The following is a 57,399-nucleotide window of genomic DNA, read 5'->3' on the forward strand; positions in this document are numbered from 1 at the left end:
GCGTGCTGCAACTACGTACCGATATCCGACCAAATGGAAGTATGAAAAACAACCAAGTTACCGGCCGCGCGCTATCGACTTGCATCGTGGTACGTAAGACTTTGAAAACTGTTCAAGCTGATGCAACCAGCGGTGTATAATATATTCGATGATCACCAACTCAACTCATCAACAGAGGAATTGGCAACCATGACAAGCACAATTCTATTAATTGACCAAGTACAACAAATCATGGATTAAGAGTCGTCTCTTATGATCTCAGCTACCAATCTGTTTAATTTCGTTCTCAAAAAATCAATCTGTTAAAATTTTCAATGATGGTACACGATGTTTTCAACTATGACAAGCAAGTTCGCATTGGCCAGATAATTAATAAGTTTTGCACGCATTCGTTTTGATTTGCATGTGAGCATAAACATGGACACGTCAGTGCAACAGAGCTGCAAGCCAGCTACATAAATGCACGCCGCGCTCATGCCCATGCAAGGTTAGATAAGCTCACAAGGCACAGATCAAAATATATATACACACACGGCCGGCCCTTGGATGCATACACAGCTAGCATTTGGATCGAAATTAGCATTTGCAAGGAAGCAAAACTAAACTTGGCAAATATATATGCCGTCCCTTGGAGCCGTCATGGCGGATGGCCGCGAGGCCACGGCCACGGCCACCACCATGAAGGACACAGCGACGATGGTGGCGAGCAAGACGAAGAAGACGACCCTTCTGAGCCTGCTCCGGGCCAAGTCGGAGCGGAGGGCGGAGGCGGAGGAGAAGGTGGAGTGGGTCCGGTCCCAGATCATCGGCGGCGACGCCGAGCTGGACACGCCGTTCGGCCGCCGTGCCCTCGTCTACGCCGACCACACCGCCTCGGGCCGCGGTCTTCGCTACGTCGAGGACTACCTCCTCACCCACGTCCTCCCCTTCTACGGTTAGAGATGATGCAGATTACTGGCTGGAGAAACGCAAGAAGTCTTATCTTTGTCCTAAGTTAAACCTATTGAAGTTTGACCAATTTCATATAAAATGTATCAATTAACATTTATAATATCCCAAATAATTTTATTATGAAAATTTATATCGTGATGATTTAGTAAAACTACTGTAGTGTCATAGATGTTGCAAGATTTTTCCAGAAACTTGGTCAATGTCTAAGAAATTCGACTTAGAACAAAGTTTAAACTTTTTACGTTCAGGAAACTCGATCAGGGAGTAATATGCAATGCCAATTTAGTTAAGATTATGACACGTGAAATTGCGTTAATTCGCAGGAAACACGCACACAGAGGACAGCTACGTGGGGAGCAGGACGACGAGGACGCTATGCGGGGCGAGCAACTACATCAAGCGTCGCACCGGCGCCGGAGACGGCGTCGCGCTGCTCTTCTGCGGCTCCGGCACGACGGCGGCGATCAAGCGGCTGCAGGAGGCCACAGGGATCGCGGCGCCACCGGGGCTCCCGCGGGCGCGGGTGGTGGCGCTGAGGCCGGAGGAGCGGTGGGTGGTCTTTGTGGGGCCCTACGAGCACCACTCGAACCTGCTGTCGTGGCGGCAGAGCCTGGCGGACGTGGTGGAGGTCGGCGCCGGCGGCGGAGAGGACGGCGGCGGGCTCGTCGTCGACCTCGCCGCGCTCCGGCGCGCGCTGGGGTCCCCCGAGTACGCGGACCGGCCCATGCTGGGGTCCTTCTCGGCCTGCAGCAACGTCACGGGGATCCTCACCGATACCCGCGCCATAGCACGCGTCTTGCACCAGCACGGCGCCTTCGCCTGCTTTGACTTCGCCGCCAGGTATATATACGTTGTGGCTTGTGTTATTTGCTTTGATCCAGTCTTTGACCAACAATTTTATGGCATCAACAAGTCATGTATTTGCTCATAAGTTGGAGTACTTTTTTTCATCAATCTACCTCTCCATGCAAACCATGTCATCTTATCAAGTCTTGTGCATGTTTTTTTCAAGTCACATATGTATTCATTTACGTTTTTACATTAATATATCAATTCAAAACATGTCGCCTCATCAGGTAATCATGTTTTCTTTTGGGGGAAATAGTATTTCTTAGGTTTAGTTTTCGTTGATTTTAAATATCTATGTATATATGTGCATTTGGTTTTACACGTTTCGGTTCCCCATCTAGCTTTGTTCAGTGCTGCACTCCACCTGCATGCCATTCCGGGCAGCTGCACCAATATCAATATGGCAGCATGCGTTGCATGATATACTTTGCACACGCTGACTTGATGTTGTTAACCTCTCGAGTGGTAGAAAGTTCTCCTCTGCTAGTAAACAGCACGTAGAATATTGATGCATATAAGTCTGGCTCCGTACGTAACTCAGCTTGACATCGAAAGGCATTGACCTGACAAAGGTTGTCAGTTGATAAAAAAAAACTCTCGAACAGCACGGTCAGACACGATGCCGCAGTTCGCCATCAGTTGCCGTCGCTACTTGATAAAACTACTGCTAAGAATTAATAAATCAGGGATAGACAGCGAAATAAATTAATTCATTCGTTTCGTACGAACAACGTTCTTGTCCATCCTCAACGTACGATTTAATTAGTCCTGAGTTTGTCAAACAAAATCGTCGGAAAAAAAAGATAGTCCCCCGACACCGACACATAGCGCTGACACATTTTGCCCACGTGTCTGCTTAATTTGCTGACCCAGCGCGCCCTACGTGGAGATCGACATGAGGCCGGGCGAGATGGACGGCTACGACGCCATCTTTCTGAGCCCGCACAAGTTCCCAGGGGGTGCCCCGGGCACGCCGGGGATCCTCCTCATGAGCCGCGCCCTCTACGTGTTGGGTGCGCGCTCCATGCCGCCGTCCCCCTGCGGCAGCGCAACCGTGTCTTACGTCAACGGTGCTAACGAGTGCGACACGGTGTACCTCGACGGCATGGAGGAGCACGAGGCTGCCGGGCGCCGCCTGTGGCCGAGGCGGTGCGCGCCGCTCTCGCGTTCTGGGTCAAGGAGCGGGTCGTCGGGCTCGGTGTTGTTGCCCTTCGGGAGCGTGCCCACACCGATGCCGCCATGCGTTGGCTCCTGCGGAACCCCCGCGTCGAGGTGCTTGGGGATGTTAAGGCAGGAGGTTGCCCATCTTCTCCTTCCTCGTCTACCCCGGCGGTGGCGGTGGAGCCATGGAGATGGAGAGGAGGACAAAACAACGGCCCCTCCATGGGCGGTTCGTGGCGAGGCTAATGAACGACCTCTTCGGCATCCAGGGCAGGGGTGGGTGCGCGTGTGCTGGCCCGTACGGGCACGCGCTCCTCGGCATTGGCCACGACCTCTCCCTCCGCATCCGCTCCGCCATTCTCAAAGTAAGTTAAAAAAAGCTTCCCTCGGAGGTTCACGTACCAATCTTTTAAGAACTTTATACATTTGTTATTGTTAACGAATTACTTCCTCCTTTTCAATTTGTAAAGCGTATCTCAAAAATCCTACTTCCTCCGTTGCAAAATTCTTGTCGTTGTTTTAGTATAAATTTGAACTAAAACGACGACAAGAATTTAGAAACGGAGTGAGTAATAAAAAAAATTGTAAACACACGTCCTTTGGGAGCAAGCAAAATTAATTACGTCTACACTTTCCATGTAATTGTGGTTTTCAATGTACAACAAACAAATACGTGATAAAGAGAGGTGTCAATCGATCAACTGGGTGCTCCTTGTTATTGCAATTTTTTTAAAGAAAACTATAAAAAGATCCTTACAATGTAAAAAACTAAATTTGCATCCGTGAGTATATGAACACAATTGGTGAGCGGTGAGTAATTGATTTTTGTGCAACGACGGCAGGGTTACCATGGCGTGAAGCCGGGATGGACGAGGGTGAGCTTCGCCTACTACATGCCGAGGGAAGAGTTCCGGTTCATCCTCGCCACCATCGACTTCGTCGCCGAGCACGGCCACCGCTTCCTGCCGCTCTACGCCTTCGACTGGGCCACGGGGAACTGGACCTTCCGGCGCCGAGCGGTCAAGCACCACCTCATCATGGAGGAGCTGCTGCATCTTGGTGGCGCTGACGAAGCCCGGAGGACGACGAAGGAGGAGTCGAAGACCGACGACGACGACAAGTTCAAGAGCTACCTGGAGCTGGCCACAAAGGTCGCGCTCTCGCTGCCGGACACTACCAGCTGCGATCCGCGGCAGGTTGCAAGCCGTTTGCCCGAGGGAATCGACCCTGACATTGTGCTCTTTCGAGTGTGAGTCCCAGTCCAGTGTACTATGACCAGTACATTTTGAGTCCAGATGGCAATCGGTACCCGATACACGTACCCGACGGGTTTCTACCCGTTTAATATACGGGTTTGGTAAAAAATTATACCTGCGGGTATGTAAATGGTAAAATTCTATACCCGATGGGTATGGCGGGTACGGGTATGGTATTGATCTACCCGAACCCGTCTATCCGCCTACCCGCACTAAATTGTCACTTTGTCAGCCCAGTACTCAAAGCCCATTAATCTCTGGCCCAACCCAAACATGCTTCGTATATAAGCTTGCCTGAAACCCAAACCTAATTCCCATGCCCACGAGCATCCTCCCGAGCCGCCGCCTAGCATCCTCCCGATCTCCCTTCTCCTTCTCTCCCTCCGTTCTCCCGAACCCAGCCAGAAGATACACCGAGCATCTCCCTCCCTGTGTTGCCTCCTACCTCCATTCGCCGGCCTCCCTCTCTCCCTCTCCAGATCTGCGCCACCACTAAGCTGCGCTCGGCCCTCCTCCACGGCCATCTCTCCGTGCAACGTCGCCCCCGCAGCCTCCATGGAGGAGGTTGGCCGGCCGCCGTGGGATCCGGCAGACCGTCCCCCCGCCACCGCCGTGGGATCCGGCCGACCCTGCCCCCGTTGTCGTCGAATCGTTCCCTGACGCCGTGGATCCGACATGCAGCTGCCGTTTCAGGACTCGACGCCGCCGCCGTTTCGCCCCTTCTCTCTCACTTTCTCTCTCGCTGCACGTCAATGGCGGGTCGGGTAAAAATACCCGCGGGTAACCCGTACCCGTGGCGGGTGGCGGGTATGGTAAAATTTCATACCCGACCACAGGTACGGGTACGGGTAACGGTTGAGGGTCGGGTCGTCGGGTACGGATATGGTTGAGCTGTACCCGTACCCGAACCCGACGGGTGCCATCCGGAATTTTAAGGGATTATTAGGAAAGAGCTAGCCGTGAAATTAATCCTCTGGTGTCAGTTTTTGATGGGCGTAATTGTGTTTGAGTCATGTGCTCACTACTAGTGCAACCTCCATTCATTCTTACAAGATGTTCAAGCTGGTCGATGTTCTAAGGAAAATCCACCAAAGTCTTATGACTCTAAATTAGTTTTAGTAAATCTGTCGTGATGAGGTAGTATGGGAGTTTTTCAGCCAGTCTGGATAGTGCATCGGTCTTAGGCCGGATGGACGTTTTGATTTTGTTCCTTTCATCCCTTTTGTGTATCCAAGCGTAATCTGGCAACTGCTCCTAAATAACTTTTGGGCATTTTCCTATCTTCAAAAATCAGAAACCACAAGTATATGTGTCCCAACCGCCAACCCCAAATAGAAACATTAAAAAAAAACTTAAAATAAAATCTACACACCATGAAAGCTATCATCTCCGAAATTAACAGAAGGGCATATTATCTCAAAGTATGCAATCCAGCCCTGTCAACACACCAGCCATGGGAGCACATAAACTCGAACATAGTCATTATTGCCCATCTCATATTTATTTAGTATACTCTTTCTTATCAGATTACTTTTGTTGCCACTCAGTTGTTGCTTCCAGGCTTGTTTTCACCACTGCCAACCCCCTCCTCTTCTTTGTCCAAAGAGGGGCTGTGGATGGAGCTACTCGCAAGGGATGATTCACGATTAGCCTCCATGAAGTTGGTGAAGCGAGCTCGAACTCCAGGGCATGAACTAGCAGCAGGCAGCGTGATGATAGGACTTGCACGAGTCCTCTTCTTGTACATGCGGCAAATGACCCAGGATTCATCTGGGTACACCATCTTAGGTGCAAAACCATCATGAGAAACCGTGTTGCAAAGTGAACTAGAGAGTACATCATTTCTCTGCACGCAGAGCACAAGACGTTAAGAAATAGTGATGACAGTAGGCGAACAAATTCTTATAGAAAGAGCAGTACATATATGGTTTTAGCTCAGGTATATTTGATGGAGGTAATCTTCTCATCCTCATGTCCCAGTAAATGTGTTGTTACTATGTACATAAGGAGTATTATCCACATAACAATTCTAAGGCCGAACGTGATTCCATCATTCAACTATCACCTTTAAAAAAACAAAGCTACAAGTAAAAATATTCAATGAACAAAATAATGTCAATAACTCTGGACACCCCAAAACAAAAGCACCTCAAGATAAGCATATTGACCATACATGTCGTTAGACCATAGTTGGAAACTCCAACTATACGGCGACAAAATGGGAGATATCATTAAGACTAAGAGTAACGTTAACGCACACGAGTTACTTTCCGACAAATAACACCTTTAAGCATCATGACAAATCCACATCGCCTACAAAATCTCACCAACCTCCGCCATTGTTTGATCCGGTCAAAATACTTGCATGGATTTGGAACGGTACTCGACTCCGGAGCATTGGTTACCCTAAAAATAGATAACGGTACCATGATCCATGCAACATGTAGCCCTAGCTAGCTGCACCATATATATACCACATCCATATATAGTTAATTACACAATAACAAAAGGGACCTGCAAGATCATATTATCTAGTTCTACTTCCCCTCTTCTACACCTCTCAAATTCAATGTTTTCTTTCCAATGGAAATTTTGACTGGAATACAGGTGCAATAAATCCTTAATGTTCTTTGGCAGTAAAATGATAATTTTACCTTTTTTTAGAATAAAATGATAATTAAATTTACCTTGGCAGTGGCTGTGGCATCGATTTGGCAAGTTCGACCAAAAGTTTCTGACCCAGTAGGCCTCATCACCATGCAGGGACTGAGACCGGCGCCGGCGAGGCGGTACTCTCGCATAGCCCAAATTGTGCGCATGCCTTTCGGGGTGCCAACGTAGAACAGCAGAGACCGCCTCATGCCCACCAGTATGTTGTGGACATAGATCGGGGACTCTGTCCTTCTTGCCTTCCAGTACCCTTCCTGGGTAATGCGGTTGATGCGTGAGCCGTCCATGTACTTCAGATCCCTACGAGTGAGGAAGTACTTCTCCTTTGCTCCCTCTGAGAATAGTATGTTAGACATTGTAAAAAACAAGTATAGATCACAGTATATATATAGTTTTCATCAATATAATCTGCAGAGGAGAAACAAATAGATGTGTTTCATAGATTTATATAAATATAATGACCTGGTAAAAGATCCCATGGACTGCTACCCATTATGTCCGCTTCAACAATGACAGCCCAAGGTAGCGGCTCATCGATTGAACGGCGGTAGAGGTACTCAAGAATTAGATCCTTGTCGGAGGGCCTAAACTTGAAGCCCGAGGGCAACATGAGTACAGAACCGTCTGCCATGGGGACTGGGACGTTGGCTGCCATTTGACTTACCCGGCCGAGAGAGAGAGAGGATTCTCTTGCTATATTGTGGTGATTGCAAGATGGCAGAGGGTGCCATTTATAGGCACTCACTTCTAATTGTGTGAGGGAGATTCTCTACTTTCAGGTTTCGTGACTCAAAATCTGTTTCCTCTTTGTTTACACGCTTCTCTACTCTCTTTTAATTCAGATAATGTCTGGTTGTATGTTGTATGCCGTGTGAGAATTGACACATAAGAACAAAGGTTGGTTGTATGTTGAGGGGATTAGGATCACCTACACATGTGCATTTTTATCTTCTACTCCCTCCGGTCGATCCATATTAATTGTCTCAATTTTGTCCAAATATGAATGTATCTATGCCTAAAAAACGTCTAGATACATTTAGTATTTCGACAACTAATATGGTTCGGAGGGAGTAGCACTTTTTTTTTATTTGGTTTGGTCTCACTGCTGGATGGCACTTGGAAGTTTTACATTTTGGTTATATGTGTTCAAGACAAGGGAGAGATGAGTCACTAGAGTAATACCGAAATTTAAAGTGAGCATGTTTGGACAAAAAGGAGTGATAAAGTTTGTCCTTTTTGCTAGCCTTTACGTTTTCAACTTTCTAAGTTCTAGAATTTAGTAGTATGGTTGTTAGGGTTGGGTTATGAAAGATCGGTATGGTCGACTAGAGGGGGGGTTGAATAGGCGACTAACAATTTTATTTTTTCTTTTCACTTTTAGGGATACAAGCATCAATACATGGGCTCACTAAAACGTCTAAATGATGAAAACCTCTAGTATGATGCAATAGCCGAAGCACTAACACAAGCAATAGATAATCAATTGAAACTTGCTTGATAACCGAAGCACAAGACAAATAATTAAGCTTTGCGAGTAAGTAAAGGGGCAAGAATGATACCACACGGGGAGACGAAGATTTCACCGGAGTTCCTGTTGGGTTCGTTGCATAGGAAACAAAAATTTTCCTACGAGAAGTGCGGAAGAAACCCAAGAATATATATACTAGATGTATGTAACGAGAGGGATCATGAACACCATACCCTCGTAGACCGCTAAGCGTTACGATCACGAGATCGTTGTTGGTGTAGTGGAACTTTCAATGAGATCAATCTCAGTGCCGAACGGACAGCACCTCCTTGGTATCCACACGTTCAGCTTCACGTTATCTCCTCCTTCCTCGATCCAGCAAGCGAGAGGGAGAGGTAGACGAGATCCCGGCAGCACGACGGCGTGGTGACTATGGTGAATATTCTCACGGGCAGGGCTACGCCGTGCGCGTGAGAAGAGGAGGAGAGGAGGGCTCAGGGGAGAGAGATCCAACTGAAAGCTTGGGGTGTCTCTCTCCCTTGCCCCCCCTTCTATTTATATAGGGGTAGAGGAGGCGTGGCCGGCCAGGACTATCCCGTGGCCAGGACTCTCCGGCGGCCAGGACTCTCATGCGGCCAGGACTCTCCCGCGGCCAGGACTCTCCTCCTGGCCGCATGGGCCCTGTGGGCTAGCCCCTCGGCCCATTAAGGCCAGGGTGCTCCCTCACAGGCCCATTTAGCTCAGGGATAGGTGGGCCTCAAGGTGGAACCCTCCGGATCCCTCCGGAACCTTCTAGAAGCTTCCCGGTCAAAACCGGGAAATATTCCAAACTTTCCAGAACTCTGAAAACAACTTTCCATATATAAATCTTTATCTCCGGAACATTCCGGAGCTCCTCGTTGCGTCTAGGATCCCATCCAAGACTCCGAATCATAATTCGATATCATCATCATTTATCTCATCTAACCCAAGCAACATGAAACGTTAAGTGTGTGACCCTACGGGTTCGAGAACATGTGGACATGATCAAATATCAATAACCAATAGCGGGACCTGGATGTCCATAATAGTTCCCACATATTCCACGAAGATCTCATCGGTTGAACCACTATGTCGAGGATTCAATTAATCCAGTATCCAATTCTCTTTGTCTCGCGATATATTACTTGCCCGAGATTTGATCGTCGGTATCGCCATACCTAGTTTAATCTCGTTACCGGCAAGTTCTCTTTACTCGTTCCGTAATATAATACCCCCGCAACTAAACACATTAGTCGCATGCTTGCAAGCTCATTAGGATGTTATATTACCGAGAGGGCCCAGAGATATCTCTCCGTCACAAGGAGTGACAAATCCCAGTCTTGATCCATACAACCCAACAAGCACCTTCTGGGATACCTGAAAAACACCTTTATGATCACCCAGTTACGAGATGATGGTTGATGCCCACAAAGTATTCTTCCGGTACTAGGGAGTGGTATGATCTCATGGTCTAAAGAAATAATACTTGACATAATAAAACATAAGCAACTTAAACTTAAGTGACACGATCAAAAGCTATGTTTAGGTTTGGGTCTGTCCATCACATCATTCTCCTAATGATATGACCTCGTTATTAAATGACAACACATGTCTATGGTTAGGAAACCTTAACCATCTTTAATCAACGAGCTAATCTAGTAGAGGCGTATTAGGGACACGGTATTTGTTTATTTATCCACACATGTATTTGAGTTTCCAATCAATACAATTATAGCATGGGCAATAAACATTTATCAAGAACAATGAAATATGATAATAACAAATTTATTATTGCCTCTAGGGCATATTTCCAACAGTTCCACCTATTGGGGTCGGTGTACGTCTCTGTTTGAAGGAGTGCTCTACCACAAAGGTAGATGCGCCACAAAGGCTCACTCTATTCTCCAACTCACCACACCACAAAGGTGGGATGAGCTCTCACAACACCACAAAGGTGAGGTGAGTTTCACTAAGTGGCTTCCTTGAGGGCGAATGCCAACCCTTACAAACTTGGCCGGGGCTCTCTCCACAACTTAATTGAAAGCTCCCAATCCGAGGGGAAGGACACGTCTCCACAACTTAATTGGAGGCTCATTCCCGAATCCATAAGCACCACCTCACAAGATTAGTGGCCTTGAGAAGACACCTTCCAACTAGGGATCCCAAAATCCCAAGAGTAACAAAATCCACAAAGGAAACAAGGGGATTCAACTTTTTGCTTTGGTGAAACCCTAGATCTAGATCTCCTCCTCCAATCCTCAAAGAATCAACGAGGGGAGAGCTCTATGGAGGGAGATATAGCACTTTGAAGCTTTAGAAATGGTGTGGAGAGAGTTGGGCTTCGGATTAGTTCATCTCGAGGTAGGGGATGACTATTTATGGGGGTCCCGAAATCTAACCGTTATGCACTAAGTCTGCCAGGGAAGGAAGTTCTGGTCATACACCGGAAGTTCCGGTAACTAGAAACTTCCGCCTTTGTTCTGGTCCAACCTCCACCAAACACAAATGAATTCCAGTAGCATCACGGAGGTAGGCCGGACGTTGGGTGGAAGTTCCGCCCTACCGGAGGTAGGCCGGAAGTTCCGGGCCTGGAATAGACCTGGCAACACAGTTAGACTTTGGGTGGCTCTCTCTCTCGCACGGGTAGGCTTTACGTGGGTGCAAATATGGTAATTTGTGTACGTGAAGTTGATTCACTCATTACCTTCCCATGTGGACTCTCTCTTAATAGTACGAAGTTCCTACGACTCAATATAAATAAAAAGCCGCTAAACACCGCTACGCTTCTTTCCTTTTTGAGGGCAACGAACCGTCTTGTGCCATATGATCTCAAATCTGAAACACTCGAGCACACGGTTAGTCCACGAGTCATGTTGTCATTAACACCAAAACACTTAGGGATCGAAGTGCCCTTTCAGGTTATCTAATATTAATTAAAATATTTAATATTAATCTCAGGTTTATGTTGGCTGAGCCCATGAAAAAAAAACTTGCCATCGAGGATCATCCCTCTTGAATGCAGGTAGATCATGAAGCTCCTTCTTTTTTCCATGAAAGGCAGGAGCTCTGCCATGCAATATTAGAAGGGGAAAACCAAGTATATGTACAAGCAACCGAGGTCAAAACGAATAAAAAAGCCAAATGCGAGGGAAAGACCGCCCAACGGACCAAATGCAGCTGGCCGGTAGGGCGGACAGAAACCAAAGAACCACAAGAAACCTCACGGCACGGCCGCGTGATGGAAAGCAAGCCTATGGGTATAAATTGCGTCACGGACAGGCGACGCGACTACGAAAGCAGGAGCCGCCACGGTCTGAAAGATACACCGGTTGCGCTCCTTCCAAATATTTCACATGATGTAAATGACCACCCCATTGAAAAATTGTCTCCTTTCTTTGTCAATCGTCTTGGAGGCTTGAAAGACTTGATTTGTTTGAAGGATGTTGAAGTTGTAGTGGTCAAGAACCTTTTCCCACACTTGGCGGGCAAAGGGGTACTTCTTCAGGATACATTTGAATTTTCTCCGGTGTATGTCCCAGAAGAAGTACAACGACCTGCTACGGATAACCTGTTAACCGTTAGTTTGATAATTTTGGTAAATGTATCTAATCAATCCCATGAAAAAAGCTCCCACCTGCTCTCTGATACCTCGCACGCCGCCCCATGCACCTTCTCCGGTGCTCTCCGATACCCAATCCACTGCTGGCACTAGGCCGTCATTGTCAAAAATCAAAAGAAAACAAAAGGAAAAAAGAAAATTCAAACCAAAGTTTCCAGACAGAAACAACAAGAGCGATGTCATTTCAAATCGAATCAACCCCAAACCCCCACGCCATCCTCGAGTTTCCCCGTCCCCCAGTTCGAAGCTCCCTTGGCACACCTTCCGCGCTTCCAGTTGCAGCCACTGATTCATGCGGATCGTGCTTCCCATGGCTTGATTCCGAAGCTTGGCTTCCAGGGTTTGCAGTGCTTCAGACCGAGCCACGTGGCTACGGCGAGGTTATGTTTTGACAGCATCGAACCAAATTATTGTCAAAATTTTGAAAAAGTTGTACTCCCTCCATCCAACAAAGGATGTCTCACATTTTGACAAACTTGAAACATCTTTTATCTTTTGTTGGACGGAAGAATATATTTATTTTGATGAAGAAATGAAAAAGAAGCAAAATTACCAGGAAAAATAGAAACAACAATCTGGGCTTTCAATGCTCGAACCGGCGATTTCCATCTGAAAGGAATCTCTTCAACAAGTAAAAAATTGTTAGAAATATCCAATGTTTTTTTTGTTGAGAATATCCAATGTTTTTTTTATTTACCATCACTGTCGCGCTTCACTAAATGGGCTAACCCACGGTGAAGCAGATGCTCTCCCCTCTCCTCTTTTCCTCTGGGCCGGAGCCCATTTATCTCTTTTTTTTTTCGCCTTTTCTTTCCTTCATTCATCGCTCGCTCCTTCTGGCCCATCTCGCTGCGGAGCGCCCCAGGACTGTGAGGTAGCCCCCTCGCTCGTTCTTCTTCTTCTCAAAAGAAAAGAAAAGTAGCCCCCTCGCTCGTCTTCCTCCTCGCGCACGACTGGATCCCAGTAGCGCAAGCGCCGCCGCCGCCGCCGCCGCCGGTTGAACCCCCCTTCGATTCTATCTCCCCCGACCGTTTCTCCTCCCATAACCCACGAATCGATTCTGCCCTGCAGCTCCCCCTCCTCAATCTCCCCCAATTCGTAACTGAGGCAGAAATCAAGGTAGGGCGGCCGCCCTACCTTGCCCTGCTGGGTCCTCCGCCCGTGTTGTACGGGCAGCCATGGTGCGGCTTCTCGGGCTGCGGGGCCTGAGCTTCGGGCCAGAGGAGTCGCCGCGGGAGATCACGGCTGCCGGCGGAGATGCGGCGCCGCCCGTCGGGAGCAGCGGCTGGCTCGTCCGCTTCTTCGACTCCGCCTTCTTCTGCGAGTGGATCGCCGTCAGCTACCTCTACAAGCACGACCACGCCGGCGTGCGCGACTACCTCTGCAACCGCATGTACACGCTCCCGCTCCCGGGCCTCGAGGCCTACCTCTTCCAGGTCTGCTACATGCTCGTGCACAAGCCCAGCCCCTCCCTCGACCGCTTCGTCATCGACACCTGCGCCAAATCCCTGCGCATTGCTCTCAAGGTCCACTGGATCCTCGCCGCCGAGCTCGAGCTGGAGGAGACCGAGGATCTGGATGGGATTGATAAGGTGCAGGAGCAGTGCCAGGCCGCAGCGACCGTGCAGGGCGAGTGGCCGCCGCTTGTCCGGCCTGCGCCGCTATCTCCTGTTGCCAGCCCGCGTGGCAATCCCATGCTCAGCAGGATACGCTCGTCGAAGCAGCGACTGATGTCCCTTGCCTCATCGCCCTCTCTTGGCTTGAGCCCCACTGGTGGCGGGACCAATGTGCCTGCCACCGACGATGCTGGGGTTGGCAGAGGGAAGCAGCCAGTAATGCCATCATCGGAGGACAACAGGCTGCTCAGGAGACTGAGCATTGGACCGAAGGTGGTGCGTGACGCACTCTTCTCTAAACGGTCCATGGAGAAGGATGAGGAGCAGGACAAGGATGGCTTCTTTAAGAGGCTGCTTCGAGACAGCAAGGACAAGGAGGAGGATGATGGAGATAAGGAAGGATTTTTCAAAAGGTTGCTTAAGGATAGCAAGGAGAAGGAGAACGAGGAGGAAGAAGGGGATAAAGATGGTTTCTTTCGCAGGCTGCTTAGAGACAGCAAAGACGAGGACATGGAGCTGACACCGAGCTCGGATGGTTTGTTGAAGCGATTGTTCCGTGATAAGGAGGACAGACAGGGTGATGATGAAGAGAAGGAAGGCCTTTTCCGTAGGATATTCAAGGACAAGAATGAGGACAGGAGAGAAAGCATGCATGGAAAGCATGGGGATGAGGAAAAACTGGGAAAGAGTTTGGAGGATGATGATAGAGAAGGATTCTTCCGCAAGATTTTCAAAGATAAAAACGAGGAGAGGAAAGATGGTGGCAGTCAGAAGCAGCACGATGGTAGAGAAAAAGTTGGTGCGAGCACCGAAGAAGAGAAGAAGGATGGTTTTTTCCGGCAACTTTTCAAGGAGAAAATTGATGAGAAAAAGGAAGGTACTACTCCTAGCAAGAAAGAGGATGACGACAAAGGAAATAAGAGCATAGATGAAGATAACTTCTTTCGTAGAATTTTCAAGGATAAGAATGAAGAAAAGAAGGGAGGTGCTCATTACAGGAATGAGGATGATAAGTTTGAGGAAGGTGATAAGGAAAATTTCTTCCGAAAACTATTTAAGGACAAACATGAGGGCAGGAGAATTGAAGGGTTTGATAAAAACGATGATGATGGTAGGAGCACCAGTGGTATTGAGGAGGAGGAAAATTCGGAGTTCTTGTCATTCCGCAGGTTATTTAGAGTGCACCCAGAGGATGCTAAGAGTGGACATATAGAAGGTAGTCATCCTAGTGGTATTTCTGAGGGTAGCCCAGGATCAGAGAGCTTTTTTAAGCGTTTGTTCCGTGATAGAGATCGCTCGCTTGAGGATTCTGAGCTTTTAACCTCAAAACTATTGAAAGAGGCAAGACATTTACCACTAACCATTATTTTCTTTTGTTTGAAAGCTTCAGTGTTTCATATCCATCATTATACTGAGTAGTTACCCTTCTGATTGCACAAACATATAGTAGTTATTACTTCTTGGTGTGATGTGACATTCTATGGCTAGTTGCTGTAAATATTATATATGTGATAATAGTAGTTCGATTTGCAACTTTTAGTATTAAGTTAGTGGACTTTGGTTGTGAATCTCTTATGCAAACTACGCTATTCTCTAATCCTTAAATGCTGTAATATAGGCAAGGCTATTTTGAGGTTCTTTCGTTTGATGTGTCCTAGAAGTTGGTTGATGATGACATACCCTGATTATACTGTTTGTACATATTTGAATTTTGAATTATTACCTTTTGCAACTATGCTTGCCTTCCTAACTGCAGTTTGTGTTTCAGAAATACCCTGATTCCACAGGAAACAGTGAGAAACAAAGTGGAAAACCACCTCTACCAAACAATGTGATAGCAGAGCTTCGGAAAGGCTCTTACTATGCTTCATTGGAGCTTGTTCAATCATTATGTGACACATCTTATGGTCTTGTAGACATATTTCCTGTTGAAGATCGCAAGATTGCCCTGCTAGAGGTATGTGAAGTACACTAGGTTTACACATTCCTGATTATTCGCTTTACTCCCTTTCAGTTGCACTTTTACTTTTTGCACTCTAATTTATCCCTTGGATGTTTTTTTTCTTGTGCCAGTCTCTTACAGAGATCAATTCACATATTGCTTCCAGTGAGAAAAATGGAGGTGATTGCTGCTATCCCGTTTGAGATATTATGGGCATTACTGTTTATCTTTGTCTCCTAGGTTGCTTTACTTTTCTTTATATGTATCTTAACTTTTTCAACATCAAAATTTTGGTGCCTCGCCCCTTTTAAGTTTACATTTGGACCTTCATTTGGTAGCTTCTTGACATATCTCATATTGTCATCATTATCATTTTATATCTTTTGTGTAGTACTGTTGCCTGTCTTCTGCTAAATCTTTCAAACCTTGTAAACAGTCAGCGATTTGACAATATTGAGGTTTAGGCAGCAAAATAGTCCACTAAGCAATGTTCCACATGTCATGAAAAAGTATTATCGTGCTATGAGTTTGTGGTTCGGATATGCTTTTTCTTTGCTTCGTCTTTCATATCACAACATTGGTGGAATTTTAACTAAAGGAAGACGTAGCTATTTCTGAATTAAGGCTCTATGGATATTGCAAAGCAGAAATTAGATGTGCTCTGAAGCTCTTCTTATCTCTTCTTTCTATCCACAGGAGTATGCTTTCCAATGGGAAAGGGCATATGTCGAGTAGTTCATATACCTGAAGATGAGTCTGTTCTTCTAAACTCCAGAGAGAAAGCTCCTTATCTTATATGTGTTGAAGTTTTGAAAGCAGAAACACCAAGGTATATATGTTTTTGTGGAATTGTGATCAAATTTTACTGCTGGGTTCCATTTGTACAAAAATAATGTTTGCTAACTAAGCAAATTAATGATATTCGTCACGTTATTTGTTATTGGAGATTCATATATATCATTCTGGTAACATCAGTTGTTTTGTCTTTCTAGTCACTCCAAAGGGTCCTCAGATGTGAACAAACTATCAAAAGGTGGGATACCGTTGGCTAATGGAGATGTGCAATTGCCAAAGCCACCGCCATGGGCATATCCTTTGTGGAGTCGGCATGAAACACAAAATTATGAAACAGACAGAATGCTGAACTCTACTTCACAGGTTATTGACCAAGCCATGGCTCAACTATGGGAGGCAAAGGTGAAATTCGTAAATGTTAGTTTCTCAATAGAGAAAATTGGCCGCTCAAGAAGCATCGCAATGTCAGAGTCGGGACGTAGACGACAAGCTACGACAGATCCGCGTGATCCATGGGAAGATTCCCAGGCTATTGTTGATCAGCCCATTGAGTGGGTTAAGGTTACTTTGTCTGCAGTTCCCGGAGTTAGCATGGAAGATGTAGATGATAATGAACCTACACGGAAGAAGGACCATCGCCGTGTTCCTAGTACAATTGCCATGGAGGAAGTCAAGGTGCGACTCACATATGAAATTGTTTTTCAATTCTTGTGTCATTGCTAAACATTTTGCATTCCAGCTCCATCTAGGTGCTTTTGTTTTTATTGTTTGAATATTTTTTTCTAGGTTAGGTTTTTAGATAATCCAGAGTAGAACTACTGGACTTGATGTGTAATGCAAGGTCGTTATGCCTATATAGCACCAATTTGACAGTTGTAGACCTTCTGTGCTACTGTTTGTTGAGTTGGTTTCTTTGACTAGGCCGCAGCATTAAAAGGAGAAGCACCACCTGGTCTCCCACTGAAAGGAGTTGGTCAAAGCACTCAAAATTTAGATTCTAAGGTGATAAACTGATATTTGCACTTGATTATCTCTCTTTTGTACATCTTTCTTTAGTTAGTAATTCAATTTTCCAATAGGCAACTGATGGTGGAGATCCTAAACCAACTGATGCTTTGGCTGGTGAACTTTGGACTGTCAAGAAAGAGAGGATACGGCGGTCTTCAGTTCATGGAAGATTACCTGGCTGGGATTTGCGTTCTGTAAGCTACACATGACACGACTATTCTTCTATTATATTATCTACATGTTACAATATGTTTGATACATACATTATGTCCATTGTGTTTTATATTATTTAGATTTAAGCCATTTTTTAATGCTATTTGTTTGAAGATTAATTTTCTTTAGTTTGCAGAATAATTTTGTGGATGCTATGCACTTCTTTTAGTTTGAGGAATAATTTTGTGGACACTGCACAAAGCTTCACCAATCCAAAAATGGATTGAGAGAAAATCTATATTATTAATTTTCTGGTTATTTACAGTTTAACTAAATGTTTGGAAAGTAAATTTTCAGTAACATATGGGAAGCAATAGGTACTTGCTAGTTACACCGGTAATTTATAATATAAGGTTCATAATTAAATTTGTATGAGACAAAAGATATAACCGACATCTATTATGAAGTAAGTAGACAGTTGGGTAAAGTGACTTGTATTGTAAATTGACTGGTCTAAATGTTTATTGCTTTATTTTACTAAAGCAACAAATTGGACAACATAAGTAGTTATGATTATTACTGTCATTCTTTTGATTTAACAGCCTGTGGCTTTACTCTGAAATGTCTTCAGTTATTGTGATGCTTCCGTAACACTTTCACCAATTGCAGATTATTGTCAAGAGCGGGGATGATTGCCGACAGGAACACTTAGCTGTACAGCTTGTTGCGCACTTTTATGGTAAAAAAACTCAAATATTGTCATGGTAGCGAATAGTTGAATGTTATCATAATAGTAAAATGTTTCTATCTTAATTGTGAGGTCTTCCATTTTGCACCGCAGAGTGTGCCATTCTTTTGCTGGAGAAATGGTCTGAAGAATTGATTTTTGTGTCTTTCGTGCATATATTCTTCTTCGTTTTGTTAATTCCACTACCATATATATCCGACCTGAAGCATGTAATTATGCAATTTGCTGAAGTACATGCTAATTTTAATGAAGAACATCTTCAATTATGGTATGTAATGTCCACTGAAAGGAAGTATATTAAAAATATATTCAAGGAATTGCATGGCTTTCGTTCATACTCAAATGGGTATGCAAATGCTTCTTGCACATAAAAATCGTACTGTGTTTTGTAAATGATTGCACTCCACGGTGTTATTGTCAGTTCCACAGTAGTAATGTTAACATCCTGTGGTCTATTAGAAGTGTTAAGAATTAAGATTTTACTAGTAGTCCTTACTTTTCTCATGTTGCTTTCTATTGTTATGGATTCCACAGGAACTATACCAATAAATTTAATTAAGTAAATTGTCATTTCTACTTTGAACGTTTTCAACTCGTAACTTACATACTAAATAATCTTCTCATGACAGATATATATCAAGAAGCTGGCTTACCACTTTGGTTACGGCCTTATGAAGTTATTGTCACATCTGCATATGCAGCACTAATAGAGACTATTCCTGATACGGTAGTCATCTTTTCTTCTACATTAGTTCTCTGAATTGCGTACTGAGAGATCTTAGCTTTAAAATTATTTTTTCATGTTATTGCAGGCATCAATTCATTCCATAAAGAGTAGGTTTCCCAATATCTCCAGTCTCCGTGACTACTATGTAGCCAAGTATGAAGAAAATTCTCCAAATTTCAAACTTGCACAGGTATAGACTATCATACAGCACAGCAATGTCAACAAATAATCTACATACTTGCTCAGTTTGCAAACCTCTGTGTACAACTGTAGACAATTTTTATGACGTGTTCCTCATTTTGCAGTTGCAACTGTTCTTTTTAATTGAACAGTATGATTTGTGCAAATCCATATACCTGCTTCCTGTATACAAATGTGGTGCTCTAATTAACTATACTTGATTTGCGTGGCATCACAACAACCGTTGTCAACTTGTATCCACATCCCATTCCATTTGATTTATTTTTATCCTGGAACATTGCAATATTGAGGAAGGCTCTGCTGACCTGACTTTGCATTCCATCTTGAGCATTGAATGCATGTCTTGGTGTTTCTTAGAAAATAATTTGCTCAATTTCTTGAATGAAGCTTGATAAATTGTTCTTTTCCGTTGGTTCTTATACATCGTCTGTTTATTGAAATAAGTCCATTTTACCCTCCTGAACTTATCGCAAAGTCCAAAAAACACCCTGAACTCTGAAACCGGGTATTTAACCCCCCTGAACTTTCAAAACCATGCACCCGACCCCCCTCTGCCTGTTTGAGGCTGTTTTGCTGTGTTGAAGGTGGTTTTGACCCTCCCCTTCTCTCACGCGTGCCCCCCTCTGCGCCTCCCTCTCGCGTGCCGCTCTGCTCCTCCTCTGGCGCCGCCACGGCTACTGCCTTTCACGCAGACCCCTCTGCTCCTCCCTCTCGCTCGCCCTCTGCTCCCTCTCTCGAGGAAGATCTGCCACGAGCCGCTGGAGGCGGCACCGGCCTGGAGCAGGAGGTCAGGAGCAGCCCGCGTAGGTGAAGGCCCTGGCCGTGGCGCCCGCGCAGGCCCTGATGGCCGCGGACGCGAGCGGGGTTGGCACCTGCTCCTCCGCCTGTGCGGAGCTGCAGGGATGGCGAGTGAGGAGGAGAAGACAGCGGCGTGGGAGGAGGAGGCAGGCGTGTGGTGGAGGAGGAGCGAGGTCAGGTCTGCGAAAAGGGAGGGGAATTCCTGGAAGCAGCCGTTCGAGGAAGGGAGCGCATGGTCAGCTTGGACAACGGCATCTCCGCTGGCCACCGGTGCCGGCGCCACCCGCGTGCTAAGAGCAAGAGAGGAGTCAGGCTCGGGGAGGGGGATACGTGGACGACTTGTGCCAGCGTGGCAGTCGACGGGTCAAACCCACCTTCAACACAGCAAAACAGCCAGATACATGGCAGAGGGGGCTTGGGTGACCGGTTTTGGAAGTTCAGGGGGCTAAAATGCCCGGTTTTAGAGTTCAGGGTGTTTTTTGGACTTCGCGATAAGTTCAGGGGGGTAAAATGGACTTATTTCCTGTTTATTAGAAAGGCATGTCTTTGGCAAATAATTTGCTCAACTTTTTGAATGAAGCTTGACAGATTGTTCTTTTCCGTTGGTACTTAAACATGGCTAAGTGCTTTCATTGTTTGTATCCTAGCGTTGGAGTAATGTTCCTGTCAGTGCAAGTGTCATTTACATCAAACTAATGCTATCTGATGATGATAAGTTGAGAGCAAACTATCAAATTTTGTGTTGACTTAGTATGCATGCTCAGTTGCTCCATAACATATGTATAACATTATTGGGTTCATAAGCATGTCTGACATACTTGCAAATTCCCAGTAAGGCCTTCCGGTACTTAATTTTGCTGTCAAGATTGAAGAGCTCCTATGCAATACTGCTGTCAATTTAATTAATCTAGCTCTTCATATTTTCTGTTATTCACAGAGGAACTTTGTGGAAAGCATGGCAGGATATTCAATTCTGAGCTACCTGCTCCAGGTATTATTTGCAATGTTGGTATAGTTTCTAAATGAAATTCTACCTAGCATGTTCTGTTGATTTGAATCTCTAATTCTATTATGTGCTACTAGTGCAGCAGTAGTCAACAAAGTACATCCACATTTCTATTTGTTTGTCCTTAAATTTTAGTATATTACAATGGTGCTAATAAGTGTTCATGTCATCATATTAAGACCACTTTGAATTTTCCGGGATCCCAATTTTCACCTGATCCTTACTGATACAATCAAGATGTGGTCTAGCCCAAGCACTGTCCTGTTCTGTTGTGCCGTGCAATTAACTTTGTATGGATGGTTTCCCTGCTAGATTAGATGCATAACTTTGACATTTAGTCTCCTTGCTTTCTTGAATGTCTGATCAGGCCAGCAGAGCCATCCAAGCCTCACTGTAATGTTCTTAGGTTAAGTATAGAGGGTTAGAGGGCCAGTTGACAGATAAACTAACCTCTCTAGCTTTCGACGGGAAAGTAAAATTTGGAGATACAGTTAGATGGCTGATGTTTTATATGGAATGTTCAGTGCAAATCATTTCCATCTATTTAATGTAATGTTTCAGCTGAAGTGTTGCCACAAGAATCTGATACATGGAAACAAATTGGATGTCTTCCTTTTAAGATCTCCAAAATGACACTTAGCTGCTGTTTTTTTTTTCCATCGACGTAACTGCTTTGGCCACATGACACGGAAATAAATTAATCTCAGATCAAGAACCCTGTACTTTTCTTTTTCTGACACGACATGCAGTGCTAAGCACCGAGCATTTTTTAATTTGCAGATCAAAGATCGTCACAATGGAAATCTCTTGATAGATGAGGAAGGGCATATTATTCATATTGATTTTGGTTTCATGCTTTCCAACTCTCCTGGAGGGGTAAATTTTGAGAGTGCGCCATTTAAGCTGACGAGGGAGCTCCTTGAAGTACGATAGAAGCTTCTAACTTTATATATCTTAGGTATAAGTGTTGCATTATATTTTGATAGAGTTTAAATCTCCTTAAGTTTGTTGTGGGGACAATGCTAGGTGATGGATTCTGATGCCGAAGGAACTCCCAGCGAGTTCTTCGACTATTTCAAGGTATTTGATTGATAATGTGCTATCCTCGCATGGCCATCAAGACTAATGAAATTTATATTGGCCCATCTAGTCAAATTAATTTGAATTCTTCAGGTGCTATGCATTCAAGGGTTTCTTACTTGCCGGAAGCATGCAGAGCGGGTTATACTTCTAGTGGAAATGTTGCAGGTAAGAATGCCCATCTAAACTTACAGAGGTTTATCTAGATGACTTGCATAATACATGACTGTTGCCATTCAGATGTCATTGATGTCGCAAGCTTACAACTCAGGTTTACTCATAAAATATGATCAATATTCCGTTTCCATGGAAAAATAAATATTATGTGTGTATCTTTTGATCAGGATTCGGGTTTCCCATGCTTTAAAGGTGGTACTCGCACTATACTGAACTTGAGGAAGAGGTTCCACTTGAGTCTCACTGAAGAGGTTAGCCAATTTGTTTTCCATTCTTGTCATCGCCAGAGGGTTCTTAACATGATTTTACGATGGTTGCAGCAATGTGTGTCTCTGGTGCTCTCATTGATCAGTAGCAGCATGGATGCGTGGCGCACTCGGCAGTATGACTACTACCAGAGAGTATTAAATGGGATTTTATGATATACTTGAGGACAACTCAGGACTTTACCCATTCAGAAACCAACTTGCTTATATCCTGGAGCAAATCTTTGGAACGAAACGATCAGTTTTGGGCTGATCTAGCCTGCCATGCCCACTATGTTCCATACGAGTGGTACCAGGTAATGGGGCATTACTGTGTTTTGCATCTTGCATGCTGTGAGTCTGAGTCTGCTGTGGAACACGAGCAGTACTTGCGTATGATTTCACCCCATGGACGCGGTTGAGAAAGTGTATAGCCATCGGCAGTTATCTAGTTAGAGCTTCACACTAGGAGGTTTGCTACTGGTGAAGCTGGTCAGGGTATTGGAGTCTGGAACCTGAGCTGCATTTCTGTACAGACAGTTGATTGGCGTAGCTTGGGCAGGATGTAGGAGAGGACCGAGCCATACATGAAGCTAAGTGTAAATTATAGACTTGGAAACCGGGAGTCACCTGGGCAGTCATGGTTGTGTTTGCGATCGTTTGTTGTCTTGTTGTCCTTCGACATCCCAACTGCACCGAAACGTAGGCGATGGCCTTGTGCTGCCTTTATAAATTACCATCACTGTACAGTGAGCATACCATAGGATCTTGGTGTCGTGTTTTTTCGCCTTGTGTTTTTATCCAATTAGCTGTACTCTTGTAGTCTTGCTGGTGTCAGAAGTTTCTCCTAGGTTACAGTATGTTTGGGAAAACTCCTTCAGTCTTTGGCACCATTGCTCTGCCCGAATTACACCTTGTGGTTCATTGTTTGTTGTGTCGGACACACTTGTGGTATGTATCTGGAGTTTGGACACGTGTTCAGAGTTGCCGAACTCATATCTCCCCTTGTTACAGAGTACAGGCCCATGTTTTTTTTTCTTTTTGCTGAGAAAGGCAGGAGCTCTGCCATGCAATATTAGAAGGGAGAATCCAAATATATGTACAAAGGCCAAAACAAGACAAAAAAGGTCAAAGAAAATGAGAAAGCGAACCGCCCAATCGGACCGTGTTCTGTAAGTGCAAATCCTGTGTGAATTCTGGTTTTTGTGTTTTTTCTTGACAAGGATGCATCGCTTTATACCATTTCACAAGCAAACAAGCGTGATATATGGATCGAAACCATTAGACCAGATGGGTAGTGAGCAGCAAGGACAGTTGCAGCCGCACAGGGGATTTGTGGCTTCCAAGCAATGCGAAGAAACGCTGGAGAAACAACCACGTCTGTTGCGTTGTCAGCTTCTGTTATAATAATACTTGGATGAACGCTCGTCTGCGTGCATAACAGCCATAACTGCAACACCGACGACTTTTTGGAGACCCACATTTGGGAGGGAATGTTGCTTGGAGAGCAACACCGAGCAGGCCAGCAATTTTAGGTCGCTATTATGGAATTTGCAAGCCCAACTCTACCACAAAGTCCCCTACCTTTTTGGCTTGAAAGACATCTTTAGAAAGTTGTGATGGACAGTTTTCGTCAGTTCTCACTCGGTGTGGTCTACTCCCCTCCGTTCGGGAGTAGGTACGAAATGTTAGGCATGAAACATCTGACGCCAATTTGATATGGGTGTGGGAGGTTTCGCCACGTGAGTGGATGAAGGAAGAACCCTAACTGTCTGAACACGGTGCGTGTGTAACTTCATGATAAATTGCTGGCGTACCCACACTGCTTGGTTAATTAAAGAAAAATGGATGAAAAATCCAAACAAATAGCAAGCAGTGTGGGTAACTTGGACTTCATAGGGCAGCACACGCCCTCGGATGACGCGGTGAGTGACGGGCTCCTCGACACTACGCCTCCAACAATGGTCACGACGTCGCCTCTAACAATGGTCACAACGCCAAAGGCGTAGTCGTCATTGGCACCAACAAATGTCCGCCCAGAAGTTTTGATCCGGAGCACTGCACCCCATCGGCATCCAAATGCCGCCGGACAATGCACCACGTAGAGAACCACCGTGGCTCCAACAAAGATTAATTAGGATTTGTAAGACCTGCCCGGTGTCGCCCCACTGTACCAGAGGCAAGGCAGGCCAGGATATCGAATAAGGTTTCCATTTTTTTTTTTCCTTGGCACTTCTCTTCTATGAACCGCAAAGTTTATGTCGAAAATAATCGTAAGAGCACCGTACATATTGTCAACACGTTGTACAAGCAAGCACTATTCTTTTTGTTCCTAAATTCTTATGGTTTTAGTAGAAACGGTAAAAACTTGAAAACGGAGGAAGTACATAATTATCTGACATGAGACTGTCAAGGAAAGTCTGAGAACATCATCCCATCAAATCAAAGCATGTCTGACCTCTGTCTGTACATATCCTAGTCAGCGCCCCCGTTGCCGCGGAGGGCGAACGGTGGACGATGCAGGCAGCAAGGCAGCCGCGCGGCGAAAGCAGCGCCACCCAGCCGCCGCCCCGTCCACCGCACAAACGTCCTTCGTCCCCCCTATTTAAGGCCGTCCCCTCGCCGCCGCCTCCGCTGCCACGGACGCCGACGCAAGCCCAGCCACAAACCCCCACCCCGCCGTCCGCCGCGGCTTCGTCCGGGAAGGAAGGAAGGCGGGCAGCCGGGAAAGGGAAGTTCCCCCTTCCCTTCCCTTCCGTTTGAGGAGCCCTCCAGACCCTTCCGCCATCCGGGTTGTCTCGCCGGGTCTGGCATCACGGCTGCCGCGGCGGACCCCGCGCGCGGCGCCCCGGCTGCGCAGGTGGAGCCGCACGGCGGACGCGGCGCGCTACCCTCGGCCGGGGGCAGCCCCTCCGACCTCCTCTTCCTCGCCGGCGGCGGCCGCCTCCTTCTCTGATTGGCTGCGTCGCGGGCCCGCCTGCGGTGACTGCTAACCCCGCTTAGGCACAAATCAGTAACGATACCCCGTAGACGCTAGAAGCTGTTGGAAGGAGGAGATGGAGGTGAAGCTGACGATCAAGAGGGTGCCGACGGTGCTGTCCAACTACCAGGAGGAAGGAGGCGGTGCGGGCTGCGGCCGGAACTGCCTCGGGGATTGCTGCTTGCCTGGTGCGTACATTTCCCCTCTTGTTTACTTGCAACTTAACTTATTTCCCCTCTCTCTGTCTGTCTTACGATACCGTTTTTAAATGCCTAAAATGACATCGATTCGACAGGATGAGAATAAGAGCTTCTTCTGCTGCATTTAGCTTTTTTTTACATGGATTTTGTTGTCCCATGAATGAATCCAACCGTAGTTTTAACTTCGGTTACACAAAACAGAGTTCTGAAACTCCTACATCTGTTGCCACAGAGTTGCAGGTTTAAGAATATTTGATTAATTAAATATTATGTTTTGCATTACCGATTGCAGCTTCCAAGCTTCCCCTCTACGCTTTCAAGGCCAGCAACCAAAACAAGTTTGCACAGGAGGATGGGCTCCCCACCGATTTCTTCCTCAATTCTCTCCTCCTGGGCCAGGTTGTCCAACTTCGCACATTTCTACTTACAAAAGATCATATTGATGTGAGAAGTCACACAACTAGTTAATGTTCAACTTTTCCTGGGAAGATCTGAGAAGTTTGTTACTAGTATAATTTACTGGCTTACTGTTGTAATATTATGACTAAAATTTGATTAATATTTTTGATTTACATGAACATGCTAAAATGAGAGTGGTAGTTAAAATGCTTAATTCAACGACTGTTTCTTGGTTTATTTGCTACTTGGACAGAGGGTGGTTACATAGTCCAGTTTTATGTACTTCAGTGTGCTACAAGTTTTGTTGAAGTGAAAGCTTATATTATTGTTACCGACAGATTAAGATCCTATAATGATTATATTTCTTTACAACGGATTTAGAAGATATTTGGTTTGACCAAGGGAATTAGTTTGTCCATGACCACCTTGTCTGATTTAACCATTTTCTTTTCTTTTCGAAACACTCATCTGGTCATCCGTAATAACTATAAGGCTAGGCATAAGGTTAGTAGAAATGATGAGGAATGCTCTCAGCCGCAAAAACAGGGTCATTAAAACTTCTCATAACAAGTATCTTGTTAGTTATGTTGTCCCTTTTATAATTCTCGTTTCGTTATTGAACTTCAGTGTTTTTGCCTTTTTTCCCCTATTAGTGGGAGGACAGGATGGCCCAAGGCCTATTCCGGTATGATGTCACAGCCTGCGAGACCAAGGTCATTCCCGGTGAACTTGGATTTGTTGCACAGCTCAATGAAGGCCGCCACCTGAAGAAGCGACCTACCGAGTTCCGTGTTGACCGTGTGCTCCAGCCATTCCATTCTGCCAAGTTTAACTTTACCAAGGTTGGCCAGGAGGAGGTTCTGTTCCGGTTTGAGAATGGTGGTGGTGACAGCAGTTATTTCCTTGCAAATGTCCCAAACACCGAAAGTAGCCATCCTCCCAGCGTTGTTGCGATCAATGTACATACCTTTCGGCCAGACACTTTACTTCTATTCTAGATGATGTATCTGAATACTAACACTATTACGTCTATCGATCGCAGGTGAGCCCGATCGAGTATGGTCACGTGCTTCTCATTCCTCGCGTGCTTGACCGCTTGCCTCAGCGAATTGACCCTGAAAGCTTCCTGCTTGCACTGCACATGGCAGCTGAGGCTGCAAGCCCATACTTTAGGCTTGGTTACAACAGCTTGGGTGCCTTTGCCACTATCAACCATCTCCACTTCCAGGTACTTTCCATCATGTCAGAAAATAAATTTTGTGTATTGTTCTTAGTGAGTAACCAGAATCTGGTCGTTTCATACAAAGGTGGAATTTCAGTGTTGTAAACGTTAATAATTGTTGTGTTAACGCACACTATTTTTTCTCCATAGGCATACTACTTATCAGTACCTTTTCCTGTTGAGAAAGCGCCTACCAAGAAGATCCCCCTTGCCAAGTGTGAGCTCAAGAGTGGAGTAAAGGTGTCAAAGCTGATGAATTTCCCTGTGAGAGGGCTGGTATTTGAGAGAGGGAACACACTGAAAGATTTGGGTGATGTGGTTACCAATGCTTGCATTTGGCTTCAAGACAATAATGTTCCTTTCAATGTCCTCATCTCTGATTCTGGTCAAAAGATCTTCATATTCCCTCAGGTAATTTCCATGGCAAACTCACAGGCTTCTTTCACTCTTGGCCATGCACATTTCTGATAGCAACTCCATAGTTAGTCTAGCAAGAAATGCATTCCCAAGGGTGATATTTGCAAACACAATATATTTTATTTTGTAGTCTCCTGTTAAATTAGACCACTGCCCTTTGCATGGAACAAGATGTTGAATGTTTCTCCCCGATATACGATGTTTTCCCGCCCTGAACTTTCCTAATCTTTCCTCTTGCAAATTGCAGTGCTATGCTGAGAAGCAGGCCCTCGGTGAAGTGAGCCAGGATCTCCTGGACACACAGGTGAACCCTGCAGTGTGGGAGATAAGTGGCCACATTGTTCTAAAACGGAGGGCGGACTTCGAGGAGGCATCAGAGGCTTCGGCCTGGAGGCTTCTTGCCGAAGTCTCCCTGTCGGAGGAGCGATTTGAGGAGGTGAAGGCATGCATCTTTCAGGGCACTGGCCTCACTGAATCTGATGAAGAGGATGAAACCAATGAGGAGTCTCCTTACGCATCGTCATCCTCTGCCCCAGTCGCATCTTCGCACATACCGGAAGGCTGCCTCGTCCTTCAGTGAGACAGCAAAGAACATCAGACATCGATGGAATTCACTAGGTTCACACTAGTTGTGTCTGCTGGTGTTACACAGATCCTGGTGATTCTACTGTGACTCTTCCTGCCTGCTACTTATGGCTTGATCTTTAGCTGTTGTTGTGGGCTTGTTGCTGGTACTCATACTGTGCAGAGTATTATTAAGCACATGATGCGTGTTGGCTTGTTTAGAGCTGACATGGATTACTGTGTTCATTTTCTGTCACTGCGGACTGCTTGCGTTGCTTCGAGACTTGTATTGTTCGTCTCCAAGGTTGCCGTAAGCATGTTTTGTTCAGACTGTCGTCTGATTTCCAGCAGGAGAGCTTCAGAATCACCGAACCATTTCCACGGCTTCCTGAAAAAACTTCAAGAAACCTTCAGGCTTCTTGATTCAAAGAATTTCCAAAGATCTTAGGAGGATTCTAATCCTATGGAATTTTGTCTACAAAGATCTGATTCATAGTGCTACAGACCATAGGAATGTTTCCTTAAGGATTTATTTGCACTAGATTTCATAGCAACATTTTCATCCCATCCAATCTCTTGGAAATAATTCTAATTTTTTTTCCTATGCACAATCAAACATCATATAAATCTTGTAGTATTCAGGATAACATGCCGCTTCAATCCTCTGTTTTTCCTATTGCGTTGTTGAGAATCGTGTGAATCAAACAGGCCCTAACTTGTGTTGCGAATACACATCACAGTCGCACTAAATACTTTTATCATTGATCAGTGTGGTATCTTGGCATGAACAAATTAAACTCCAAATCTTTGGCGTTTCTTCCTATTTGATAACAAAATTTAGACTAATTAAAGCTTGAAAGATATTAGGCTAATTTATTTCTCCTAAAAATAGGCTAATATCCGGAAAAGACGTCTCATGGTGCTCAGATGCCTCAAGTTTTGCTAAACATGGAACAATAAATCAACTATAGTAATGAATATTATGAATTACTTGTTGGAGGTATGATTATATCGATGATTTCCATTTATCAAATGTCGAACTCGGGTATTATCATCCGAATTTTTCTTATTTAATTATCCAACTCGGTAGTAGTGAACCTACAAACACAAACACAATCATCTCCGGTGGTACCAAACTGACGTGGCCTCGGAACAACGCTCTCGGTTAGATTTTGGTAGTAGGGACTCATCATGGTGGCTTGGTATTACCGACTCATATATACAACGACCTTGAAAACAAGATGTCATATGAATTGGTAATACTGGCAGCGACCAGCCCGGCAGTACCGGACACTGAATCTGATGAATAGGCTAGTCCGACCCATCTCAGTCTGTGCTCTCGACTAGTTTAAAAAAAATGCACACGCTTTCTCCAATGACATTGGATTTAAGGCCTTTCCGATTTTGCCATTGTCACGAAGTTACGCCTCCTGTTCAGTTGGCGGAAGGCGCTACGTGGCGCTTTTTGGGCCTTCCGCCAGGCTTATTTTGGCAATTTGTTTTGAAGGGGGCTACTTTTGTCAAAACCGTCAGCCAGGGGGCTACTGGCGCTACTGGTCCCCACAAAGCACGGCAAGAGTGAGTGCATCGAGGAAGTGGGCGGGTATAGCATGAAACTGGGCCGGTCATTCTGATTCTTTTTTGAAATCAACCGGTCATTCTCATTCTCCAAAGAAATCCATATTTCAATCTTTCGGAATGTATAACCCACTGAAATGAAAAAACGTTTAATTTTAACTCCAAGATCTATAATATTAGATAAATCATCCCCGTTTGGTTTTGGAGCTGACATGGCACGTTAAAGACGGTTTAGTGCGTGATTAGGCAAGTTGACATTTTTTGACCGTTGACGTGGCTGTCTTCCTTGCTGGGTTCTCAACGTCTCCGTGAACGCGTTCAGCGGGGCCATCTCTCGCCCACTCTGCTGCTCGTGCGGCCTGAGCCAGAGAGCTTCTCTCTCCGCCGCACACCCGGCCATGGCTTCCCGAGCCCTCGGCGCCGGACTGAGCCTGGCCCATCATCAGATTCACCGCCAGGTCTGTCGGCGGTGTGGGCCGGAGGGCAGCCGAGCACCAACTTGCTCCCGTTCTCCCTCTTCGTCGGCACCCTCGTTGCCGCCGCCCAACCTCGACGAGCGGTTCCCTGCGGGGGGCAGGTATGCCATATACGCAGGCAGCTCTCGCCAAAGCAATTCTGAATAAACCGCACGCTCTGCTTCATTTCTTTGGTCCTAGCAGTAACGGACCCGTTTAATCATTTCCAATAACCCTCTGCTGATTATTTAGACATGAATGAGAATTATTGTCGTGATAACTCACAAGATTTTGGAAAGGCATCAGCTTTGTTTAGTAAGACGTTTGAACTGAACAATGAACATCACACATGCTGATATTGTGCAGATGGAGATTAACAAAACGGTACTGGATAACTGGAAGAGAACGAGGCTGCTTCCGCGTACTGCCAGATGTCCGGCGTAGCAGCTGAAGACGCTCCAAGTGCTCGACCTCAGCCACAACAACTTCTCCGGCAGCATCATGCCCGGCCTCACCAAGCTGGAGATACACGACCTCCAGCAGAGCGGTCTCAGGGGTCTGATCCTCCAATCGCTGAAGGGGGTAGAAGCGAGTAACCATGAGGCAACGTCAGCCGTAAAAAAGAAATGTCAACTTTGCCTAATCACTAAACCGCAAAATGTGCCACGCCAGCCTCAAAACCACTTAGTGAGGTGATTTATCTTGTATTAGAGATTTCGGATTAAAATTAAACAGTTTTCCACTTCAAGAGAATATGCGTCGCAGAGATACATTTGGAGTAAAATATGTATTTCTTTCTTCTCATTAATTAACAGTGCAAAGCATCATTTATACAACAGAGAACTAGAGATGCACAGGAAAAAACCCCTCAGTTTAGCCGAAACTGGGCGGGCCCAGTCGTTTCCCCGCACGGTGCGCAGCGGAATCATATTTTTTTTATTACGCGGGCCCACTAAACCTGGGCTGGAGCCCTTCGGGTTTAGGGTTAAATGGCCCAAACAAAACTGCCCGAAGGCCTATCTTCTTTCCTGTAGCGAGCCAGCGATGGCAAGGCAACGTGCTCGGTCGGACTCCCGAAACCTAGCCGTCACCTATTCAGCCATTCTTTCCTCTCATTTTCTCTCCCCAAAAACTAGGATCGGCCACAGGAGATCGCCGGCGCTCATGGCTGAGCCCTCCCCGGCATGCACGACGGCGCGGCGGCCGCTCTCGCCGGAGCAGCGTGCGTCGGGTTCAGCCCCGCGCGCTCCTCCGTCGAGCGTGGCAGCCGGCATCGTTTTTTTTCTTTTCTCTTTTCTTTCTGGGAGATGCGGCGCCGGCGGCCGGCCCTTCATTCCACGCGCCATGGAGGCGGTGTAGCAGCTCGCCGCAACATAAGGTAAATTCATCATTCTGAAATCTTTCGTTTCAACATTCTAGGGTTGTGGCCTTGTGGGGAAAATTGGGGAAAAATTCTAGGGATTTCACATTCGGTCCCCTCATTCTATCTTGCTTACACATACATTGATCCATGGAAAAAAGAACTCATGGCATAACACAATCCGATTGCATTGGAAATAAACATGATTTGTGTTAATCCAATATTAAGCGAGATTAATCAAAATTAATTAGCACTAATCGGAATAAGGCCTAATCAGCACTTAGACTCTATACGACCAATAAGTGGCTCTAATACCATTGTTACGCATTTTGCATCTTCAGCATTAACATGTTCATGCACTGGTCTTGATTAAAGTACAAAGACAGTGAATGGATTAGAAATGGATTAGGGATTTCATACTGGAGGATGACATTATCGTAGTCGCTCTTCACGTGAGAGAACCGGACTCCCCTTTTTAGGATTTTATACTGGAAATGACATTGTCGTAGTCGCTCTTCACGTGAGATAGCCGGACTCCCCTATTTATCTGGCGCTGCGATTAATGCGATTAGGCCATTAACGTCAGTCAGTTAGTGCCCTCGCGCCATTAATGGGATTAGGCCGTTAGTTAATACCTTCCCTCATCAAATCCTAAAACACAGTCCTTGATTAAGGCATGATTCTAGGCACTTATTACCATGTTTTAGGCGCCAATTAATATTTACCCGTCTTTCATCTCATAACCCGAACATTATCACAAGAAAGAATTGACACCTGAAAAAAGTGTATATATGTGCCATATGCTTGTGATATCGTCCAAACATTGGATCGATCAAGCATAAGTATAGCTTTTCTTACCCCAGTGCTCCCATCCTACCAGGTCTCCTCTATCCTATCTTCGGCAATCCTATCTTTGCAATGGAGGAGGTAGTAGTGTTGATTGTTGGCGCTGGGCCGGCAGGCCTAGCAACAGCAGCTTGCCTTAGCCAATTGTCCATCCCCTATGTCATCGTCGAGCGTGAGAACTGCAGCGCGTCATTGTGGCGCTATCGTACATATGATTGCCTCATGCTGCATCTTGCAAAGGAATTCTGTGAGTTACCACACATGCCATTCCCAGTAGATGCCCCAACATACATACCAAAAAACATGTTTATCAAGTACATGGATGACTACATTGAGCACTTCAATATTCAACCGAAGTATCTCACTAGGGTTGAGTCATCCACATATGACAGTGATGGAAAATTTTGGTCCATTATGGCACGTGACATGGCGAATGGCATAACAGTTAATTTCAAGACAAAGTTTCTTGTTGTGGCAAGTGGTGCGAATAGTGTAGAGAATATTCCATTGATTCCTGGATTGCAAGATTTTCCTGGTGAGGCTATCCACTCATCATGCTACAAGGCAGGCAAGAGCTACTCTGGGAGAAACATGCTGGTCGTTGGATCTGGAAACTCTGGGATGGAGATTGCTTACGACCTTGCATCTCATGGTGCAAATACTTCTATTGTTATTCGAAGCCCGGTATGTGCTCCATGCATTTTTCACTTGATAGTTGGGATGCAATGTCTTAGATGTACCACGATTAGAAATAGATCTTTGAAATAAAAGAAAACAAACAAGTTATATTGTTAGAACACTCTTGGAAAGTTTAAGAATGGCCAGAGGAACAACTAAAAGAAATGTGATTTCTTTAAATCAACTGATTTTATGAATTTTAATGTTTTTCTTGCATGCTGTATAAGATGTGTGACTTGTTTTGTGGCTGCAGCTTCATATAATGACAAAGGAATTAATCAGGTTGGGAATGACACTAGCCCATCATCTTCCACTAAAGCTTGTGGATAATATCCTCGTGATGATGGCAAATTTCATATTCAAAGACCTCTCAAGACATGGCATCACGAGGCCAAAAATAGGTCCAATGGTCCTCAAGTCCGAAACCGGTAGATCTGCGGTTATTGATGTTGGTAATTTTGGGTTAATCAAGAAAGGCATCATCAAAGTAAGTATATTCTCGAGAATGACATAAATCATATGGTTTATGGTATTTCTGAAGGAAAGTTGCTACTATTTCGATATCTCTTTCAGGTTCAAGGGAGGGTTACTGACATTAAGGGCAACATAGTTCAATTTGAACATGGGAATGAGAGCTCTTTCGATGAAATCGTGTTTGCAACTGGATACAAAAGCACTGCAAACATAGCTAATTTTTTTAATCATTTTCAAAAATAATACGCGTTTTTTAAAATTTTCGAAAATAATGCGGCCTCGGCCTGGGCGAGGCCGATTGGGCCCAGTCGGCCTGACCCAAGCTGATTAGGCCCAGTCGGCCTCGGCCAGGCCGACTGCTCAGCCCGCGGTGCCCCAACGAGGCAGTCGGCCTGACCCAGGCCGACTGAAGCCCAGTCGGCTTTGCCCAGGCCAACTGGCCCAGTTGGTTTCGGCCAGGCTGATTCGAAGTAATTCCATTTTTTCTTTCGGATCCTTGCGGTCTTTTGAACTAAAGTAGATTCGAAGCATTTCCATTTTTTGTTTCGGATCCTTGCGGTCTTTTGAAGTAAAATACTCGACAACTTGGATAAAAGTAACACGCCGAATCCGATTGGAAGTAATTAGACTTCGCCGCTAGTTCGTTGCATGATCAACGCATACACGGTCGAGGCCCATTTTTTGTCTTGAATCCTTGTGGTTTTTTGAACTAAAAGACTTGACAACTTGGATAAAGAGTAACATACATCGATAATTTGCTGGACAATTTTTGTGTCGATTATGTGCGGTTTGTTTGAACTGAAAGATTTGACATTTGAATAAATTAACATACATCGATAATGTGCTGGTTACGGAACCAAGGCACGACTAAATTAACATACATCGATAATACCGCAATTGGACAGAATTAAAGATAGCAAATACAATTGAAACACAGTACAAGCAGTACTGAGTCCACTTAGGCCATTTTTCGCTCGTATCGCCACGTTCTTCTGCAGCTTTTGCCACGGCGGCCCTTTCTCTTTGCCTCTCCCTTTCTGCCTCACGAGCATCCTTGCGCCTTCGTTCCTCCTCTTGCATCTCAAGCGCTTTCTCCCTGTTTTTCCTTAGTGCTTCGTTAATCCAACAATGTTGTTCCTCCTATGCTCTTTCATCTCTCTCTCTTGCTCCTCTTTCTCCTGGGTTGCAGCTTTTTCCGCACGCTCCTCTGCGTGGAAACGCTGCCATGCATTTCGGGACCTTGTTTTGATCTCTTCCACCGCTCAATCCGGCATCTCCGTGTCAATCCAACGATACCACTTGTATAGGGGCGGAGGAGACTACAAAAAAGCCTACTGTTACAAATCTGATATGACACAGAAAACATGTTTTAGAACACCTAAATGTGTTTACCGAAGGCTTGTCGTACGGCGAAACCGAGACAGATGGTTCATACTCATAGTTCGCGCACATGAAAAACCTCATGCCCAGCTTATCTGAAAAATCTATCACCTCCTTCACCTTGCATAGATTGCCGCACCAATACCTGAGATGTTCTACCCCACTAGGCAACATCGCATCTTTCATCCTCCTCGGCCTCTTGCCCTGGTCCGAGCAAGGCAAACTCATTGGGGGACACTGGAATATTGGAAAAAACAGTAGTGGGAAGGATGCTTGGATGCTACCAGAGATGAGGTATTTATAGGCTCTCAAACTCATTCTCCCCCCACCGTTTCCCGCCTGGTTTTCCCGCCACCGTTTCCCGCTTCCTTTTCTGGCCACAGTTTCCCGCCTCGTTTTCCCGCCAGCGTTTCCCGCCTCCTTTTTCCGCCACCGTTTCCCGCCTTTTTTCCTGCCACCGTTTCCCGCTTGGTTTTCGCACCACCGTTTCCCGTCTATTTGTATCTTCTGTAACTATAAAAGACCGTCCATGGTATTGAAGTGTAGTCTCACCATTTCGTCTGGAAAGATGTCGTCCGGCTTCCCAGATGATCGTAGATTTTGGTCAGGTATGTCCCGTGAGCTATTGTGGTTAGCCGGTGATTTCAAGGTAGACAATAGGATAGTTCCATGGGACGAACTCATTAGTAGTGACACCCTACTAACTGAGCTGGGCCACCAATTATATAGGTGCAATTTCCCATTGAGGACTTTTGCAGAGATACGGCAAGCTAAGATTGCACGAAAGGTGGAAGAAGCACAGTGAAGGTAAGAGTGAATCATACCTATAATGGGCTAGAAAACATCCATTGTTATGGGTTGAAGAGGAGGAATCCGATGAAGATATCTTCATGCCAAACAAAACGGGTAAGAGTTCTTCATCGTCCAAGGGAAAGAGTACCGCACCGTCGAAGCGAAAGAGCACATCATCGTCCAAGGGGAAGAGTACATCATCGTCCGATGATGATTTCTTCATGCCAAGCAAAACGGGTAAGAGTTCTTCATCGTCCAAGGGGAAGAGTACTGCACCGTCGAAGGGAAAGAGAGCACTTCATCTTCGTAGGGCTAGAGTTAGATTATCTTATTTTAAGTTGTCGGTTTTAATTTCAGTCTTTCTATTGCAAATGTAACTTGAATAAGAATGCAAAAAATAGTAACATGTCTCTCTCATACATAGGTAGAAATATGTCTCATACATAGGTCCTACATGCAAATATCAGGCACGGCGTCTGGGACAACGTTTCGGGGGTGCCTGTGGTGTGGTCCAGCCATACCTATGAGGTGGCAGAATGTTGCGTGGAGGAATCACGGACCCATCCTCACGATATTGTGTATCCTCCTGTGTGGGGTCTGGTGGCGGAGTACTGAACATCCAGCTGTGTTGGACAGAATAGTCCTCTCCTTGAGCGTGATCCTGCTCACTACCCCACGAGGGTTCGGGCAACGACGACTGATGCCCGTAGGCTCGTACATGTGGGAAAGTACTTAGCATTAGAATTGTGTAGCAGTCATGGTAATGAACACAATAGATAGAAATATACATACCCTGTGGCTGGATCTGTGGACGAAACTCGAAGTTCATCCTGGGACTCTGCTGGTGCTGCCACGCCGAACCTCCAGCCTCAAAAGAGGGCTGCTGCTGGTGCCAATAGTCGAAAGAAGACTGCGGCTGGTGCCACGACGAACCTTCGGCCTGCTCAGGAGGTGGTGGCCTGGGCGTCGACTGCTCTGGTAGACGTGGACGCGGGTGGTGTCGGGGGGTGCGGTGCTTCCTGCTGATGTGGCCGCTGCTGGTGCATGGAGTGACAAGGGGGCCGTACGAACGCCTGGTGGTGAACGACGTTCGAAGTGCGGGTGCACGTGATAGCCGTGTAAACAGAGCGTAGCTTCTCCTCCATTCGTCTAAGCCAGGATTGGTGCGGCTCCCGTGGTAGTAGAAGTGGACCGGTCGAAAGCGAATGTCCATACGTAGCGAACTCGGCCTGTAAATCCTGTGTCAACTAAGCCTGCAATTGGCACGAAGGGTATTACATATATATGGCAAAGTACGTAACAAACACATGCATTATGTTAAGAGAAGATACTTACCGTGTGCTGTCTAGAGCCTGAAGTAGACTGGCTAGGGTACATATCTTGCAAAATCGGCTCGGCTATTTCCTGGGGGTGAGAGTGTTGAATGATGCTCTATCGGGTAGCTGTCATGTACCTCTGCAAATATCCGTTGAATAGATCGAGATCAAAGGCCTCCAATGGCCAAATCCGTGTCGTCACAGTCTCCCACTCTGTGACGTACGACTGAACCCTCTGCAGCCACTGAGTCTGGGTCCTGGTACTTCCCTTCCTGGTAAACCTAAGATCGCAATAGAAAGTTGAACAATTAAATTATGGACAATTATGGACGACAATCATAAATTGTAGAACTGCACATACCTGTGGACGATCTGTGGAAGTGGATCCTCCGTCGGTGGAGGAACGACCAACTGGCGTGCCCCAAACTGCCTCATGACCCTTTGCTGGGCCATCTCCTCCACGCAGATGTCGAAGATGATCTTTGATTTTGTCATCCAGTAAGCGTAATCTCTCGTGCAGACCGTGGACATCCCGCCAGGGTATCTATCCTCAATGGCGTCCTGTGTGTACGGCTCCCAGACAACCGCCTCAGAGTGCAACACGTCGAACTGCTCGTTGAATGATGGGTAGCAATTCCTGACCTGATCGTGTGCAAAGCGTCTCTGTAAAAAAAAGAAGTTAGCTTCATTCATGGTCTATGTAAACTGATGTATGAATTTCACATTCGACATACCTTGCTACGTGTCCAAATTGTTGCGAAAGTAGACAGGTCGATGTGTTCTAAGTCAAACAAGTCCTGCTCAGGGTTAGGGTGATCACCCGTAACGTCTGGTCGGCCGATAGAAAACCTCTCCCACGACCAGAGCTGCAACAATAAAGGACATCCAAGCAGAGCTGACTTGTGCGACGCAAGCTGGTAAGCGTTGCACATATCTCGGTACGTAGCCGCTAAGACGGCCGAACCCCAACTCCTCTGTGTGATGTCGTCACCCCAAGTTGCATTCGCGATCTCCACAGCAATAGGGATGTAGCGTGCGCTAATGGTGGTGACGTGGTTCTCGGTGAACATCACCTTCCCGAGAAGCCACATTATATATGCCTCAAGGCTCCGAGTGATCTGAGGCTCAGTCATTTGGGTCTCTGGATACCCAAACTTCTGAATCTGCATGCAACAAAAACCAAGTGTTAGTAAACCCATGCAAGTATATGAGGTATGCTCTTAGATATATTAACTTAAAACACATCGATCTAATCTGGTAATTGAGCAACCAATCTAGCTTAGGTCCGTGAGCCTCCGAGGTGAGTGGCCCAGCTCCGGCAAGAATACCTTGAAAACGTAGGTCACAAATTAACACATAGTTTCACATAGAGTACAAATTAAAACACAGGGCACAAAATTAACACATACCTTGAAAGCGTAGTGCCATACCCTCCTGCCAATCAGCTGGTGCCTGCAACGGTCCTATGGGATCACCCACCAATGGTAGTCCCAGCAGCATCGACACATCCTGGAGAGTAGGAGCCATCTCTCCCCAGCGGAAGTGAAACGTGTGTGTCTCGGGCCTCCATCTGTCCACTAAGCAGCTCAGGAGCGAGTGATCAATTTGTAGCCGTGTAGAGTTGAAGCCTCATCGCTCACCCTCTACCATTTCCGCACGAGTTGCCTCAACAAGTCGTGCGAAAGGTAAAAGGCCAGCCCACTTCAAACTGCATAAATAAAATGGACTTGCAAAAGATGAATAAATAAAATGTACATGCAAGGGATGAATAAATATAATGGACATGCAAGGGATAATTGAATAAATATCACTGAATCCAGGCAGGGTGTATCATCCAATTTTCCTTAGGAGTGCGCGTGACAAGGGGTTCGACACTCCCAGGATGCGCCACCAATCGAGCAGCCCGATGCTTACTCTCAATCTCCGGAGATAATAATGATACTCTCTCCATTTTGTACCTACAACATTTATAAACATAGTTAGACATATAAATTAAAGTTAAGCATAGTTAAACTGAGAGTACATATTAAAACATAACTGAACAAAGCGTACAAATTAACACACAGTTCCACACAGAGTACAAATTAAAACAGAGGGCACAAATTAACACTTGGTTTCACAGAGTACAAAATAAAACTTAGTTCCACATAGAGTACATATTAAAACATAGAGCACAAATTAACACATAGTTTCACATATAGTACAAATTAGAACATAGAGTACAAATTAACACATAGTTTCACATATGCATGATAAGCCTAGGTTCTTCCTCTCCCTCGTCGTCCACGTCTCCCTCTTCCACGGGCAGTAGCTCCACCAGTACCGAAAGTTGGACAATAAGTGTCCCTGTGACCAAAATGGTTGCATAGAAAACATTGTCGTGACGGTCCTCCAGCTTCAGATTCATCCATATCATTTCAGGTAATAGGGAGACACAAATGAGATTGCGTCCATCCCTAGCTGCCCACAAGCAGCAAGTACATGTGAGCAAGGAAGGTGAAGCAACTTTTGTTTGTTGCAGGTGCACTCACACGTTGGCCACGCTTCATTTCCAATCTTCACCTCCTGTGTCCTCAATTCATTTCCAACGCCGAACTTGTCAGCTGGCAAGCGCACCTCGAACCTGTGTTCTTGATTACCGATGGCGACGATAGTATGAGACCTAGCTTTTTCCATCTTCTCATCCATGTACTTCATAATCTTTTCACAGTACGGTGTATTTGGGTTGTTCATGATATGCATTTCAGCTATCTGGCGTCTATCTCTGAAATACTTCACCGTGCCATGGAAAATACCCTCGACGATGGCTATAAGTGGTAAAGCCCTATTTCCCCTCAGGACAAAGTTGTATGTTTCTGCCAGGTTAGTAGTCATGATGCCGTACCTAGCGCCATGTGTGTCGTGCAGCAAAGACCACCGCTCCAGAGGCTCGTGCTCTATCCACTGCTGAAAGTTTTTAATCTGCCTCCCAACTCTTCGTCCGACTCATGAGACTCATCGTCATAAGAACTACGACCATCTGTATCTTCATCCTCCATCTGGTTCTGCAAGTGACCATCTTCTTCGTCCGCATCTGCCTCGCCAGTGTACTCATCCTCTCCTACTGCCCCGGAGCTCTGGCCTGATTCATAACCACCACCTCCAGCATTCGACACAGAGTTTACATTAGACAAGTCATAACTTGATTCACCCTCGCCTTTAGCTGGATTGGTCTCATGAGCGAGAACCTGGATTAAGGCGACAGATGTAGTTTCCCTTTTCTCGCAACTTTCTAACCAGCGCACCCACTTTGATGTCCGGTCTATCGGCTTCAAAACCCAGAAAATATTTGAACTTGACTTGGTCCACAATGCTTGCACACGGACGGTGCATGTTTCAAGATTGAGCGCTAAACATCCTACCAACCATTCTTGCAACTGACTAAACGTCCATGTTTGAGGGGCCGTTAGATCCAACTCCACATACTTAAACTGACTCGGATCAGCTCCGTGCTCGGTTGTTAAGACAGTACCGGAACCGTAGTAAAAAACAAACTTCACTACACCGGACATCTCTGATGCCTAAAAAAATGTTTAGACGCGTCAAATACTAAGCAGTACGACATATCAAAAATGCTTAGACGCGTCAAATACTAAGCACTACGGCATATAAAAAATGTTTAGACGCGTCAAATACTAAGCACTACGGCATATAAAAAATGTTTAGACGCGTCAAATACTAAGTAGTACGACATATCAAAAATGTTTAGACGCATTAAATACTAAGCACTACGGCATATAAAAAATGTTTAGACGCGTCTAATACTAAGCAGTACGGCATATAAAAAATGTTTAGACGCGTCAAATACTAAGCAGTACGGCATATAAAATATATTAATACGCGTCAAATACTAAGCAGTACGGCATATTAAAAATATTAATACGCGTCAAATACTAAGCAGTACGGCATAAAAAAAAATCTATTCTATCAAAACATATTACTACCGGCCATAATATTTAGACGCATCAAATACTAAGCAGTACGACATTAACAGTTGTCCAAAATAATGAGCACTACCAAATGCTAAAACATACTTCTATATATACATACACACGTATCCTCATAAACATATACATTATAGGATAAATACGTGAGAGATTATGATTTACTCTTGAAGCGTGTGAACCCCAACCTCGAGGAGCCTCACAGTCACCGGATGAGCACCACCACCACCTCCAAACTCCTCCAAACCACCACCATTGCCCCAACTTAGCAACACGAAATTAGCTCAAAATGTTCAACGAAAAGAGTAGATCAAGGTGTCATTGGGTGCTAAATAGCAAGGGGATGCAGTTTTGTGGGTTAAACAGGAACAAAACTCACTAATTTTGGCTACAAATTTGGAGCATTTTTGAGGAGGAAGAAGAGAAGAGGAAGAACAAAAGGGAAGCGGGGCGCTGGCGCTGGGCTGCTCGGGCTCGGCCTGGGAAGGAAGAAGGGAGGGAATAAAGGGAAAAAGGGAAAGGAAGGCAGGCCCGCGCGCGGTCGGCTCCAGTCGGCCCAGGCGAAGCCGAAAGCCCAGTCGGCCTGGCCCAAGCCGACTGGGGCGCCAGTCGGGCAGCCCGGGAGCAGGCGGCCTGCAGTCGGCCTGGCCGAGGCCGACTGGGCCCAATCGGCCTCGCCCAGGCCGAAGTCGCATTATTTTTGAAAATTTTAAAAAACGCGTATTATTTTTGAAAATGATTAAAAAAATCATATTATTTTAAAAAAATTAGCGCAAACATATGGCTCAAGGTACTATCAATCATATATTATTTTGAATTTATCTTGGCCCCTTGGGCAAAACTTGTTAGGTCTTCTAACAGAAAAAGTATATAACCTGTGAGTGGAGGATGGTGAAAGTATGTTAAATGATGATGGACTGCTGAAGAAAGAATTTCCACATCATTGGAAAGGCGGAGATGGACTCTATTGTGCTGGGTTCGCAAGGAGAGGATTGGCCAGTATTTCAGCGGATGCGAAGAACATCGCCAACCACTTTAAGGGTCGGTTTGGCTTGCCCAAACCTTACAAAACCAAAATATTGGCTTGCCAATGAGTTTTGGTGGCCCTTTGGATTGACACCCAATTTTTGGCCCGCCCGGCTCGCCCTGCATGCGCCTGTTTGATTTGTGCCCGCGTGTTGGCGAGAGGAAGGCGCAGGAATCCTTCGCCAAAAAGTTGTCTGTGTGGCTTGTCCTTCCGCTTTGTGGGTCCCATCGATTATTCTTGTTAGTTATCCGTTCAACAAACCAGTAGTAGTACTGTACGCATTTCTTTGTCTTAATCATTTAGGCAGTGTGGTTGCAGAGTGAGGTGCATTCCGTTCTTACGAGAATGAAGACAAAATAAAGTGGAATGGAATGGTTTCATTTTTTGTTTGGTTGGAAGGATGGAATGAGATATAATGATGTACATATTTGAAGAAACACATATATTGCACAAACACAAACAAATTGTACATATCAATTAAGGATTGGATACATATATTGATATCAAATTTGAAATGTTGTTCAATTATATTTCTACACCAACTTACTGCAATGTCTAGAACTAATGTGGCATTCCTGATGTCACTTCAGTTGTGGCTCGTAGTGACTTCAAAAGAGGCCTTCATTTATCGGTACGGAAATGTTCAAACTTGTGCATGTAGAGCAAAGTATCAAGCACCGAAAAGGATAAAATATGGCCATATGATGGGAGAGTGAAAGCACACTTGAAACATGATATTGCAAAGATAACCTGAATAGTACTGGGCTAATTTAACTTACTGCAAAGAAAACAGTAACACACACAAACTAGAACAAAAAGAGACAACTGTATCATGTAAGTTGTACGTACCTTGTTTAGAAAATTTCCTGACAAATGATTTTGTCTTCCTTATTCTGAATAAAACAATGATTCCAAATCAGAATCAGCAAACTATATAATCATGTCTTTATTGTACATTGATAAGGTACATACTGCGTCCTTATTCTGAAGAAAACAATGATTTTTATGAAAATATGCAGGTAGCACTTCAGGCTTCCAGGACCGAGAGAGACACGACTAGGTACTCTTTGTTAGTAGTACCTGAGTTAGGCTTGCTACTCTAGCTTGAAAGAAGCAAAGCCACACTGAAAAGGGAATAAACTTTTCACACTGAACAGGGAATAAACTTAGATCAAAGCCAGAAACAGTAGGAGGATGGACTCTTCGTACCCTTATATTATTGTAGGTAATTAGGTATGAAGGGAACTTGAGAGCGATACATGCAGCCTCTAATTTCATGGCGTTGTTGGATTTCATCTCATGAACTCCTAATATTCACAAAGAACTAATAATGAAAATCAGGGATGGATAAAGAAAATTACAAACAGAGTCATGGCCGGGGACGGAAATCAACCGTACCTTATAAATTCTCTGAATATTTTAGTTTTTAACCACTTCATCAAGATTTCATGGGTTGGCAGAGGTTTCCCGTTGAAGCCCTTGCTAGTGAGGCAACATGTGCTTGACGATTGGAAGGAAATGGGATTAAGGGCCGGGTTAGTTACCTGCTCACGGCCGGGCCGAGTCCGTTGAAAGCATAATATCGCGAGCTGATCTTTGTGAAGGTGGAGGGGTTGATCTAGCCATCCACGATGCTATGCATAGCCGCAGTCCGATGTGAAGGGTCCGACGACATCGAGCGTGCTCACATCAATCTGGATCACAACGCGCCCCATCCAGCAAGTTGGCCGGAATTGCGTGGGTGCAATACTTCAAGCCATCTAAAAGTCCAATGACGGTGAAGAAAAAGAAGGGAATATGAGTCACCAGGGACTGATGAGAGTCGATCGGATGTTTAAAGGCGACTCTATTGGCAACTCTTGCGCTCTTTTTCTTTTTTCTACCCGCAAAAATAAGAAACTCTTGCGTTATTTTCGGCTCGGGAATACAAAGAGCTCGCTAGGCAATAACTGAGGACGTTTCGTTGCAACGATCTGACTTTATTGATTGTAGCGACAAAGTACAAATGATCGATACAGGAACGAATACAAATAACAAAGATAGTCCCTCCATCCCATAATTCTTGTCGCTGTTTTAGTTTAAATTTGTACTAAAACAACGACAAGAATTATGGGACGGAGGGAGTACTTAACAAAACTAAAAACTTCATTAAAGTCCTTCGAAGTAAACTTCTCTTGATTCATCCTTCGCATCTTGATACTTCTCCACGTATTCGTTGACAAAATTGCAGAATACCATGCTTGCACAAGCTGAACTAACCTCAGGGGTTTTGAAAAGCCGTATGAGCTGTCCACCACAAACGGTGAGAAACTAAAATCATTGAACGCATCATGGCCGGGGTAATACCCTTTGCGAGATAAGCTGTAAAACTGCTTCTCCATTGGTGAATCCACAAGAAAAAAGACCGGCAACCCGAAAATACGTGTCGTGAAAACCACGGACTCAATGGCATAGGTTGCAACGTCTACACTAGGACGATGAAAAAATCAGGACACCAATTTTCTAGACGACGACGTTTTCATCGCCAAGACGCCACCAAGAAGCACACAAAAACCTAGAAAAAAGATTAACAAAACTTAATGCCAGACGTTGATCCGTGGTTCTCCTCGTCTCTGAAGGCCAGATCGGCCGCGAGAGACGAGGAGAAACGCTGAGGATTGAAGTTTCTTCGAAGATGACAGCGGTTAGGATTTCTCTTAGTACTTTGCTTCCCAGGTCTACTGAGGACGTTTCGTGTGCATAGGGGCGCGGCGGCGGCGAAGGACATGGTGGCACGGATGATGAGCCAGGACGTACGTACCAACCTGGGCTGACAGTGGTGCTATGCTGCTAGCTGGGCTGCATGTTCAACAGCCCACGTGCAAGAGGGACACGCCTTTCACAGCCCATGCGCGCGATGGAATCGAGAGGTCTGGCCGCGCGGACGGAGCGGCAAATAGGGATGACGTGGCCTCACCAAAATCGAGAGAAATTGGTACCGGGAGGCATATACTTATATACAGAGGATAGAGGATTAGCAAGATTCCTACGTTCCAAAATACACCTCACATAGATCAGTGCATTTGGACCAAGACAATTCTCGTTTCTATATCTGACCATTCATACTAGGTTAATATTAAATGGATGTGACTAGTTATTGGCTGGGTGCAGATATCATGAGAAAAATCTATACATGTTGTATTGTGAAACAGAGAGAGACGTGGAGTAGTCTCTGGGACTGGGCCGCCTGTAGGCTTGCTCGAGGTGACTCTGCGCGTGGTGGCGCCCGACCCCTCCTCTCCACCTCTCATCTTCGTGATCCATGCCAGCTCGCCCTCGCTGCCTTGGGCCTCGTTCGTTTACCAGGGGACTGATCCCTATGTGCTGCAGGGATTGGGTTGATCCCCTCCGTCACCCAATCCCTACTGGGAACAATTCCATCAGGGGATTTAATCCCTGCTATTTATTGGACATTCGGTTAGACCCAGGAGTCCAGGACAATCCGTAAATTTCAGTATAGTATCCTTTCTGTTATAAAACACAACTCATATAGATTTGTGCATTTGGAGATGGATGTGAGTAGTTATTGGCCGGGTCCGGATACTAAGAGAAAAATGAGGTGTTTTGTGGAACAAATGAGAAAAATCTATATGAGTTGTGTTTGTCATATTAGTTCTTATTAAGACAAGGGTTTGATCACAAATTACTAGCTATGTTAAGGTGAGGTTTATATGACATGAAATTAGTATCGCTAGATTCGTTATCAAAAGTCTTAATGATACTTATGATTTCATGTCATATAAACCACACTTTAACATAGTAATTTGTGATCAAGTCTTTGTCTTAATGAAAGCTAATATGCCATTTTTTAAGGAATGGAGGGAGTATTACACAATTGATCCATCAAGCAATTGATCCAAGCATTATAGCTTTCAAATTTCTAGGTGGCTGTAGTATAACTCCTCAAAATTTTAAACATCTCTGAATCATATTACAAATGGTGGTAATAGGCTCACACAATTCAAATAAAAAGAGAGGCTAAACTCAGTTGCAATAAAGTAGAACTAGCTCCATGCTGATGACCCCGGGTGGAATAAGCTCGCTTCTTCGCAAATGTGGTTCTCTGTAAAGGTAAAAAAAAAAACTGTAAGCGGCGGAAAAGAATCGAGGGCGAACTGGCTAATCTTTCCAATTCTAAAGGTAAAAACAACCTATGTATGTGGGATACAGTTTATGGATCGGATTGCTGCAACTAATATCAATAACTATATCTACAAAATGGCATGAGTGTTAAAATCTGTAAACCTGCAATATGAGCTGCAGATCCTTAACATAGCAAAATAGGAAAGGTTCATACCAAAGAAACAAAATCTGGACAGGCACCATATCTCAGAGTTTGAGTGAGAAACTGCTACCTCGCATGAAAAATAATAATAAACAGACAAAATACTTGTAGCTACAAGTATTAACATAGCAAAGTAATCCTTCCACGAGGGAGACTTTCTTTTCGTTCGATCAGGAAATTTTCCAGTGACCGTAAAATCACTGATTTTAAGTCAGAGGATCCAAGTCCACGAGGGAGACCTTCTTTTCGTTCGATCGGGAAATTTTCCAAGAGTCAGACGACGATTTTTTTATCATGGTCGATCAAGGCTAATCCTGGCCATCGGGCCCACCCGGCACGGCCCGGGCACGAGCTAGCGATGGCCCAGCACGGCACGGCCCGGCACGGGTGGGCACGAAATGAAGTCGTGCCTTGCCGGTTAATTTGGTCCACGGGCCTGATCTAGGAAAAAGGCCTGGCACGCAGTCATTTCGGGCCTGGCCCAGCGGCCCGAAAGCACGAAGGCCCCGAGCTGTGTACGTTCGGGTTCACTACTACAAAACGGTCTATATGCAACGGTACATCAGTAACGGGTCCGGCGCGACCGTGATGAACAACATCAGTGTCGGTCATGGCCGCGACCGTTACTGATGAACAGAGAGGGGTCTGCCCGTCCCCGCCTAGTCATACATCAGTGGCGGTCGCGCGAGGGGACCGCCACTGATGAACCATCATACCTCGAGAGATACATCAGTAGCGGTCGGTTAAGAGGCGACCGCCACTGATGAACCACGTATCAGTAACGGTCGCCCTAACGCGACCGTTACTAATGTACCCACTATTATCAGTAACAGTCGCCCAATTCCCGACCGCCGCTGATGAGCGTCGCGGTTTAAATACGCTGGGCAGAGCCACAGCTGGTCGCGCTGCGTGTCGTAACGGACCAGCTGCGGCCCATCTTCCCCGACGACGGCGAAGCCATGCCGATTTCGCCTACCGGCGAGCCCCCCAGGTAGTGCTCCTCCCTCTCCCTTACTCCTCTCTCCCCCCGCGCCGGCGGTTGTCGTCTCCATGGCCGGCGGCCGGCCGGCCGGCCATGGCCGGCGAGCTCCGATCTTCGAGGCCGAAGCTTCCATCTCCCTTACGAGCTCTCTCTCCCTCCCGATCTGCCTCACGGGCCTCCAATTTCTCTCCGAAGTTCCCCAATTTCAAATTTTGGAGCTCCGGTCGCCGGCCAAAATGCGGCCTCCTCGTCGTCGCCCGGAGCTTTCCTCTCCCTTGCGAGCTCTCTCTCCCTCCCGATCTTTCTCGCCAGCATCCAATTTCTCTCCGAATGTCTCTAATTTCAAATTTTTAGTTAGCTCTGGTTAATTAACACCTTAATCCCTTTGTCAATGATTTGGCTAACTATTTTGCTTTGTTTGTTTTCTTGTGTATTGTGTTGTAGATCGAAGGACCGTTCTTGGATGTACGCCAAGGAAAGAATCAATGCTCGATGGATAACCGAATGGACGGTCTTTTTTGGAGTCGCAAAAGGTGATATGGAACGAAAAGGACTTGTGATGATGCGTTGTCCATGTCGCAAATGTGGAAACGCATGCATGATGAAGCCTGAAGATGTTCAGATGCACGTGCTGGCATCGGGTTTTGTGAAAGGTTATTCTCGCTGGACTTGTCATGGGGAGGATGCAGTTGATGTCGATAGCGGTAGCGAAGATGATGATGTCCTGCGGTATGATCCGGCGAATGATTCCGAGGAAGAAACAAGGGTCGATGAGGAGGCTAATGTGGAAGATGAAGGAGCTCCACGTGGCAGGATTGTCGAAATGCTAGATGACCCGTACCTACGGGAGCAGCTGGAGGACCCCGAAGATGAGGCAGAGTCTGCTCAGTTCAAAAAATTGTTGGAGGATGCAAATACACCCTTGTATGATGGAGCTGGCGAAGAAAACAACGTGCTCAAAGTGACGCTCAAACTTTTGAGGCTGAAGGCAGCATCATGCTGGTCAGACAAGGGCTTCACGGACTTGTTGAGTTACCTTGCTTCGGTTTTTCCACAGCCAAACAAGTTGCCCAAGAGCACATACGAGGCGAAGAAGATTACATGCCCGCTTGGATTAGATTGTGTGAAACATCATTCATGTCCAAACGACCGCATGGTATACATTGGAGAGTACGAGAACCATGAGAGCTGTCACATATGCGGTGCATCGAGATACAAGAAGAAAAACGCCAGAGCTGGCGAAGACGATGGGGAAGAAGTGATGAAGGGAAGGCCGGCAAAGACTGTCTGGTATCTTACGGCAGGTGGCCGAGTTGAGCGTTGGATGCAGAACGTTAAGGACACGAGGTATCTCTTCTATCACGATCCGGCGCAGGCTACATTCGATCCTGACGGGCACTACCGTGTGGAGGAAGGCGGTGTCCTAAGACACCCTGCCGATGGGACTCAGTGGAAGAACTTCGACACGGCATTTCCAGATTTCAGGGCAGAGCCCAGAAACCTGAGGCTCGGTCTTAGCACTGAAGGATAAATCCTTTCGGAAACATGAAACACAAGCACAGCACATGGCCAGTGATCTTGTTTGTCTACAACCTTCCTTCATGGTTAATCATGAAGAGAAAGTACATCCACACGTGCATGCTCATACAGGGTCCAAAGCAGCCGGGAGCTGACCTAAATGTGTATCTGTAGCTAGTGAAGGATGAGCTGAAGCAGCTTTGGAACCTTGGCAGAGTGGTTTGGGACGCAAACAGGAGGAAGTACTTCACGATGAGAGCAGCGCTTCTGACCTACGTGCATGACTACCCCGCGAATGGAAATACTTCATGCCAGGTGACACATGGCTACAAGGCCTGTACAAAGTGCGGGAAAAACACGACATCGGAGAAATTGCATGCTTCATCCAAAATTGTTTACATGGGCCACCGAAAGTGGCTGGATGCTAAAGACCCTTGGAGGGATGACAAGGAAAGATTCAATGGGAAGACGGAGCACGGGACAGCGCCGAAGGAGAAGTCTGGTATGCAAATTCTCGAAATTGTGAACGATCTTGAGGTTGTCCCCGGAAAAATTGCTGCGAAGAAATATAAGGAACCTGAAGGCGTTGTGTGGAAAAGGAGATCCGTATTCTGGGACCTGGAGTACTAGGCACATTTAGAATGTCGTCACAGCATAGATGTCATGCACGTGGAGAAAAATGTATGCGACATCGTGTTGGGGTTGCTGATGAATATTCCAGAAAAGACGGAAGATGGACCCAATGCACGGAAGGACCTGGAACTCATGTCTATCAGAAAAGAGTTATGGGGCAAAGATCAAGTGTCCGTAGCTGACAAGAATGGTTTCGTGACGGTGACCACGCGGTGTCGTCTTGCATGTTACAACCTGTACAAAGACGAGTTGCATAGGATGTGCCAGTGCCTGCAGGGCATTAAAGTCCCATCGAACTACTCGTCGAGCATCAAGCATCTAGTTGACATGAAGAGTCACAAGCTATGTGGCATGAAGTCTCACGACAACCATGTCATACTCACTCAGTTACTTTCAGCCGCAATCAGAGGTATGATAGAGCCGCACGTAAGGGAGACAATCATGAAGCTTTCTGATTTCTTTGACAGCATCTTGCAGAAGTCAATCACTGTTAGACGATGCCAGATACTGAAGGATAGTATGATACAGATTCTGTGCGAGCTCGAGATGCGATCAACGGCTATAACTTCTACACTGTGTCTCAGGACCGTAAAAGCACGTATCAAAATAATTGTGTAGTCATGACTTCTGAGACCACGACCGACGACAACAGCAAAACCAAAGCGTTCTTCGGCATTATCAAGGAGATCTGGGAATTGGAGTATTCGATCACAAAGATCCCAATGTTCTGTGTAAGATGGATTAAAGGTGACAAAGAAGAAAGTCACAGGTTCACGACGATGGTGCTACCTCCTGAGATCCCTCGTGAACAAGTTGACGTGAGAAAAATCCCGGCAAGAGAGGAACCAAGGGTCTTTGCTAAACAATGCAAGCAGGTATTCTACATAGACGACCCGGCAAATAAAGCCGCGTCGTAGTAAGAAGAGGAAAAAGAAGCATTGTTGGAGTGGACGGAGTTACTTCACAAGAAGACTACGAAGGTTACTATGATCCGACGACCGCCGCAGATGATGAAGAAGCGGAACGCACGATATTAATGAGGAAAAGGAGAGGGAAAAGAAGAAGTGATGGGAGCGAGAGCGAGAAAATACCACAAAAACCCTACCTCAGAAGCAGTTCTGCGAGGAGTCAAGTTATGACTTACCGAAGGAAGGAGAAGCACTAGTAGTCACATTGTAAAATGTACTCGTACTGAATCTTAATGCAAACTTTGTACTAAGTGAAATTATGTGTGATCGATGTACTTTTGTGTATGCATGTGATGAATTTTTTGAATTTCATTGAGCACATTACTAGTGAATTCCATGATGTGGTGTACAAATACTACACACAACATGATGTGGTGTACAAATACTTGACGAATGCATGAATTTTTTCATCAAATTTGAAATACTAGTAAGTATAATCATCAGTAACGGTCGCGCTGCTGATGAGTGGTTGGGCATTGCTCACAAGAGCTTATCAGTGGCGGTCGCATCCTAGCGCGACCGTTACTGATGATTGAAGGCACATCAGTAACGGTCGGTTCCCTTACCCGCCCGTTACTGATGTACGTAGGGTATATAAGAGAAGACGCTGAAACGGTCGGGTCTCATTCTCGCCTGCGCGTCCTCCCCTAACCCGAGAGACTAGCAGTGGGCGCCCCGCTAACCCTAGTGAAGCTCTGCCCAATTTTCGCGCCGCCGCCGCCGTCGACCCTGCGCGCTGCCCTGAGCCCGCCGCCGCCGGCCTCGTCCTAGTCCTCGTCCTCGCCACCATGCCCGGAGCCTGCCGCCTCCTCGTCTTCGCCACCGTGCCTGGAGCTCGCCGCCACCCCGCGTCCTCGTCCCCAAGCCCGACGCGGCCGTCTCCCTCCTCCCCGAGCCTGCCGCCGACGTCCTGTGACCCCGCGTCGACCATGTCCCCAAGCCCGACGCCACAGTATCCCTTCTCCATGAGCCCGACGCCGACGTCCTGCGACACCGCGCTGCCGTCTCCCTCCTCCCCGATGCCTGAGCCCGCGCCCTCCTCCTCCGACACAGGTTAGGGTTAGGGTTAGGATTTGATTCCCCATCAAATTAGGGTTAGGATTTGAGTGTGTCAAATTAGTTGATGTCATATAAATGATAGGAGAATAATGCTATCAGATATGTTGTCATATATATGCTCATAGGAGAATAATGCTCATATTAAGTGTGTCAAATTAGTTGCTGCATATGCTGTCATATATATGCTCATAGGAGATCGAATAATGCTGTCATATATATGCTCATAGGAGATCGAATAATGCTGTCATATATATGCTCATAGGAGAATAATGTTCATAGGAGAATAATGCTCATGTTAAGTGGGTCAAATTAGTTACTGCATATGCTGTCATATATATGCTCATAGGAGATCGAATAATGCTGTCATATATATGCTCATAAGGAGATCGAATAATATTATCATATATGCTGTCATATATATGCTATTCCATGTATATGGGCTATTCCATGTTGGTTATGTGCTATATAAATGTTGTTTATATGCTATATACATGCTGTATATGAATTTTTGCTTCATTTATGTCAATTGTGGGCCCGACCATCGTGTCGGGTCATTGGAGAAAGGGCCGGCCATCGTGCCGAGGGGGTACATATGCGGGTGGGTTTTTTATGCAGGTTTCGAGCTCCTAGTAGAGAAAATTTGCTAGTTTTTTTAGCATAGGTCATGCCTAAATTTTCGGCCGATATATATTTGATGGTTTTGATGGCATAGGTACGAAATGGGCAAGAGTAGCCAGAAATCAGTTCTTGATCAGGAGGAGTTACATCGTGTCGATGAAGAGTCTTCACCGGGAGAGCAAATTGCCAGCTCTGGCTCAGGTAGCTCTCGTTCAGAAGAACGCGACAACGAGCGACGGGTGGAAGAGAGTAACCTGCAGCCAACTGAAACTACCGCTAAGAAGCCAAGGAAGAAGACGCCGAGGGGGAGCCACAACTTGAAGGAGTTTTGTTACGTGGTCACCCAGCACTCTGAGAGAGGCCGCCCGGAGTCGCCTGAGAGGGCACAGAAGGCCTTCGCAACGACCTGTGGAGCCGTTGCACATAAATATTGCAAGATCACCAAGAAGTGGAGTGACATCTCCGAAGTCATTAGAAACACGTGCATGGTGGACATTGCAAGGAGGTTCCAAGTCACCGACGAGTGGTGCGAATGATTCCTAGCGGCCGTCAACATAGCAGTGCGCAATGTACTTGCTAATTGGAAAACCACCACTAGAAAGTGGATGGACAAATCGTATGAGATCATCAAGAAGAAATGGCCGTCGATAACTGATGAGGCCGAATGAGAAAAATTCAAGAAGGAATCGTCTGGCCCTGCCTTCATTGCGAAGAGTGGACGTATGAGGGCGTTGCGCGCGAGGAAGCCCTTGAACCAGAGGATAGGGAGTGCAGGGAAAGAGGGGAAGAAGAAGGTCTGGCGCAAGCAGGACCGAATTCTCGAGGCGGCAGGCAGGGTGCCTCCAGTGCATGACATGCTGGAGGACCAACGTGCTAGAGAATATGCACGTCAGCACATGACATCAAAGGAGTGGGCGGGCATTGAGCCAATGCAGCCGCCTGTTAAAAATTTTACGGTAAGGGTTCACGTGCATTTATTTGTTTTCGGCATTAATTATGACACTCCTGATCCATATAGACTCACGTCCTTTCTTATATGATAACAGGAAAATGCCCAAAAATGGGAGGAGAGCAAGAGGTCAGAAACATCCGACAACTCCGTGCAGAGCAAGAGGTGGGAGTCGGCTGTGACCGCCGGCTTGCAAAAGACGGAGCACACGTGCCGTGTTCTAGGGGAAGGCGAAGGGGCCTGCTGGGATGATTATTTCTCATTTGCTCCGAAGCGAAGCAGGGTCCAAAAAAAGCTCCCCGCTTCTGCTGAAATATTGGAACAAGCTAAGGTGGAGGCGCGAGAGCAGGCATCTATTGTGTCTCAAGAGGTGTCGCGAGAATATGCAGTGCAAGCCGTCCATCATTTGGTGTCGGCATTGGCCAAAGACCACCCCGCCCTTGACGCCATACTCGGGGGAGGAGTGGAAGGTTTGAGGAACCTCCTTCCTCCTCTTCCCCCACGAAAGAGCACCCCGCTGAAGAGCAGCGCCGCCTTCGACACACGTATGGATGATGAAGACACCTACACCCCAGGTTACAACCCGGCTCCTAGCATGGACAACCCCCCCCGCTAGGCAACCGGACCCAAGCGAGGGCATCCGGCATAACGATCCAGGTCCGAGCGACAACATCCTTGTAAGCATACTTTTCAAACTCTTTTTCACTCCTTACCTTCATGAATAAAGATCTTACACACATATGCCTTCTTCTTGTTACGCACAGGCACCGGTAAAGTGTCGTATCCACGTAGACAAGCCTGGGAAGCCTGTAGGCGCCATTGGCCGCCTGATGCCCAGACAATCACTGCCACTGGTGCATGGCATTCTTATGAATGAAGCACAAGTGACTCTTTATGCATAGACAACTGCATCCTTGGGTAAAAGGTAGACTCAAAGAGCAGCTCACTAACACAACCTCGACGATTCAATAGCCACGGTCGGACATTTACTTTTTACACTCACTTATCTACATATTGGCAAGTAGCAAGTAATATATATGCTATGCTTAGTACTCGAAAATGAGCTTAGCTTCTAAATGGAAGAGGTGTAAACGCCCAGGAAAAGATCTATAGTTAACAAAACCAATCCTAGACCTAGCAGATAAAGCGGGTAAGAAGCATACTACGCACCCTTGATCCTTTCCCCTCGCTCTGAACCTGTGTCTGCATAAGACAATACATACGGCGAAGTCAATGCATCGCTTCGTATCCGTGATGGTGGACTCCGTCATCGAGGAGCATCGTGATTATGCTATCCTGTTACCTCTGGAGGAAGGCATGAATATCCTAGGCGGTTGTCCAAACTACCGCATTATGTGGCCTAGGGGCTTGGTATCTCTCTACAACCAGCGCCGGCCCTCTATGACTCCATCTCCCTCCGCCCACAAAGGTACTTCTCAATCGCCTCTCGGCCTTTCCCCTAGGATACTTCCTCCTGTCGATGTCGACAGAGATGAAGAGCGGGCAATGTCGATGCCTCCACAGCTGAAAGATAGCCAGACCACAGGGTCGGCACAGGCTGGAAGCGTCCCTCCTACCTTCTCTCTCTTGGGTGCCGCTGAGTCCATGGGTGGCCGCAAGATCAATGACAAGTACAAGGCAGAGGAGCAGAAGGCATGGGACAATAAGAGGAGGTATAAAAAGAGTGAGCGCGGCGGGAAGACCATCAAGGAGTCCTCCAATGTCACTCAAGATGAGATGCACTATGTGCCTGACATAACTGGAGTCTGGGAGGACAATAGGCCTGACATTCTCATAAAGAACCCTCGTCAAGGACAAAGATTCGAAGACGGATCCTATTTCGTGGTTAGGGACTTTGACCGGATGCTTATTTACTATCCTGGAAGACCGATGGTCACCGAAGATTCCCTACGTGCCGTGTCCAGAGAGATGCAAGAGCTTCATCAGTTCTAGATGCAAGCATCAGCTGGTTCTCAACAGCTTGCCCAACATATGAATGTTCGAATCCCAAAAGACTATGGCTTCTTTGACCAAGAAACCGGGAACATTCAGGAACGTCCTATCACCTTTGGTGTGGAGTTCAACGAACTATTCCATCTCTTCAACCGCCAAAAGCTTGATATCAACCTCTTAAGGCTGTGGTCTGCCTACCAAATAAGAGGACTGCGGCGAATGGAGGTAAAAAAAAGTAGCCATTCTACACCCTGCGATGTTCAACTACGGTGACATCGGTCTTGAGCCAGAAAAGGATCCCTCAAAAACCCTGGCATCTAAATACTTGGTGGCATGTCTCGAGAAATACGCGGACCACGACTTTATCCTCTTCTTCCTTAATTTGGAGTAAGTTCAATTTTATATATGGAACCGTTTGTTTTTTCTAATTCAGTCTTTCTTATACACCCTTAGATACTAAAGTTTGTTTCTTTTGAAAAGAAAGACCATTGGGTGACACTACTCATTTGTTTGCCTTGGTCCGTGGTGTACTACTTCGATTCACTACTTCTGAAGAAGGGTGTTCGAGATCGGTTCTGGAAACCCATCAAATCACTCATTAACACTGCCTGGAAGTGGCGACCAAGGGAACTAGCTGGTAAAGGCTATAAAGACGAGCCTCACCACAGCCACAGGTTCCCTTGCCAGCAACAGCCGCCCGACAGTGTGTTCTGTGGCTACTACTTCTGTCACATCCTTATGGAGAATGCCAGCATGTTCAAGGCTGAGTGGAAGGGGTCAATCGCGGTGATGGAAGAGTACTGGCGGCCCCGAATGACAATGGAACACCGACCTAAATGGGTCGTGTATAACATTCAAAAAGAGTTCGCCTATCTCATCAATAATGAGGTCATCGAGCCTAGTGGGGACTTCTACGAACGCGTGGAACAAGTGGTGTCTAGGGTTCACCCACAAAAATAGCTTCAAACTTGAAATGAGATACATTTGTATTCTTTATATGCTTCTATGAAATTTTGACACTTTGTAATCAATGTCGTGAAGTGAAATACTTTTGTATTCTTTATATGCTTTAAATGATGCGGCTTTATATACATTTGTATGCTTTAAATGATGTGATGTGATGTGCTCTGCTGTTATGTGATGCGGCTTTATATGTATTTTTATGTGCTGTGCTATATATACATTATGTGTTGTGCTGTATATACATTCTGTGTATTTCCTGTGTATTTTCTGTGGTTTTAATTATTATTTTCAATACCGAAAATGTATCAGTGTCGGTCGCTCGACCGACACTGATGTGGCAACGCGACCATTACTGATGATATATACATCAGTAACGGTCGGGTACATCAGTAGCGGTCGGAGCGACCGTTACTGATGATACCCATCATCAGTAAGACGAAGTTAGTAACGGCGGCCCCGGCCGTTACTGATGTTGTTTTTCGACCATTACCGATAAGCCTTTCTGTAGTAGTGGTTGTTTCTGCCCGTTCGGGGTATTTTGGCCCGTTCAGGGCGTTTTTAAGGAAAAATTCTGTAAAAAAAAACATTGGAAAACACGTAAAAAATATTGTAAAAAAATTAAATTGGCTTGTTTTCGTGTCGTGCTTTTCGTGCCGGGCGTGCCGTGCCGAGCTCGTTCCCATGCCGTGCTCGTCTCGGTGCTTTGCGTGCCGTGCTTGTGCCGGTCCATGGGCCGGAATCCCTAAAAAAGTCTGGCACGTGTGGTGGGTTTTGTGTCTGGCCCGTCACGATTTGGCCCGGGCTGTACCGTGCTATGGGCCGTGCTTTTTTCACACGCCTCGAGCCGGCCTGAAAAAACTCGGCCTGATGGCCAGGAGTAATAAGGGGGTTCAACAGGGTTTGGGCCGAGATCTCAGACCGCTCGGGTTCAACCGAACGTACAATTTAGAGTAGGCCGGGATTAATCCCTGCACCGGGCTGAGCCACCGGGATTGGGCCTCGATCCCGGCCGGGACGGGCGTAACCGAACGAAGCCTTGAAGGGCTCCGCCACGAAGCCACTGGGGTTGCTCCCGCTGCCGCACTACCGCCCCCTTCTTGTGTCCTCCCGAGGCGCATTGTCGGCCTTGTGTCCTCTGCCGTCTCCCTCACCGCCTGGTCTGAACAAGCAACATATCTTTGTGATAGGAGACATTTGGATGGGAGGTATGCGTGTGGTATTGGAAAATAATAAGGCGCGATGCTGGCCGCTACCTAGGCTACCCGGCAGT

The 57,399-nt window shown here is 46.0% G+C and overlaps 5 protein-coding genes and 1 long non-coding RNA gene across 8 annotated transcripts; 5 read left to right on the forward strand and 1 right to left on the reverse strand.

Annotated features, from left to right (window-relative positions):
- The first annotated feature begins 500 nt into the window (after positions 1-500).
- LOC100834950 (probable cysteine desulfurase) lies at positions 501-4,483 on the forward strand. The gene is given in 6 exon segments (XM_014902351.2): positions 501-934; positions 1,275-1,791; positions 2,674-2,927; positions 2,930-3,091; positions 3,094-3,326; positions 3,804-4,483. Coding segments are annotated over 6 exon segments (1,893 nt in total). The 5' UTR covers positions 501-618; the 3' UTR covers positions 4,215-4,483.
- Positions 4,484-5,673: 1,190 nt separating this feature from the next.
- Positions 5,674-7,518, reverse strand: LOC104584609 (NAC domain-containing protein 83). Its single transcript, XM_024454597.1, has 3 exons — positions 7,350-7,518; positions 6,905-7,221; positions 5,674-6,084 (listed from the first exon to the last, which is right to left on the reverse strand). Exons 1-3 carry the CDS (start codon positions 7,516-7,518, stop codon positions 5,761-5,763), a joined length of 810 nt encoding a protein of 269 aa, XP_024310365.1. The 3' UTR covers positions 5,674-5,760.
- Positions 7,519-12,883: 5,365 nt separating this feature from the next.
- Positions 12,884-23,487, forward strand: LOC100842385 (phosphatidylinositol 4-kinase beta 1). Of its 2 annotated transcripts, XM_010239548.3 has the most exons (16): positions 12,885-14,952; positions 15,380-15,568; positions 15,685-15,733; positions 16,250-16,382; positions 16,546-17,023; positions 17,270-17,350; positions 17,428-17,550; positions 18,179-18,248; positions 18,887-18,984; positions 19,070-19,174; positions 20,921-20,974; positions 21,770-21,913; positions 22,016-22,069; positions 22,163-22,237; positions 22,414-22,497; positions 22,567-23,487. In XM_010239548.3, exons 1-16 carry the CDS (start codon positions 13,174-13,176, stop codon positions 22,666-22,668), a joined length of 3,618 nt encoding a protein of 1,205 aa, XP_010237850.1. In that variant the 5' UTR covers positions 12,885-13,173; the 3' UTR covers positions 22,669-23,487. The 2 variants fall into 2 exon arrangements, 1 of the variants encoding a protein (XP_010237850.1); XR_002965911.1 differs by lacking the exon at positions 22,567-23,487 and having other exon boundaries at positions 12,884-14,952; positions 21,994-22,069; positions 22,414-22,481.
- Positions 23,488-25,056: 1,569 nt separating this feature from the next.
- LOC100843203 (GDP-L-galactose phosphorylase 2) lies at positions 25,057-28,648 on the forward strand. Its single transcript, XM_003577677.4, has 6 exons — positions 25,057-25,659; positions 25,964-26,070; positions 26,724-27,029; positions 27,113-27,298; positions 27,443-27,703; positions 27,957-28,648. The coding sequence occupies exons 1-6, from the start codon at positions 25,548-25,550 to the stop codon at positions 28,287-28,289; spliced, it is 1,305 nt and encodes a 434-aa protein (XP_003577725.1). The 5' UTR covers positions 25,057-25,547; the 3' UTR covers positions 28,290-28,648.
- A 1,241-nt stretch (positions 28,649-29,889) lies between these two features.
- LOC112268821 lies at positions 29,890-31,054 on the forward strand. The gene is made up of 2 exons (XR_002960305.1): positions 29,890-30,428; positions 30,673-31,054. It is a non-coding gene; the product is annotated as an uncharacterized LOC112268821 (long non-coding RNA).
- Positions 31,055-31,349: 295 nt separating this feature from the next.
- On the forward strand, positions 31,350-34,298 carry LOC100835258 (probable indole-3-pyruvate monooxygenase YUCCA10). Of its 2 annotated transcripts, XM_024462940.1 has the most exons (4): positions 31,350-31,684; positions 32,547-33,196; positions 33,444-33,677; positions 33,764-34,298. In XM_024462940.1, exons 2-4 carry the CDS (start codon positions 32,585-32,587, stop codon positions 33,905-33,907), a joined length of 990 nt encoding a protein of 329 aa, XP_024318708.1. In that variant the 5' UTR covers positions 31,350-31,684; positions 32,547-32,584; the 3' UTR covers positions 33,908-34,298. The 2 variants fall into 2 exon arrangements, with proteins under 2 accessions (XP_024318708.1, XP_024318707.1); XM_024462939.1 differs by having other exon boundaries at positions 31,350-33,196.
- The last annotated feature ends 23,101 nt before the right edge of the window (positions 34,299-57,399 follow it).

Source organism: Brachypodium distachyon, chromosome 4, assembly GCF_000005505.3.
Source record: "Brachypodium distachyon strain Bd21 chromosome 4, Brachypodium_distachyon_v3.0, whole genome shotgun sequence".
Lineage (NCBI taxonomy): Eukaryota > Viridiplantae > Streptophyta > Magnoliopsida > Poales > Poaceae > Brachypodium > Brachypodium distachyon.

What these genes read in the sequence shown, in the direction of transcription:
- LOC104584609 (XM_024454597.1), bottom strand. Translation starts at nt 7,518, where the DNA reads ATGGCAGACGGTTCTGTACTCATGTTGCCCTCGGGCTTCAAGTTTAGG. An exon ending in TCCATGGGATCTTTTACCAG is followed by an intron (nt 7,222 to 7,349) that starts GTCATTATATTT and finishes TACTATTCTCAG; the next exon opens with AGGGAGCAAAGGAGAAGTAC. An exon ending in ATGCCACAGCCACTGCCAAG is followed by an intron (nt 6,085 to 6,904) that starts GTAAATTTAATT and finishes ACTATTTCTTAA; the next exon opens with CGTCTTGTGCTCTGCGTGCA.
- LOC100835258 (XM_024462939.1), top strand. Translation starts at nt 32,585, where the DNA reads ATGGAGGAGGTAGTAGTGTTGATTGTTGGCGCTGGGCCGGCAGGCCTA. An exon ending in CTATTGTTATTCGAAGCCCG is followed by an intron (nt 33,197 to 33,443) that starts GTATGTGCTCCA and finishes TTGTGGCTGCAG; the next exon opens with CTTCATATAATGACAAAGGA. An exon ending in TCAAGAAAGGCATCATCAAA is followed by an intron (nt 33,678 to 33,763) that starts GTAAGTATATTC and finishes TATCTCTTTCAG; the next exon opens with GTTCAAGGGAGGGTTACTGA.
- LOC100843203 (XM_003577677.4), top strand. Translation starts at nt 25,548, where the DNA reads ATGGAGGTGAAGCTGACGATCAAGAGGGTGCCGACGGTGCTGTCCAAC. An exon ending in ATTCTCTCCTCCTGGGCCAG is followed by an intron (nt 26,071 to 26,723) that starts GTTGTCCAACTT and finishes TTCCCCTATTAG; the next exon opens with TGGGAGGACAGGATGGCCCA. An exon ending in TCAACCATCTCCACTTCCAG is followed by an intron (nt 27,299 to 27,442) that starts GTACTTTCCATC and finishes TTTTCTCCATAG; the next exon opens with GCATACTACTTATCAGTACC.
- LOC100842385 (XM_010239548.3), top strand. Translation starts at nt 13,174, where the DNA reads ATGGTGCGGCTTCTCGGGCTGCGGGGCCTGAGCTTCGGGCCAGAGGAG. An exon ending in CTCAAAATTTAGATTCTAAG is followed by an intron (nt 17,351 to 17,427) that starts GTGATAAACTGA and finishes ATTTTCCAATAG; the next exon opens with GCAACTGATGGTGGAGATCC. An exon ending in CAAATTTCAAACTTGCACAG is followed by an intron (nt 19,175 to 20,920) that starts GTATAGACTATC and finishes TGTTATTCACAG; the next exon opens with AGGAACTTTGTGGAAAGCAT.